Here is a 64,508-nt window from a genome sequence, read left to right as displayed (position 1 = left end):
CCACACAGAAGATCTTAGTGAATTTTTTGGAGTTAAATGGAAATGGAAATGAACTCTAGATACCAAGTTTTTATAACAATATATATACATGTATTATCTAAAAAGCAATTTGACTTCAGAAATCACCAGAAAATCAAGTGCATGGTAAAATATAACAAACTCATGTATCTTGTCATAAGGTTGATGTAGTAGATAACATCTCATTTTGTTCTCTTTCTTTGCAGTTAGCTGACAGTCCGTATTTTCGGAGTAGTTGGAAATCTGGAAGTAAAAACAATCGCATGAAAGAAGGGAACCCGGTTTGATCGACCCCACACCATCAGATATCCTGATAAGCCCGACCCAACAACCGTTCGATTTTGTAACATTTCATTTCGTGCGGCCCTGTTCCCCAAAAAACTAAAACTGATTTTCTAACAACGAGGTAGAATCAGTCAGACATGCATTGTGCTCAGGACACGTAACAGTTTCCACCACTTTGACTTTGAGTTCGGACTCAGCAAAATATTGGTATTGACATATTTATGGGGTGATATTGGAGACACCTATAAAACCACTCACATACGGACATACCCCATAACTAACTAAAGTTTTTATCATACTCCAATAGCCGTTTCGATCCAATAATATTTTCCAAATTCATTTGGGATAAAAAAAAAAAAAAAAAAAAAAAAAAAAAGCCTTGTAATTTTGCATTTCAGAATTCAAAATAATTAGTTGTTGATTTATAATCATGTTTATTGGTGAGAGAAATGTTGTTAGAGAGTGAGATAAATTATTGGAGAATAATTCAAGAACATTTTTTATTTTATTTAAAAAAAAAGAATAAGTAAATGACTTGTTTTGTCTTGGGTATGCCTATTAAAAAAAAAATAGAAACTTAAATATGTCTTAAATAATTTTATTTATTTATTTTAAAATTAGGGTAAGAGAGTGTTTTTATGGGTGTTTTTAAAATGCACATAAACGCAACTATAAGGACATTTTTTTCGATAAGAAACTATGAGGGGGTATATGTAATTGCGTTTTCGATGAATGTATAAATTAGTCTGTCGGAGAAAAATGTGGGAACATCTAGTCTGACTAGAAATAAGCCAGTCTAAATACAGATGTTATATGTTCCAGATTTGAAAAGTGATTCAATTTTTCAGTCTGTGGACTAAAATAGTGAAGTACCGAAGCACTTGTGTTTTATGTTTTAACAGAGTTGGTCACCAATACCACGGTAGAGAGAATCTACGAATCAGTGCAAATGTGCGAAATTCCCAATTAACAATTGAAATTGATTGACTTATATTTAATAGTTTCAGCAAAATGTGGAATTTCATAATGGTATGCCTTTCATTCCGTCGCATTAATTATTTTGACTAAGAGAAATTGTATCCACGAAATTTCAAAATGAGTTAGCGTTGAATTGCAAAGGTAAATTTAGTTCTCTGTTCCTAGTTAATACTTAAATTATCACAGTTTCGTCAATTAAATTATCGTGTTCCTCAAGTATTTTTGGCTACTATTTAGTACAGTAAGACACAAAAAGATTATATATAAAAAATGATGTTTTTGACGTAATATAAAAAAAAAAAAAATGATGTTTTTGACGTACTAATCTATACTTACAAATATGCAAATCGTGTTACGCATTGTTTTTTTTTTTTAAGTTTTGAAACCCGTCCCTCGAATTAGTATGATTTCTTTGGATTCTAATTATAAATGGTAATTGTAATTATATAGGAGAGACTCGTCTATTTATTTTTTAAAAACAAAATGAAAAATAATTATGTTATTCAAGTGATATTAGGGAGGCTTTTTTAAATTATTAATAATAAATAGAGGTAATTCTTTAATTTAAGTGACATTATGTAGTAAAATATGTAGGATGGGAGAGAAACAACCCGAAATATAGATCTACTGAAAAGAATATAGAAAATGAAAAATATCAAAATAAATTTTGTTTGGTTCATCATCAAATATTAACACAGTCAATGTGGTGATTGCTGGAGTCTTGTATTGGTTTACACGTTACAGTAAATAATCCAACCTATAATTGTAACGTAACTGGATAAAAAATAACTAGTTATCCAAATGTAACCCGTAAGTCGTAACCCAATAATAACAAGGTTAAAATTGTTGTCAAAATACTATACGCGTTCTTTCAACTCTTTGCCTCATGGAAGTCAACTTCTTTGCAACTAGAAGTTAAAACTTCTGAAATATTGTATATATATGGAAAGACATACTTGAGCATGACAACTAAGTTACATAATCCACATGAATTTTAAGAATAACAAAAGCTGTATACTAGAAGAATTACAAAAAGAAGCTGAAAATTCCAGCATACAATCGAAAAGAAAATATTAGGGTTTTGTAGTTTTTGGCCCATGTGATAATAGAGTAATTAGACTTTAGCCCACCTTTAATTCAATATTAGGTCTTGACCCATTGACTAATTTTTTATTTTGTTGACCATTAAGAAACTTTGTATGTGAGAAGTGACGGTGTGAAACTTTAGATAGGCCAAAACCTAATATTGAATTAAGGGTGGGCCAAAGTCTAATTACTCTATTATCACAAGGGCCAAAAACTAAAAAAACCCAAAATATTAAAAAAATAACTTCAATTATGGGCTTTTAAAAAAAATAAAAATAAAAATAATTATTCTTATTTAATTTCGATTTCTACATATATGTGTCCTGCCTAATTAGTAGGTTGTGGATTAATTTTGGCCGGGTTTTAGTTGAGGTTAAAAACTAAACTTACAATTTTGCCCTTGTTATACTTATTCATTAAAAAGAGAATTTACATATTTACCCTTTTTCTACTTCTTTGATAAAAGAGAGCTATATTTGAGCATTGATCTTGTGATATTTGAACGTCTATAGTTGGTTGTCAAGATAAGGTGTCATTTTAAGCTGTCATAAGTGTTTTGGCGTTGAAACTTTTTTTGGAAATAATATCGAAACGTTCAATACTTTTACACTTGGTATATTGAAACTCGATCAGTTAGCAAGTTGGTGATAAAATCTTTAAAAACCAAGCTATTTGGCAAGAATTTTATGAGGAAAATGACGCGTGCCACAAGACTCAGATCGTACTGAATCTTTTACACTGGCACGCCACACGTGTTTTTCGCTTAGAGAGAAGTTTTTTTTTCCTCTGCTACCATACAAAGCCCATATACGGCCACCCGGCCACCCTATACATAGAAGTTATCGACCGACGACATCATATCATCTTTTATCTTGAACATTAAGACCTACAAGCTAAATATACATAATAAATAACTACATTTTTGATAGTAGACAATGCAATCCAATAGACTCATTCTACTTCATTTAGTGGCGGAATACACTCTAATATATAAATTGGGCGTGTACTATTCTCCTACGGGATTAAGGAGCAAATTAAATTTATTTTTCAAATGAGGAAAATATATTCACAAAAATGACGGTAGCTCCGAGGACAATTTGGTCATATGGACCAAGAGATAAACAAAGGCCCCAAGAGGGAAGTAGTTTCAATGTTTTTTCTGCAGTGGTATTATCAAGTCTTCGGCTGTTTTTGTCCAAGTGGAACGGTTCAGAGATAGAAAACACAAACATACTTAGCCACCTTTCTCTTCCAAAGACCTTAAACCGCTTTATCTGAATTTTTTTTTGGTTCTCAGGGAAAGTCACCAAACAGAGAGTTAGAGAAGATTTTGTCTTTTGTATCTTATTTGCATTCAATTCACAATTACTCACTACACTTCTCTTATTAAGCAAAACTCCCTTCAACAACTCATCGTAACCGACTTTATATATATACTCTTTATCTTCTTTATATGTGTAGCTAGCTAGAGAAACAAACATGCAAGAAAACAGAAGGTGGTTTCACCATTAATGGGGTGTTCAAGAGCTTTTCAAATAAGAAAGCTTGTTGGAGTTTTTCTATCATGGAAGAAAATAACAACAGCAACAACAACAACAGCAGCATCAATCAAGTTCAAGTAGCACAACACCATCATCAACAGCAACCACAACAGATTTCATTCGGAATGATGCAGTCATCAGCTTCTATTCCTGGAAACTTCATGTAATATGTTTGAAAGCTAAAAGAGAACATATCATTTTCTTCATGTTTAGTAAATCAGCTGGAAATGTTGAAAAAGTTGGTTTTTTGTTCTTAGGAAAAAAATGGTTCAAAAGAGACTTATTTTCTTATTTTTCTTGTTTGTGTCAGCACAAGTAAAGATCCTAGTGGTGCTTATGACTTGGGTGAACTAGATCAAGCTCTTTTTCTCTATCTTCAATCACAAGACAATCATCCATCATCAGTTCAAGATCAAAGACGTGAGTCACTCTCTCTTTCTTTGAGATAATAAGCTAAGCTTGTTTGATTTAAAAAAAAAAAATTGGAAAAAAAGGTACTTTATGATTCTTCTCTCTCTCATATATATTTGTCATAGAAAGCTTGTTTATTTAGCTTTTAGAGGAGATGGGTAAGTGAGATTCCTTTTTGATTTGGTCATGATGGAAGTATGGTTTAACAGACCAAATCCTATTGTACTTGTACGTGTCTGAATGATATATATATGATCTTTTACTAAAGAGTGTTTTATTTTCTCTTTTTGTTTTATGTTCAATTCCCATTTTCTTTTTGTTACTATAGAACGTGACATGTAACAAACGAACTGATCATCAGTTCCTTGCAAATGCCTTGATGCCTTGATGGTACTGAAAAAGGTACAAAGAGGGTATCAGTTTTGCTTTTACTTTCCTTCTTTCTGTTTGGATTTGCAGAGTTTACAATTGCATGACCGAATCCCTACAGTCCTCTTCAAAATCATACTTCTCTTACATGGGTTCTTTTGTAATGATTTTGTCCTGGAAAATCAAGATGCTTTCCTTCTCATCTCAGACTTCTTTCATATATGTGGTTGTTAGTACTTATTTAGTATGTAACCTTGATCAGTTGCACGTTTTAATTTAATGGTTTTAACAGAAAACATCATGTATGCAGAAAGCTCAGGGATCAGACCTACTTTGAACATTTTCCCGTCTCAACCTATGCATGTGGAGCCATCAACAAAGGTATGGATGGGAAGTTGAAGCTGAATAATTATTAATTATTTTTCAACTTCTGAGAAATTTTTCAATAATTTGCAATGCGAATATTTGTTATGATCGAGTAGGAAAGTGCAAGTTTTGTTTCTCCATCGAGTAGTGGTTCAAAAAGACCATCAGAGACATCAATGGAGTTGGCCAACCAAAGAAATGAAGCTGCATCTGGACCTGAACCAACAAAAGTTGTCAAGGTGCGATAATAATTAAGAGTAGTATACGGATCATTTACAAATTTTAGATTAGTTAATAATATATATAAAATTGATTTTGAGCATATAATAGGTAGATGAGAATCTCTCTTTCTACATAATATTTGTTATGATTTTTGCAATGGTTGTCACAGCGTGAAGGAAATCGAAAGGGTCCAACATCTAGTTCAGAACATGAGGGACCAAAAACACCAGACCCAAAGGTAAGTCATTTAATGCAGCTACAATCTCTCAATAGATACTTACTCTTATTTCAAACTGATTACTTTTTCTTTTCAATTCTGTACTTTCTTATCCTTCATGTCCGTGGTTTCATTTTTACAATTGAGCAGACATTGAGAAGGCTTGCCCAGAATAGAGAAGCAGCAAGAAAAAGCAGACTCAGAAAAAAGGTCATGGATGATAAAATAGGACCGTACCATGTACATTCACTTTTTTTCCATTTCATCTGATCCGTCTGTTGTGGATCATTACAACTAATAATACAGCATCTTGTTAACAGGCCTACGTTCAGCAATTAGAGTCAAGTAGAATCAAGCTAACTCAGCTTGAGCAAGAGCTTCAAAGGGCTAGGGCTCAAGTAAGTCTCCTTGAAAAAAGCTTCTACATATCATACTCATCTAAAAAGTGTTCAAAGTTGATCTAGCTACCTTTTGCGTTCTTATCTTGAATTTTTTTGGTGATTAGGGTGTCTTCTATGGTGGAGGTGCGCTTATAGCTGACCAAGGTCTTCCTGTTGGTATCAACAATCTCAGCTCAGGCATTTCCTAAGCACAAACCTCATTTCTCACGTTGCTGCTTTTCATCTCAATTGTTTAATAAAAATAATACAAAAAATGATTCGACCGAATTTGTGTTGGTTTGAAATTATTCAGAATCAACACTTTTTGACATGGAATACGCAAGATGGCTTGAGGAGCACCATAGGCTGATGTGTGAGCTCCAAGCAGCAGTGCAAGAGCATTTACCGGAAAATGAACTCCGACTCTTTGTGGATAATTGCCTAGCACATTATGATGAAATGATAGGTCTCAAGAGTATGGTTGTGAAATCCGACGTGTTTCATCTTGTATCCGGCACATGGAAGGACTCCCGCGGAACGTTGCTTTCTTTGGATGGGCGGATTCAGGCCTTCCGAGATGATCAAGGTGCGTCCATGGTGGTTCATGTTTCCATGAAAAGTTGTCATTAGTAATAAAATTAGGTTTATTTGATCCCATATATCCAGAGCATGAGAATCATCACTTTCTACTGTCATAGAAAGTTTGGCAGAATCGGTACATATATGTAAGTGCATAAAATTAGCATTATTACTTAATACTTGTACAAAACTAGAGATAGTAAGTTTAGAAAAACTAGAGAACTATATATTCAAGTAAGCCAACAATACTAGCTAAATACTATGCAGTAATATGCCACTGAATGAACACAAAAATCTTTGGTCGACCTGTAATCAGAATGTGTGAGTTGCACTAGAACTCAAATTTTATTAACATAAGGGAACATTAATTAATTTCTTTTAGGGTTCTTCTATGAAGAACATTGCAAAATCTAGATGGATTTTCATCTTTCCTTTTTTATTTTTGTCAAAAAATTTTTTTTTTTTTGAAAGAGAGTAGGGGGTTATGGCTGACCCCAACCTGCATTAGAATCTTAAATACACCCTCTCATTCTTATCCTCCTCAATAATGAATTTTTGTCAAAAAAGAATATAAATATGATAGAGAATCATATAAAGATTAGTTAGGGTAGACTGGAGTTAGTACTTAGTACTAATTAATCATATAGAGATTCGTTGTTGGCTTGATATTTCTCATGATCAGGGTAATTACGAGATAAGATTATCCAATAATTATAAATTCACAAACCATTTATTTGATGCACTAAATAATCCGCCAAAAGCATTTCATCTTATTATAAACACATGTATATATGTTTGTGAAGTATAAACGAAGAAGATATTAATATGGGGGGGAGTAGGAATGAATACGTTTTTTTCTGCATGGGAGTTAGCTTGTAGGGTCAATTGTTGAGTTCTGTTAACTATATCAAAGAATGACATAAGCTAATATGAAGTGTTTCCTATTATAAGGTGTGAATATGGTGCTATTTCCATCCGTGCTATAAAGATGTTTGGTTATATGGTTTTGGTGCACTAGTATGTGTGTTTGTGTGAGAGAGAGAAGATGGGGGTGAGAGCCGTGCAAGCTTTGTTCTCTTTCTCTCTCTCCTCTCTGATGACAACAGTTGTTTTGTTTTTTTCTTCATTCCTTCTCTTTGTTGTCTAGAAAATAAATAATGGCATTCTCATTCATGGAAGTATGGACATATGGTTTATGGTAGTTCCCTTTATTTATTTAATTATTTTTTTTCTGAAAGTAATATATACTTATGAACTAAAATTCTACTTCGTTAATTTGTGTAGATAATTTTGAATCATATCGAGCCGTTGACAGAACAACAAATCTTGGGCATCTGTGCACTTCAGCAATCAACGCAAGAGGCTGAGGAGGCTCTAAACCAGGGACTTGATGCACTCTATCAGTCTCTCTCGGATACCATTGCTTCTGATGCATTAAGCTACCCTTCTAACATGGGTAATTATATGGGCCAGATGGCCATTGCTATGAACAAGCTTTCTACTTTAGAAGGTTTCGTTAGACAGGTATGGAACCCTTCACTTTTCAACACATATTGTGATGTCTTTGATGTCGATAACCGATGATTGTGATTGAATTCGCAAATTTAATCACTAGTCTATGAGAATGGATGTATGACCCACCAAACCATTACTTAGCTTTGACTCCCAAGCCACCACCTTAAGCATAGGATACACTTTTGGGCCCATTGAATCATTTATCGATGCATGTTTTCCCCAGATAATAGATTGGTATGATTTGCTGCTTTTACACCTTTGATCCAATCCTGAATCATACCCAGCACTTTGCAATTTGTACGTACCTCTCGATTCCAAACATGGGCACAAGCCACAAGCACACATGAGGGAAGTAATCAAGTCAACGGGTTGAAGTTGAGGATCACACTTAATCTAATTTTAATAGTAGAAATCGATGTCTACATAACTAAATGATGTGATCTAAAAACCGAGTAACAGGGAATCAGATCTGATGCCTCCAAGTACCCACCACCCACTCCCTCATGTCTTAGTCAAAACCATAGACTTGATGGCGTTATGCCAACCGTTTCTCATTTGGACTTTTTCCAGACCATCCAGCATAATCTTTTGACAATACTAAAAATGTGATCTAGTAGATATTGTGATTATCATAATTAAGTCAATTATTGACTACGAAATAATGATTAGCTGATCGAATGGCCGTGATAATCCTTCTTTAGACAACATAAAACATGCGCGCAAACAAGAAATGTAGTGAAGGCATACGGCCACAAGAAAAGTCAATCCATTTTAAAAAACAGATCCGCGTGTTGGACTAGTTAGATATCGACGAGTTAAAAATTGCAAACTATATAAAAGTCAAATATTATTTATGCAAATAAATATGGTTTATATGAAGTAGACTTAACTACTTTATTAAACAAAAGTACATAGTTATTTATGATTATAATTAATAATTTTCCTAACAATTTTTTTTTGTATCTAATGTAGCTATATAATTAGATATTTGTTTTGGTTGTTGAACAACAAATCATGAAAAAGAAAAATGGAAAATGAGTAGGTCAATAGAATCACATATAAAGGGTGGGTGACTTGAAAAATTGGCCCACGGATATTTTACTGTTTGTATGTAATTATGTCCCAAAGTCACGGGATGTGAATAAAATCCATTTTTCTTAGACTTTGTAACCAAAAATGTTGTTCAAAATAATGAAAATGATGGATCACAACTGGGTGACAAGTTATTGGTCCCATAGGGAATATATTCTAAAACAAATTTTGTCGTGAGGAATGAAACATCATTTAAGCAAACCGGAAGATCCTGATAGATTGAAACCAATAATTCTGATATTTTTGATATTTACCATTTATAGTGTCATGCTCTTCATTCTGTTTCTTTTTCCTATAGCTTTTTCGTATTATCAATCCAAAAAGCGAATTTCGTGAAGTAATAATTAAAAATAGTTTTTTGTCTCGAGAATCTATAAAGGTTAAACATTTTTATTCTTTTCTCTGGCATTAAAATATTATATAGTGATCTCTGTTTTTCCCTCCCACTTGGGGGTACGTCAAGAATAATTTGGATTTAGCTGTGTTTTTTCTTTAAAGAGAAACACCAAGATTCCCTTCCCCATGACCCAAATTAAATGCTTATATACCCCGTAAGAAGTGTGCACTACAAAGTTTCTTGTTTCATCTGTCCATTCATGCAAGGTATCAGAAGATATAAATACACAGATGTATACTTAGATGCTTATGTTTGTCAAATTTGTTCATTTGATAAATTGAAACAAGATTGAATTGATTCATGCTCATGCATACATGCATGTATACTCACGAATGTAAATTATGTAAATAATATTGAGAAGTTGTATTTGATCTTACAGGCAGATAATCTGAGGCACCAGACACTTCACAGGCTTCACCAAATCCTAACTACTCGTCAAGCTGCGAGATGTTTCCTTGCAATGGCCGAGTACTTCCATAGGCTTCGGGCACTCAGCTCCCTTTGGCTATCACGACCTAGACAAGACTAATTACGTAAAATAAAAGTATCACCTTCTTATTTATTTATTTTCTTTCTTCCTTTCATCTCTCTCTGACTTTTCATTTTCCACTTAGTATTAAGAGCTCTCCAGTTAGAGATCCCTTGGACTCTTTTGCATAGATATGTATAGACGTACAGTGATATAGATACACTAGCAGATATACCCTTGGACCCTTCTACCACTCTTGTTTCCTTTGGTTTATAGATTTTGGTTGTTTAGCAACCTCTCCCAATCAGTAAAGGAGATAAAAGATGAAGATCGATTATATATTAGGAAAACAAGAAGATGAACACTAGAGCGAAGGACAGAAGAAGATCGACGAGTGTTCAAGTCTCAGCTCCATGTGGCTGTTTGGTGCATTGCACGAAGATGCATGTTGAATGACAGGAAACATACTATCTACGCCGCCGGAGTACGTCAAGTTACACGAATTCATGGCGTGTAAATTTAATGTCGCATCTCAGTTATTTCATTAACTCTAAGGTATCTTATACTCGGCCCTTTTGGCATAAAATTTCTAGAATTAAGAGTAGATGGAAAAGATTGAATATATATTCAGTGATAGTAAGTTTTTATATTCAGAAAAGCTAATGTTTAAATAGGAGTGACTGAGTACATAAATATGGAAAGATAGGTCAGAGAATTATACCTAAATCCTAGAGATAATATCTTACCGATTTAACCTATATCTAGACTATGCTAATATATTCCCATAGTATTCAACACTCCCCCTCAAGGTGGAGCATATATATCATATATGCCCAACTTGACAAGGGAATCAGCAAATGATGTGTTCGAGAGAGCTTTTGTTAATTAATATATTAGCAAGCTGACCTTTAGTATTAACAAATGACACTGTAATTTTCTTGTTCTCCAACTTCTCATAGATAAAGTTCCGGTCTATTTCCACATGCTTTGTTCGATCATGTTGTATTGGGTTTTCTGCAATCTTAATTGCAGACTGGTTATCACGCACAAAACAACTTTATAGGCTCTCCATAAGAGAAACCCAACTCCGCCATAAGCCTTTTTAATTAGAGTAATTCACAAATGCCTTTCACCATTGCTTGATACTCGGCCTCTGCACTAGACAAAGAAACATCCTTTTGTTTCTTGCTCTTCCAAGTAACAAGATTACCTCCAACAAACGTATGTAAAATAACCCAATCTTGATCTTCTATCTCCTTTGCTAGCCCAATCTGAGTATGAGTACCCAAGAGTATTTGTATTGCCATGTTTTGAAAACAAAAGACCATGTCCTGGTGCTAACTTCAAATACCTCAAGATCCGAATAACTGCATCCATATGTTGCTTACTCGGATTGTGCATGAATCTGCTTACCACACTTACGACATATGCAATACCCGGTCTGGTATGGGACAAATAAATCAAGCGTCCAACTAACCTTTGGTATCGCCCTTTGTTAGCTAGAGTTTGGTCAGGACATTCCTCCAAGCCGTGATTCTGCTCCATAGGGGACTTGATTGGCTCACAGCCAAGCATTCCCGTCTCTTCTAGTAAGTTGAGCACATATTTACGTTGTGCGTGATAAAAAGATACCTTGGTTGGAACGGTTAACCTCAATACCTAAGAAGTACTTTAATTCACCCAAATCCTTCATGTCGAACTCAGAAGACAGATAAGCCTTCAATTTACTCATCTCTATGAGATCATTCCCTGTCACTATTATATCATCCACATATATAATAAGAGTTGTAATTTTATCACCCACTTTCTTCAAAAACAAAGTGTGATCTGCATCGCTCTGCGAGTACTCGTACTTTTTCATAGCAAATCAAAATCTACCAAACCAGGTTCGCAGAGACTGCTTCAAACCATATAAGGCCTTCTTCAATCTACACATCATACTACCAGAATTATGAGGAGCATCATATCCTGGTGGTAATGACATATATACCTCTTCTTTTAGATATCCATGAAGAAAAGCATTCTTCACATCATACTGCTGTAAATGCCACTCAAGATTGGCAGCCAATGATAACAGAACTCGTATAGTATTGATTTTCGCCATAGGAGCAAAGGTTTTCGCGCATAATCAACACCATACGTCTGAGTAAACCCTCGAGCTACAAGTCTTGCTTTGTACCTATCGATCGAACCATCTAGCTTTTGTTTAATGGTGTACACCCACCTACAACCAACAATTTTCTTCCCTTCTAGTAGTGATACTAGTTCCCACGTCTTATTCTTCTAAAGCGCTATCATTTCTTCTTCCATAGCTGCATCCCATTTCGCATCCAACAATGCCTCACTTACTTTACTGGGAATATGCATTGTAGACATATTGTTGACAAAGACTTTAGAAGATGACACATAATGAGCAATCGGATAAGTGGATTTCTTTACAGGTTTCTTTATAAGTTTCGGTGAAAATTTCTCCGCTGGTACTCCACGATTACTCCGTGGTGGTAGCTGATATCTATTGTTATCAATAGACTCGAAAATATTGTTAGTATTAATCATACGTTCTCTACTTACCTTAGAAATATCAGTTTGAGGAGGATTGGATATGAGAACTGTTGGTGATGAGAGAGAGGGTTCGTCAACAACATTAGTAACATCAACATCACTATTCCAATTCGGCTCCACAATTTCTGTGCCATGTGCAAAACCGATAAAACATCACGCAATTGCTACAAGTGTGTCTCTAAGTCACGGCTGTAAATCAGGATATCGTCGAAGTAAACAATGACACAACGACCAATGAAAGGTTTCAACACGTGATTCATCACCCGCATAAAGGTGCTAGGTGCATTAGAAAGCCCAAAAGGCATAACCAACCATTCAAACAAACCCTCACGAGTCTTGAATGTCGTCTTCCACTCATCCCTAATCCGTATCTGATAGTAATCACTCTTTAAATCCAACTTAGTGAACACCGCTACTCCATGAAGCTGGTCTAACAAATCATCCAGGCGAGGTATTGGAAAACTGTACTTAATCGTGATCTTGTTAATCGCCTGACTGCCTACACACATACGCCAAGTGCCGTCTTTTTTTGGCGTTAACAGAGTTGGGACCGCATAAGGGCTAAGGCTCTCCCTAATATGCCCCTTGGACAGTAAATCCTCCACCTGTTGCTTGAGTTCATCATGTTCCTTTGGGCTCATCCGATAATGATGACGGTTAGGAAGACTAGACCCCGGTACAAGATCAATGTGATGCTCGATATCGCATAAAGGTGGTAGCGCCTGCGGCAAATCAATAGGGAACACATCACTAAAGTCATCTAACACCCCTTTGGCACACTCAGGAATGTCACTAGCAAGCCCCTTCGATTGTCCCAAAAGTAAATACACCACACCCGACTCCACCATCGTATTTTCAAAATGACGCTTAGATAACAAGGTAGTCGAATCACTATTACTTGTACTCTTTGTGGGCACCACTTCCAGACTAGGCATCAGCACAATTCGAATAGATTCAACCACAAAGGTATACGTATTAAGACGACCATCATGCACCGTGCACCGCCCCTCGATCAAACTGCCATGGCCTACCCAACAAAAGATGACATGCATCCATTGGCACCACTTCACACCACACTTTGTCCTTGTATTTAGCACCAATAGAAAAAGAAACTAGGCAACGCTTGGAAACAGTTACCTCAGTAGTTTTACTCAACCAGGACAAAGTATATGGTTTGGGGTGTTTTTCGGTAGGAAGTTTCAGTTTCCAAACAGCATCCTCAGAGACTACGTTCTCACAACTTCCCGAATCAATGACAAGACAACAAACCTTACCACCTATAGTGCAACTAGAGTGAAAGATGTTGTTGCGTAACTAGCCATTACCACTTTCATCCTTTGGAGTAAAATAGACTCGACGAACCACTAGCAATTCACCCTGATCACTATGAACGATCTCCTCCTGCTACTCATCTTCACCCACATCAAACGACGGATTATCAAAATCATGCAACTAGGCATTAGTTTGGCTCATCATTGTCCACAAACAAACTCTTATTTTTACAAGTAGAGGCGATATGACCCTTTTCTCCACAGCTGAAGCATGTAGTATCCTTGAATCGCTGACCCCCACCTTGCAGAGTTGGAAATCTATTTGGCGTCCCAACAATAGGCCGAGAATTTGTAACTAGAGTAGTAAGTCCACTCCTTCATGAGAATTGTTTCTCAAGGCACAAAGCACGCTGATGAGCTTCAGACACAGAGCATGGATCGAACAGGTTCAGTGTGTCTTGAAAATTTTGACGCAACCCTCCCATATAATGGTGAACCAGTTGTTCATCGCCCTCCATTAAATCAGCACACACCACCAACTTATTAAACTCCTGTGTATAATCATCAATGGATCGAGACCCTTGTCGAAAGTTCAGTGTGTCTTGAAAATTCTGACGCAACCCTCCCATATAACGGTGAACTAGTTGTTCATCGCCCTCCATTAAATCAGCACACACCACCAACTGATTAAATTCCTGTGTATAATCATCAATGGACCGAGACCCTTGTCGAAGACTCTGGAGGCGATTGTACAGATCACGCTTATAGTTATAGGGTAAGAAAGTCGCTTACATATGTTTTTTTAATTTATCCCAAGATGCAATTTTGTTCTTACCTTGGCTGCTTCTAGTGGATACCATGCTGAAGCCCTTCCCCGAAATCTTGTGACCACCGGGGAACCCGTTTGTTCTTAGGTACCGTCTCTTTGAACTCAAGAATCTCGTCCACAGTACAAATCCAATCAATAAGTTCATCTGGTTGCAGATTACCCTGAAACTCAGGAATTTCTACTTTGATACCAGATTCCCAGCGCCTATTGTCATGGTTTGCTTGGCGAACTATAGGAACAAAAGGATTAACATCCTCTCACCGCTATCTTCTTCCTCCGAGTCTGGGGAAGGAGAACGACGACGGCGCTCAAGCTACTGCTGGAGAGTTGCCAATTGGGCGGTGAGCGTATCAACCTGCCGTTGGAGATCGGCCACACGATCTTGCTCATACACATCTTCTAAGGGATCCATCCTCTGACCTGCTGCTACACGTCTTGCTCGAGGCATGATGTCAGAAAATCTTATGGCTCCGATACCAGATTATGCAAGGCGATAGGATTAAATAGTGCTCAACACTCGCAACAAAAGAATAAAGAACCTCTACTCTGAATAATAAACTTTATTGAAATCAAAAACTGCTTTCTCTCATTCACTCGATGCCTTTTATAGGCTACAGTTTACTAAAAACTAAGACTCAATACCATAACAGAGAAAGTCGAAAATAGAAACCACCTAATGCACAAACCACCAAAATAAGATAACAAATAACAAAGACCCCTATAAGCACACGCCTATAGCTTGCAACTAAAACAACCGACCCTCCAAGCTAGAACATTCCTACAGGCACTCCTGTAGCCACACGCATATAGGCAACCTTATATTGCATCAAATTGCTAGAGGAAAACATCTATAGACCATCCAAGCTAGAACATGCCTTTTTTTTAGTCTTTTGCCTGAGTTTTAGTTGGTGTCACACTGGTACTATGAGTAATACTATACACACTAAGAACGTGCACCAGCAAATTCTACCAAAGGACGTGGCAAGCCTTATTTTTTTACAAAGTGAAACTGTGACTTAACTTTCCCAAATCGCAATCAGCCCCCTTCTATTTTTCCTCATCTCCATCCGTATTTCTTTCCAAACTTGTAAAATCGAATTGAGAAGACACGCTCGAAACATGATTGATAAAGAATGAAGCTGGACTTTTTGGTTATTTGTTGAAATCTGATAGGGTGGGGGTTATTGGATTTTGTAAGATTTTGAGTTATTAAACTTGAATCTTTGCTTTCCATTGTAAATTATGAGTTGGGCTTTCTTAGTTAGTATTTTTATCTTCTACCTCTTTATTAGTTGGGTTCTTCGCATAAATGCATTTGTGATCGATCAAGTAAGACTGGTTCTATTAAAGTTTATCTTGAATCAACAAGTCGGCCACCAATACAACAAATAGCACAAACTAGAGGTGACCTGGGCTATCAAAATTACATCAATGACAATCATCTTACAAAATGACAAAAAAAACTATATTCAAATAAAATTCATGTAACCATAATGACAATCTTCTTCCAATGAAGGACCCGACCATAATTATGGGGAGTTAGAAAAGGAATGATACCTAAAATTAATTCTTCAAAGTTTTGCCGTCGTGAATGTGTTCTTAAGTTCTTGCTGGAGAGGGGTAGTCATGGACGGAAAATATAGAAGGGATGGTGGTTACAACCCAAGTCAATTTGACTTTGTCAAAAAAAGGCTTGCCACTTGTTGGTGCATTTTCTTAGTACGTATAGTATTACTCCTGTTACTATATTTGCTCACCAGCGCACCATCTTGCCTTGGCTACAATTGCCTCTTTCTCATTGTCCTTATGTAGAGTTGTAGACTGTAGAGTCCTTCTGACTTTATATTGAACCATGTAGAAGCAGGATTTCTGAAAACTTTTGTGGCGACTTCTCACTGCTATGAATATGATAATAATTGAAGGAAGCAAAAGGACAAGAGGGAACAATGGAAGACAAAAGAAGCTACAAAAGAAACTTTCTGAGAGCGTGCCAAATGCATCATTCTCTGATACAAGGTGGTCTACCTTTAAGCATAAAACAAATATTGTTTTGTGAAACTATCATTCACAGCTAAGAAAGTCAGCAACAAAATTTGTGCCGGAGATCACAAGATTGTTCAGCTGGCAGCATACATTTGCACAGTTAGCAAAAAATAAAAAGAGTGTAATGAGATAAGACTGAATTGACTATTACAAAAGTACAAACTTGGTCTTCGGCTATTGGCTTCCAATTCTGTTAAGTTTTGCTTACACAGACAGCAGATGTGAGTAGTATCAGCACAAGAACGCACAGTTCGAGCAATCTCTGCACTGAACTTCTCTACCCCTGCTTGTACATTTTGATTCTTACTATAATATAATTCCTCGTCAAAACACCATTGAATATTGTGAGCAATCTGTAAAGTATACGGAATCTGGTTTGCTCAAGATATCTGAAGAACCGAGAAAGGAGTTGTATACTTGGTTCAAATGAATAAAGATCCTTACTACACTCAGTCACTCACAGCCTGCACACACACACACAGCACTCAACATGCACACACACACAGACCACTCACTTACACTCACACAGCCTGCACTCACTCACACAACCTGCACACAAACACACAGAGTCAACAACCCTGAACGAAAATAGACGTATCTCTTGCAATATAGCTTGGAAAGAGACAAATCCAATTGGGTCTGAAACTAGACTCACAGAATTACAACTTACATTAAGACCTTGAAAGCCAATTCTTATCCAGAAAGCCACAGATGTTGATTGAACCTGCTAGGCAGTCAGGAAAAGCACTAGTTCACCACTCTAAACTAAAACAGTCATAGCTTTCTCTCTGTAGCTTATAGATCGGACCAAACCAAAATGGATATGAAACTACACTTGAAACTCTACAGCTTCTATTAAGACAAATAAAGCAGATTCTGCAGAACAAATTCAGAGAAGTCGACTAAACACAGAACATGAATTGGAAAATCCTAGTTAACGTACCTGTACTAAAACAGTTGTATCTTTTCCTATATATATTGGATTGAAACAAATCCAATTGGGTATTAAAGCTGAGTAAGAACTCTACAACTTCTATTTGAACCTCAAAACCTGGTACCTACTCATAAATCCACACAAGTCGGCGCAACAAACCACAAAATGAATAACAAACAAAAATACAAACTAAGTTTCTACATCTGCAGGTTTTCCTGTTCTTATTCCCAACAAATCCAAACAAAACCATCGTCATATTGGATTGAAACAAATCCAAACAAAACCACTATTTTTTTTAATAGTAGTTTCTATTTTGCTGGAGGAAAGAAGATAGCTAGTATGCCCTCAACCTATATACCTTCATTTACTTACTGCAACCTTAGAATTATAAATTAAGCTGCTAAAGAGAAACTTAATACAAATCGTCAAGTTTCTTTTCATGTAAGTAGTGTCTTAATATAGAAATCGTAGTTGTTTTAGAAGGAAAAATCAATATATAATGTCTAGCCATAAAAAATTATTAGTTCCATTGCAAAGCTAATTAACCTTGCTGCAAGGGAAGAATGGTGATGAAAACAGCAGCATTGATTCTCTTCCTCTTTTTCTCGTACACGTGTGCATCTCCCACTTCTAGTACCAATATGGTTTCAGGTACATTTTCTTTGTATTAATGCTCTTTATTTAGTACTTAAGGTCAACAGGGTGTTGCGTCCAATCAAAGAAAAGTAGTACTTGGTTATTTTCAGTTAATATACAAGTTAATATATAGATTCAAACATGATTCACACAGCACAGGATTCATACAACGCAAGAAAATATATACATTCAAACATATCATCCAACCATTAATCATCTTAAAGTCGGAATCAAACAATCGAAATAAACAAGTTAACATCATCTTATCATCCAATCGAAATCAAACAATCGATGATAACTCACCTTGATTAGAATGAACAAAGAGACGACAGAAATCCCAAAATCTAGTTTCAAATACAAAATCCAAGTTAACCCATTGAAATAGAAAAAAAATAAACTGAAAAATTGAATGGGTTGAAGTGCTCACTTGTGGTGCTGGGGAGAGAGAGCTTACACTTGCTGCGCTTGAAAGAGAGAGAGGAAGACAAACAATTCCAAGTAGCAAAGGATTTGCCAGATTAGGGTGGAAGTGGATCAATTTTCATCTGGCAAAATATATCCACCCCCAACTTGGATATATTTTTCCTGCATCAAGTGGGAAAACTGGATCACGTGCTTCATTTTCCGGCAAATCACAAAAGAGTTTGCTGGGTCCTAAAATGCTACCAAGCAGTGGCAAATGGGTTTTTAATCATCTAAAAAAAGTAAAGACTACGAAATCTCTGAATGCTGAAGTGCAAAACTAGGTACTAGCTCTGAAAATGTACAAGCATTCCAAAATTTCCAAATACCAAATGCAAAACAATGATTCGAAAAACAAGTCATACTCAAATACATTTGACTTGAGTATATAAGATACTTCAAGCATACAAATCAAATGGTTTCTAGGATGTTATAGGAAATAGTCTGTGGGTGTAAGTTTAGTGATTGTGTTGTTTTTTTTCCAATTTTTTATCAGCTGCTCTACTTCTGGGCTGCGTGAAAGCCTTTCATCTGCTTCACTTAATAAGCTTAACTACATTGTGAACAGTACTGTTCTTCTCCTCTGAGTTTCCAGAAGACCATCCTGAGAGATCTGAGTAGAACTTCCTGAGATCACCACGAGAAATTTGGACGTGAAAACACCGAGAAATATCACTCATCTTCATTGAAGTCCAACAGGAAATCAGTTAAATTCTCAGAATCATCGATGGCATCGTCAAGAGACATGGGACCTTCTTTCTTGGGTTTCCCCTGAAAGGAAATGAGAATAAGTCCATTAAAATGATTAAGGTAGATTCAAAGTTGTTCTAGTTGCATACAACACTTCCATTCTGTCAAATAATCTGAGTCGAGAAAGAGGGTCGTAAATATTCAGGGCTTGTCTATAAAGCATGTACTGCTTACAGGCATTAAGATTGTCAGAAATCTTTAGCAGGTTATATCCATCTAAATCAAGCCAATAGCATCCACAGATTCTGCAAAAATATAAAAGTGTGTCATAGTTAGTTTACCTTAGACTTTTGAAGCTCTGGAGTACTTTTAAGAACACTCCAATTGCGTGAAAGCTTTTCATATGCTTCATCCTCTCCCTCAACCTCGCTATCCTCTGATTCGTCCTTTACCAAGTAAATGCATGAAGAAGATATGTTAAAAGCTAACTGCACACGGTTTTTCTAAAATTTCATTCCAGATAACAAAGAGAACCATAGATACCAAATATTCTGAAACTAAAGCACTATATAATACTAATTCAGACAAAAAGTGTAACGTCCACTAACCGATTCCTTACCTAAATCGGTATTTCACACTTGTGCGTCATATCGGTCGTATAGCAATTTTATTTGGAGCAATTGTATATGATAGTTAATATGAAATCAATATCATGTTGTTCTAGAAGTACCATAAAATAAATTTACTAGAGAAAATATTAACACACAAGAAGCACACTACCACATTGTATAAAAGATCGACTAGATTTACTAAGAGAGTCCTTAAGATTTTGAGGTTCCACCTTCATTATTCTTTATGAATTAACTGTGGTTGATCTATATAGGGAGGGACCTGTTCGTCCCTGTTGTTTACACTCTGACGCTCAACATTAGATACGAAGTCAATGGGTAATACTTTATTCAACTTGAACAAAAGCAATTATAAAATGATAAACCTTACCAACCCTAGCTTACGTGTACAATGAATCTTACCGTTTCCATATAAAATACAATGAATATTAATACCCCTACACTCACATAAAATAACCGAAATACCGTTGAAGAATTACGAGATTATTACAAAAAGGGTATACCTCATTTTCACCTATGTTGACAACTCGAGCCATAGGCTCATCTATGTCAGTTACCTGGTTTTAGAATTACAAAAGCAAGAAGTAATTAGGAAAAAGAATTTAGAAAGTCGCCTAAAAAGAAAACTATTACTAGCATTAAGCGGTTGCAGAATTCCCTACACGGATGAATCGCACTGCAATGTATACTATATTAAATTCCACTCAAACTTCATTACCTCAACTTCTTCGGTCTTCTCTTTTGCCAACTTTTTTTCAAGATCCTTCCTTGATATCATTTTCCCATGCTGGCATCAATTAATCAGCATGAATAACAAGATTAGACAGAAAATCAAATGCGTAAATATCAATATGATTACTAAGCATAGCAATGACATCTTTAGTTACATATACATATAAACATAGGGTCTATTTCAGAATACTCACAAAAATCCAAACAAGTCATATATACATGTCTGATATCAGGTCTCTGGTTACATAACAAATCAGACTTATAGCCATTACAAATTCCACTAAGAAAGCAAACCAAATGCCGAAAATGCAACATAAGCAAATTAACTTGGAAATATAAAAACAAGGAAAAGAGGAAAGAGTGTGTTACCTTCAATACAAAGTTGAAGAAGATTCAGTTTCAGTACTCTTCCCTACATATTATCGTGTTAATGGCATTGTTGGTTCGGTCCCAGAGCGTTTGAAGGTCAATGTACTCCTCCTGGACAAAAGAAATTTTCAATTAAAACAACTAGAGAGAAATCAAAGTGAAAACCAACAGTCAAGAGGCACCTCGGAATTGGCTTTGGAGTAAATGATTTCCTCTGCTTTCAAAACAACCACAAGAAGTTTCTCCTGCCATTCTTTATTTTTCTTGGTTTCAGTGCCATGAATTTCTTTCACTACCCTAATCAATCATATGGAATAAATTCAAAGACAATATAATACAAATTCAAAAAATGAAACACCGGAAATAAAGACAGCAAAAAAAAAAGTGCAACCATAAAAACTCACCTGAAAATCTCTTGAATGAGAGACTGTGCCTATCGCCAAGCTCTTTTAACACATTCATACGATTTTGGTCCTGGTCTTGGCATCTTAGATACACCCACTATATACTCTAGTAGTTCCAATACAATTTAGAATGGATGAGAGGGTCTATTATTATTCTTCAACCCTTCAAATTCTTGAATCCCCAAATTTTGAGAGGGGTTATTGTTTTTTAGGTTGAATTGCTCACTTGCGGTGCTAGAGAGAGCGCGAGCTAACACTTGCGGCGCTTGAGTGAGAGAGGGAAAGAGACCAATCGATTTGCCAAAGTAGGGTTGAAGTGGGAAAGTCTTTCGCGATTTTCCTCTGGCAACATTTATCCATCCCCAACTTGGATATATTTTTCCCGTTTGAAGTGGGAAAACTGGGTCACATGATGTGTTTGCCGGCAAATGAGAAAAGAATTTGCCGAGTCCTAAAATGGTACCAAGCAGTGGCAAATAGCCTGTTAAGTGGGAAAAGACCAATTTGCCAGCGGGAAAATTGGTTATAAAGCATGCCCTAAATCTATATGCTGTGTATGTGTTTGTTTCCTGCTCCGCTTAGACGAATGAACTCTTTGGATTTTGGAATCTAACAGACTCCTTCATAGATCAAGGGCCATGTTTAAATTGATGGGCCATGTGTACAATCCTATGTATAGTATTGGCACCTCATGACCATGTCAAAATAGTAAAAACAAGTTTAGAATAACTTTTAGAAAGGAAATCATGAAAATAAACACGTCAAGCAAATATTAGGAAGCCAAATATAGATATATGCACTATTATTTCGTATACGACACAACAAAAAATCAGGTCAGGCGCGTGCCTTTAAGCCCATCAGGGGTCCCTTAACACTATAATGATATTCATCATACATGACATACTCAATATTCACTTACGAATAGGAGCATTTGAGTCATCAGCTAGTCCTTCCCTCTTCAGATGAGCTAGTACTCTTTCCCTATTAAAATACGAGGCATCAAGTGTAACATACCCCCCTCCTTGTTTAAACACTTAAACCTTTACATTATTAGGAAAAAACCTTCAGGCTTTTGTGCTCTTAGACAAATCAACATTAAGATGGTGCCTATGTATTGTCAGTGCAAAAACCACTGTAGCTGCTCCGAGTTCAGTGGCAAAATAGGTTTTTTTCATGGGTTTCCAAATTCCAGTAAAAGCACCTAACCTAACTGCACCATGGATAAGATGTATCATTCTATACCTAACACTCTGGCTGAAATTCAAAAGAGCCAACACTGGTGTGGTGATCAACTCAACTCCTAAAACAATGACTGGGAATTGTCATCCAGTTGAATTACCCTCCTAGTTGTGACAGAGCTTGTTTCATAAATCCGTTCTGCAAGAATCTTGACAAATTATTCAAATAAAAATAAGCACAAATTTTGAATTACAGACCTTTGGAAAGACAAAAGAGATCAGTCGGATACTGAAGAATATGCTTTACCCTTGTATTTAAGATTCTTCGAAGCCTAGAGTCGCATCTACCTTTAGCTGAGTCATACGACAACTGGGCTAGCACCAAGTTGGCACCTAAGTTATATTCCATGTCATTCCCTTATTAGTTAGTCAGAAACCAGTGACAACATCGTCAATTTGCCATGCGACAATCATTTGGTATTCAAGACAACAAAAAACCTCTGAAACTTCAAAGACCAACTTGAAGTTGCTGTGTCCTTAAGTGAAAACATTATGTTTTTCATGTGGCGCGGCTGAGCAAGGTCATAACCAACCTCGGACCATGGTTTTGTACTCTGACTTTTCATTTTTGTTATCTAAAGTTGAATACACCCATTGCATGTTATGCCGAAATGAGAAATCGCCTAGTACAGCACTTAATGCACACCTCAAGAGCAGTTTTTGCTTATATGAAACTCAACTGTAACAAACAAGAACCAACATTTTGTATATACTTGTGGCCTTAGATCACTGACCTACAATCTTAATAAATTCAAATTGCCACCAATCAACCACCAAGGTAACGAAGCATGAATCCAATTTTGCATTTATATGATATGTAACATACTACTTACAAGTTGAGCTGAAGAAAATAAAACAGAGGTCTTTCCTAAAATTATCAAGACTTCCATGCTCGTCTGTACTTTCGCTGCTTCTTTCTGCATTCAGAGAAAGGGAAAGTTATCAACATAGGTTTCATACTCTTGAAATCAAGCATCAACACTCAGGAAGAGTAGAAAAAACTAGTTTCTCACGAAAAAAAACATTACTCACACGTTATGCTCCTCCGTAATAGTAGTCAAAATCATCATCAAAGTCGTAGACGGCAGTATCCAAACCTGGGAAGTCACTTGGGAAGTCAATTGGGAAGTCTTTGAAATTATTTGGACTAAAACTATCAAATCCTTGGATAGCATCTAATGATAGGCCTTCATATGGATACTCAAATTCATTTTGACCAGGTCGACCTTGATCACTTTCAGCCTTTGCATTATGGTGCACTTCTCCCACGGTACTCTCATTCATGTTCCCATGCAACAGCGGCACATTAACTCTGTTTTCCTCCGATCTAATATGAGGATTTACCATTACCACACCCATCTGTTGCTCGTTCTGTGGGAACCCATATGCCCCTAATGGATCATGGAAGTTGTTAGTAACTGCAGGACGCAACTCAACTTCTTGCCTGACTGGATCAAGTAAAGGTCTGCCACCGACAAACATACTTTGTGTGGTTGCCACCATGGAATTAGGAAGAGTTGAAAAGTTGTGAACTGCAGACTCAGATAACTGTGGTTGGCCATCAAAATCTTTTTCTAAAGGCATGACAGATGAAATTGGTTGGATAACATCTATCGGGTTTTCTACTATCTGTACGTCTGAAACGTTCATGTCTGGAAGAGCATTTCTTGGTTCCCCATGAAGATATTCAGTATGATAAGGCGCTGCCTGTCGATTCGCACGAGTTTCCTTCCCACGCAGCCTTTTCCTTGGACGTTGTTCCTCGACTTGCTCTTTGTAATGCACAGATAGTTTTGAGTTATCAGGTGGCTCTCTGCGTGGGTCTGAATCATTTGATAAATCAGAACCAGAACCTACCTCAGCACCATCAACATCATAATCACTGTCACTACTAGCTGCAGCTTCCTTCCTTCCACCAAAAGCACCAGGAGGAGTCTCCGGTACACCCAAAGCTCCATTATCATTGCTAAGCTGCAGAAGTAGAGATTCCTCGCGACTCAACACTCCCAACCATATTGCGCTCTCCTTGGCGGTCATCTTATCCTGCAAACACTTGGACTGCCGCACATGCTTCTTGATCTTTGCAATATCAGGGGACATGTGCTTGATAACAGCAGTCAATACTCCAACCTTCCACATCTTCTTCAAATCATGAGGCTTCTTGTAAGGAGGTACCTGACCACTGGGAAGACCCATTTTAATCCACCAGTGTTCATTCCCCGAAGGCCACCAAGGAGGTGGAATCCCTTTCTCTAACGGGTACTTCCGTTGAGGAGGATCACAATGTTGCATCAACGAAGACAAAAGAGACCCCAAAGTAGCATCTTGAAGGTCCTGAAGGCTGCTCTTGGTGTTTCCATCTTTATTTTTCAGTGCCTCTCCAATGGCGAAACATTCCGCATCGTACTTAGCTATAGCTGCTGGTCCATTCTTATCAAACTTCACTTTCTCTTTCCACCAAGCTCGTATATTATCAGAAGCACCACTCACAGGCTTCCCCTTCTCAGGTATAATCCCATACACAAAACCACGCGCCTTGCAAACTTCCATCAGCTTTAACATGTACTTGAGGATTCCGTCTTGAGCTCTAGACATCTTCTTCCTCCGAGCTTGATCCGAAGTCTGCTTCGGTTTCAACTTGTCTGCATCCCTTTGAGCCATTACTTTCTGTCTCTCTCTAATCCTCTTCAGCTTAACTCGATCCTTCCACATTCTTCTCTCCAACTCTTCCGCATCAATTTCTTCATCACTTACATCTTTATCCGCTATATTCTCACCTTCCACATCCGAGTTATCCCCAAACACATTCTCATCCATCATTAGGTTCTCCATCCAATCCACAAAACCACAAAACTTCAATTTATAGTAATGTTCCAATTATTTCCACATCCCACTTCCCATTTCTCCAATTCAAACAAAACTCATCTATCCAATCCACAAAACTTCAATTTATAGGAATGTTCCAATTATTTCCACATCCCACTTCCCATTTCTCCAATTCAAACAAAACTCATCTACCAATTAAACATAACAAACCATATTAATTCTAAAAAACATTAAAAATTCAAAAACCCAACCCTATTTTTCCAATTCAAAAACAACTCCACCTATCACATCAAAAAAAGCATTCATAAATTAAAAGGATAATAAATTAAAAAAAATTATTACCCGGATTATATTTTGTGGGATTAGTTAAGATTTGATCGGTGTACGAATTTCTGACAGAATCTTCTAGACTTATACAAGTTTGTTTTCGCCTTCCTCTTTTTTATAAAACTTTCTACTTTTTTTTTTATATTTTTTTAATGTAAGGTGGGCGTGTGACTCGTTTCTAACAAAGGAAAGTTAAACTGGTACAGAGTATATAGACAAAATTTGTTTCAAAATTTATGTTTTAATGTGACACTTATTAGGACTAATTCGATTTAAAAAGCCCATTGGGCCTTAGCTTGATTTGTTCCCGCGCTAGTTTTCTAATTTTGCTCCATAATCAACAATATTTTCCATATTTAAGGATTATTTATAGCATATCTAGGTTTGCAGATTTGCTTTCAATTCTCTGTGGAAGCATTCACAGCTGCATCACCTGTCTAGCCGCATCTCTAGATACTAGATACAGTGGTTTTTTTTTTTTTTTTTTAACTTAGGGCGACATTGGGAGTGTCACCCGATACCAATAGCGCAAATCTGCAGGTGATACTACCACCACCAAGAGATGATTCTTATCCATATTTCCATAGTCAATTTTTGTTATTGGAAAGCAATTTTTTGTAGTCTATAACTCAACATCGGTATTTAGAAAATCGGACCGCGGTATTTAGAAAATCGGACCGACCGGAATTGAACCGATTCAATTGAACCGGGGTTCAATTAGTTAAAACTTTAGTTTCCGTTGGATTTTGGTTTGGGTTAGTTAAAACTTTAGTTTCTGGTTGGAGCCTCGGTCTAAGCTTAAACTGTGGCAGTAGTATCACCCTTATTATAAAGGACTAGACCGGGGTTTGAACCGGGTGGTAGTATCACCTAGAGAGTTGAACCTAGCACCTAAACAAGATAATCCAAACTCCAAACCAACATGCTACTATGTATTTCTTGTATAAGAAATTTATTTTGATATATAATACCAATTAATATTGAATTAAAACATATATTTATTCATTTTATTATTGCAATTATTAAAAAATTTACTAAATAAACTTCCATCGGTCCGACCAAGTTGAACCATGGTTGAACCATTTTAACAAAAAATCGGTTCGATAACCGGTTCGGTTTTCAAAAACATTGCTCAACATACTTTATTTTTATATTCGATTAGCTGTGATTTAATGTTATCAAACCAGCCAAAAATATACTATTACATTATGCAAAAAGTTGGTTACATACACCTTGTGTGTAGCATTAACCCTTCACCTTGATCTAATAATCTCTTCTTTCATGGCAAGTGATAGAGCACTTAGATTACCCCAACTCTCCACTCTTACCCCTGGCATAACTACAGCTCTACTTCCAACAAAACCACCTTCCCCTACTCTAATTTTCCCAAACTTCACCTTTCCCTCTTCACCTTCATATATGTGGCCAAAAAGAAGAGCGTCTCTCCCAACACACCCTCCGTTCTCAATTTCCACCATGTCTGGATTTAAAACAGCACCCATGCTATCCACGTAAACCCCTTGGTCTAAGTTTATATCTGATCCCATAAGTTTCATCCAGAGCCCAAAAAACAAAGACCCACTAGTCATTTCCATGAAGTAGTCGCCAAGTAAAGTTTTATAGCCTGCCATATGGTGTCCATGAAGACCTCTCTACTCCAGATTTGAACAGTTTCACCTTCTCTCTTGGTTCCTACTAAAATCCACTTGGCGACGACACAAACCATTCCAGCCAATATACCAGAAGAAACCCAGAGAAAAGGCAACATCCAGTGAAGTGGTACCTTGTTGGTCTCCTTCATGTGAAGAACTAAGCTCAATGGTGCAAAGACAACCAATCCCAGTAGAAAGTATGGCAGGATGATCTGTAGCAATGGCTGACAAAATAGAGTCCATAAGGTCGTATACCATGATCTTTCCAGTGTCACCTTTCCTTCTGTATCTTCTTTGTTCATCAATGTGACAGCCGCCGCCATTGGACAGCCAGTAAGATCAACTTTGACGTCAGATTGCTCTATGAAGACCCTCCATGCCTCTGGAAGTGGCTGACCATTTCTCAAATGCTGGCATATTTCGTAGATTAGAGAACGACCGTGGTCAATAGATGCACTCTGGGAGCATGATGTAGCTCGAACGATATCAATCTCCTTGCATTGGAGGAATGGATTGAAGTCCAACCGTTCAGTTTCTTCGCAGGTTAGATTATGGTCGATCGTAATCATACCTACATCAACAAAAGGAAACTGAACTGAGTCCCATGGCTTGGTGCAGTCCAGTACACTCTCACGTTCGGTTTCATCTTGTGAGACAGGCCTAAATTGTAACTGGAAGACGTAGCGCACTCCACCAAGCGAGTTGACACGATCTCTGAAGTCATCTGCAAGGAAAAGTTGTGGACGGGTATCATTCTCAGCCCTCGGTATCGCACCAGTTTCTGGTGGAAGTATACCCATTGGCTCCACCTTCCCGGAGTTTTCTCCAATCCGTTCATCAATTGGACGTAGCTTGAATTTCACAAACATCTCTTGACCATTGTTGCACCTTAATATCCGACACACATTGGAATAGTAGTGCAGCTCAGCATATGAGTCGGCATTCCGGAGGGAATCCCACACAGCATCCCGAACGTGAGGAGCTCGTTTCACATGCTCCTCCCTCGCAGCAAGTCCACAAACAAGCCAGGTTGCAAAGTCGGCTATTGTGCGTGCGTAGAATGCCTTGCCAGTCTTTAGTGTCAAATCAAGAAGTGGCGATGAATTATTGGAACTGTCATCATCATCTTCTGTGCTATGAAGTATACGTAGAGCAGCTCCACGCGCATCAATTCTAGCATCGTCATCGGCACTCAAGCTATTGCTGTGCCGAATTATAACGGGATAAGTTTTTCCAGCATGGAAGATTGTGTGTTCTGGGATGCCTGGTACGTCATCAAACATTTTCAAACTTCCCTTCCCGGCAACACCAATGCGATGGAAGTACCTGGACTTGACCTTCATCGTAGTCACTGCCAAATTCCCAGCAAGATTTCCTACAATTTTCTTATATTTGGTGTCCATCTTTTCAATACGCTCGTCCAATGTGTGCAGAGTATTCTTGACCATGATTGGAGACTGTGAGCCGACATATACACCACCTCTTTGAAGAACTGAATTCACTGGAGCAACTGAGAGAGCACCAAGAATAACATCTTTTTGGATAACAGAACCCGGGAGAATGAGACTCTGACTACCAACTACAGAGTTATCTTGCACCTCAACTTTTTGGCGATTAAAACAGCCACTAGAAGAATAAAATCCAGCAATGATCCTACTGAAATCACCCAAATGGACACCATCACCAATGGAAATTAATTCGGGGTCGGTGACTGGGTTGATGGCTCTGATGGAACAGTGTCGTCCAACCTTTGCACCCAAAAGGCGTAAGTACATGCAGAATGCTTCTGTCCCAGAGAGGAATTGCGCAAACCTGAGGTGGCACGAAATGGCTACTCGATGGCGAAGCCATGTTCTCAGTTGAGATTGTTGTGATTCTTCTTTCCCAGCAAGGACTCGTGTCAGGGTTCCCGTCAGTAGGCTGAGGATTAGCCCATGGACTAAGTATGCAACACCGACTGATAAAGAGAAAGTAACCGGACTTGAAGGGACACTAGAAATCATCGTAGCATATGCGACGATGGTGACTGGAAACCAGTGAAAGGCTCCAACTACGCAGAGAAATTCAAAATGTTGCAAGGAAACAGAATTCTTAGAGAAGTATAGGTAGAGGAAGTAAAGGATAGCTGCAGACAAAGAGCTGAGAAAACCAACAAGGTAGATGCCTAAGAAATGGTACAATGCCTCAGGTTTCTCCTGTGTTTCAACTGTGAGTTCAGTCATGATCTTACCCTGCATCCATAAAGGGAAATGGTTTAATCAATTATGAAAAGCCATAAAGCCATGAGTTCAGTCATGATCTTACCCTGCATCAATTCACAAATGTAAAGCAGATGGACCACTTTGTAATGTACAAATCAATATATGAAATTGAACACACACACACACACACAAAACACCTTACCTTTTGCAGTGTATACGATTTATCTTTTCCGAGTAGAGGTTTTCCTCCCTCAGTTTTTTGCAAGGGCAGGACTTCAACTTCTTCTCCCAAAATACTCCCTTTCTGAATCACAGCATATGGACCTACACAAGCGTTCCTACCAATTCTCACTGGGAGGAAACTTAGATTTCCATTCTTCACCTCATGACTTTGTACCAAAGCCCCTTCTGCAACCACAGCTCCATCGCCAATTGAAACTAGGGATGGGTCTGTAATGTCGACTGTGTCAAGCAAGACGGATGATCCGATCTTAGCTCCAAGCATCTCAAACCAGTAATTCAGAAAAACAGTTCCTCTCAAGTGGACTGCCAGAACTTTACCAGCAACTTGTTGAACCTTGTAGAGGATCCACCATCTCACAAAATCCTTTGACCAAATAGGAACATCTGGAGTTAAGGCGTAATTTGGTTGCAGGAACGAATTTCCAAACAGAGAGATAGAAATGCAGGTTAGGAACATGGAAATAATCCAAGCTAGAGGAGCAAAAACCAGCGGAGTGAGATATTGCAACCACGAAGAATCACCCATCAGCGTAGAGGTAGCAGAGAGTAAATTCAAGAAAGAAGAGACTGAGAGATATGCTGGTAAAATCAGCATAGCAGAACCATATATAATTGCTAGGAGTTGGAGTACTCCAATTCCCATATGCCGTTGTTTTGAAATATTAATGACTTGTCTGGTAGTATCTGCCTTTGGTTGGGGAACAAGCGATGGAGCAATCATTGACTGAGGTTGAGATTTCAGTACCAGGTTTTCTGAGAAGCTTGCCAAGTCTGCAATGCAGGTTGCTGTGAAGATATCTACAGCTCCAACTGGAACTCCAAGGAAATCAGACAGTTTTTGAGCTGCTCTAACCACGCCAATAGAATCAATCCCATAAGATACAAGGGTTTCATTGGCACATATTTTTGCAACTGATATTCCTGTTTGCTCTGAAACTAGACGCTTTAAGAACTCCGTAATATTTTCATTGCTGATTTTGGCACTCGGAGTAATGGGACTACTGACCAAATGAGGTCGAGGAGTTTTCCCATCCCTACAGGTCCCTGTAGTAAAAGAACGAAACAACGTTCTTTTTCCCGGACCAGGGTCTGTAACCAAACTCAGTGTCCCATCTGTGAATTGTTTCAGACATTCAAATCTTCTGATCTTCCCTGAGGTTGTTTTGGAGATAGTTTTAGGCTTTATCAACCTGACTGACGCCACTGGAACACCATGTTCTTCCGCCACACGGATTTGAATCCGTTCCACGAGCTCCTTGTCGACAGATTTTCCTTCTCTAACCTCTGCAATTACAACTAGACCAACCTGATCAGAGCTTTCAGAAACCGATATCCCTTTTGCCATCAGGATTTCCTCGGGTACTCCGATAACAGCACAGCAGCCCGGGCGTAAGAGTTCTGATGAGTTCTCTACCGTCTTTTCAACGTCAGCTGAGTATATATTCCTCCCAGCAACAATGATAAGGTCCTTTATTCTCCCAGTGATGAACAGTTTGTTATCAAGTATCCTACCCAAGTCTCCAGTTCGAGTAAATATTTTCCCTGGGTGGTTCTGAAGCTCATTTCTGAAAGTCGTTTGACTAAGTTCTTGCTTACCCCAATACCCAATTCCTGCACTTGGACTACTTATCCATATTTCTCCTTCTTTTCCATTGTCTTCATGTTCCCTTCCAGATTCTGGATCCACAATTCTGATATCAACATCAAGGTCACTTCGAGTCATGTACCCACAACAGATCCTCCCTTGCCAATCCACCAAAATGGGATTCCCTTCTCCGAATGCACAGCTTACATACACACAATTTTCAGCCAAACCGTATCCAGGAGCCATCACTTCTTGAGAAAGGAGGAAAGGGCGGGTGAGCTCAAGAAACCTTTTAAGAGTTTTCTGTCTCACTGGTTCAGCGGCAATCATGAGAAATTTCATTGAAGAAAGGTCATAGCTAGGTGTCTTCTCTCTATAAGACTCCAATCTTCTGACAACGAGTTCAAATGCGAAGTTGGGGCCTGCGCTGTGCGTAGCTCGGTATTCGCTCATTGTCTGAAGCCATAAAAGAGGATTCTTAATGAATGTGAGCGGAGAGAACAGAATCGCAGTTCCTCCTGCAACCAGAGCTGTAAAAAGCCCTCCAATAAGACCCATATCATGGTACTGAGGAAGCCAACTGACCAATACTGTCCTTGATGTGCTTTTGTATCTCCGCCTCATCATCTTGACATTATGAATAAGTCCACCCTGAGTGATCATCACTCCTTTAGCATCACCTGTTGACCCTGACGTGAACTGCAGAAAGCATAGATCATCTGGTTGAGATTCTGGTTGATTTGATACATCTTCTGGAAGCTTGTTACTAGAATTCTTAATCCAAGCGTCTGTGTGGAACCAAGGAAGGTCAGGCCAGCAGGCAGCACTTCTCTCCTTGTTTTTTGTTAATTGGATTAGGTTCTTCACAAATCCTGCCCGAACAGCAGAATGATAACCCAGGCTAGATAGTATCGCTACTGCATTGCAAGCTTTGGAGATGTTCTCGATTTTAAGAAGTGCTTGTCCACCTCTCTGCATTGGATCAGGAGGAAGAACTGGAACTGGTAGGACTTTAGCTCTAAGGCACCCAAAGAATGCATCAATAAAATCCAGACCTGGGACATAAACAAGGAGAACCCTGTCACCGGCCTTGAAGATTGGTTTACGGCTCGTCAGGAGCTTATGAGCTATGCAAGATGCATTGGCATGAAGCTGTCCGTATGTCCTCTGGCATAATACATCCCCTCTTTCGCTAATCCAAGTATAAAGAGTTTTTCCCTGAGTGACCCTATGTGTCCCCCAATGCTTTAAATAGCCATCAAGTGTAGACAGATCAGGAAATTCTAATCCTGGGAACTCCTCTAATATCCGAGGACTGCAAGCGGAATGAAGGGGTAGAAATCTCTGCAGAAACGTACGTTTCACGATAATTATAACAATTGCTTTGTACAGTATGCATGTCATAAATCAGATTGAAAAGTAATAATCTTCAAATTACCTTTACATACGGAAAAACAGGCAACACACTGTCCGTTGCGAAGTGCTTGCACGCCAGGGCCATGGCATAAGATGAGTTTCTCTCTGTGAGCTCAAATGCCATTAAACCGCCTACATAGTAAGTGTTATTGAGACCTTGAAGTTCAGATTCCAACTTTTCGTAAAACCCGAGCTTCATATCTGTATTGGAGTCCTTAGTATCTCAAAGTTAGTAGATCAAGACAAAAATAAATGGACATATTGGAGTAAATTATTGAGCATACCTTGACTGTTAACATGAGGGAAATACTTAAAACGCCGCTGTAAAATAACTGATTGAACTTCTGCTCCCATTTTGTTTACCACTTCAATTGCAAGCTTTGTCACCGTTGGTCCTCTGATATCCTCGGAGTTTCCATAAGACCAGAATAGAAAAATATCTGTCTCTTCATAGAATTTCTGCATTGCAACTGGATGACCAATAGTTTTGGGATCTTCCATGAATTCCCCGAAGTAATAGAACCCCTTAGGGATATGTTCCATACCCTTAATCTTCAAGGCAGTTGTATAGTAATCGATAGACTGCACTTTACCAAACAACTCCACTTCGAGCTTGGTCAGACCCATGACTTCGGTCCTGATTGCTGCAGGAAGAAAATTGTGTAAGGACAGACTTTGGAAAGTTACTAAGATGGAAGATAAAACCACTTCGGAACATTTGAAGTTGACGTTATGGTGCACCTGCTGAAGTTGAAGAAGGTGATCTGTAAGTTTTCCCACTGTTGAAAGGAAAAGCGCCTGAGATTATGATTTTATCAAATTCCAAAATTTTATTTTCTCTGACACTGTTCTTGACATCAATAGTAATGCCAGAAGAGTTGCGTGTGATTGCCAGAACTTCAGTGCTGCAATGGACTTCTATCGGCAAAGATTGACTGATCTTATGCCAAACACTCGTATATCCTCCTCTGAAACGCCTAATCTTTCCAGCCATAGAAGTGCGGATGAATTCATGTATATAAGCATATGGCATGTCTTCGACAAAGCCATATCCGGAAGCTGTATATCCATAAGCCACTGCCTTGGGGACAGATTTGAGTCCATGAGACTCAAGAAATTCTGGAGTTGTGTCAGATGCTATTTCACTCACTGCGTGTATCCCAATTCGACCTGAGTTCTTTGTCTCTTCCTGCAAAGATGAACTAAATCTTTAACATTTGAGCTGCCAATTCTGACAAACAAATCAAAGAGTTGTTTCTAACTAAAACGGACCTGGAGTTTTAAGGTCAGGGGAATTACGGACACATAATCATCTGCCACTTTCATGTCCTGAAACTTTCCTGTAGTTTCAATGAGTGCGAACTTGTGGGAATCCAACTCTTCAAATTCAGCCCCTATTTCTTTTGCCAAATGATAGATAGCAGGGGCACTGTTTGCAGCAAGAACTTGGCCTCCCAGATCATATATCTTTCCTGTAATGAAGATATGGTATCCATGTGAATTTTGCATAGAAAATGCCAATTGATACGAAGACAATAGTTTAAAGATACTGCATACCTTCTATGTCCACTGATTCACACATGCCTCCAACTGTGTGATATTTCTCGAGCACAGTTATGTTTCTGTAACCGAGCTTAACTAGTGCATAAGCTGACGATAAGCCGCTTGGACCAGCTCCTACTATGGCGATTCTTGTATCCACTGGAAAGCATGGATGCAGCTTGGAGAACTGATCCTCTATAGATTTCCCAATGTCCATGTTTTCTGTTATTGAAAGCTTCCTGCAACAGAACCTGCTTGCATCAAACAACAAGATCAACCCTATCATTCTCATAGCGTAGTACCCCAAATTTGATCATCTCAGATGCTCGTAGAAGTATCTAACACGACACCCAAGTGGTGAATTCCAAAACTGTTTCAGCTATTTACTTGATAGACTAAAATCTTCAAAGTTAACGGCATAACTCATGAAGATAAACAAAATGAAAAACTAACGTAACAGAAAGAAAAAAAAAATACGTTGATATCTAAGATTCTATGATGACAATTATTAAGTAAATGCATATGCATTACAAATGTATTATTATACACATATTTATACTACTAACGCCACCTCAGTTTTGACGAATCATTTTAGTTCTTTCTGATGTCTTATTCATCAACTACAATGAACTACAATAATAATTCATCAACTACAATAATAATAATTCATCAACTACAATAATAATTCATCAACTACAATGCGAAACTTTAGTTGATACATATAAACTCATGACAAAATAAAAAAAAAAAAAAAAAACATTCCTTATCATAGACTAAGAAACTAAAGACATTTATTTAACAAGAAGCAATCTAAATTCCAAACTCCTATAGGTGGAGCTAACTAACTCTAACTCTCTAGTTTTGAATATAAAAGAAATGAAGAAATGAGGAAGAAAGTAAAAAGTTAACTAACCTTTTTTAACTGTCTTTTTAGTTCTAACTAGAAAGACTCTCTTCAACTGCTATATATATATTTGAGCGCCAAATGTCAGTGGAGGAAAAATGGTCGTGTTGTTTGGGCTTTTGAAGCCTTTTTTCCATACTCACAAAATGATGATCTCATTGTCGACTTTTAAAGCATAATAGATTCTGTGAATGTCCAACAAAAACAAGACAAAATTATACTGTTCATTACAATAATATTTTTTAAACTTCGGTGGATCCGAGAAGTCCAGATATTCCATTTGATATCCTTCTGATTTTCTATATGATTAGAATATCCCTAAGTCAATTATATTATTCTTGCAGTGGTGATTTTGTGAAGTCCGTCTATTTTGCATGCCTTGGTGTAACTTGTGCGCAAAGAAGTGGAAACAGATGGATTTTGAAACAAACCAATACTTTAGTTTTCAGAAAGCTAGATATGCTTTCGAATGTGGATCTATGATACCAATTCGCGGTCATTTCAAAGTTTAAGATTGAACTATATTTGTATGTTTATGCTGGTAAATATGCCGCAAAAATAAGCCAGGTGTCGCGCGTAAGATATTATTACTTCGATAATTTTTTAGTCATGTTATCTATCCATTGGAGTAATCAAATAGTATACTTGCACAGTGGAGATTGAAGACACACATTTAGCTGTAAAGTGCAATGTGGCGGATAGAATCATATGTCTGAAGTCTCTGAACGGTCCAACAAATCACCTTGTATCTAAATCCTCCCAACAAAATGAGTGTGGAACTAATATCACAATATTTATTCGCAATCCATGAATGTTGTTGACTTGTTGTTGCTTTCCCCTCGCCAAAACCAAAGCAGTAATGAACCAATACTAAATATAATACAAAGTTCACAAGATTGTCATGGAAGAAGGCCATGATAGCATCTCCAAATCGTAACGTCTTTTAGAATGTAACTCAATTGGTATGCAAAGATAAAATGCTTATTCTTTTAGATTATTCCCATCTGATATAGGAATACTTTCTGTTTTTGGTATCACAAGGATGTCAATGGATTGGTTTTGGCCGGGAATATTGTAGATACTAAGACTTGTCCTTGTTATATATGACACAGGCATCATGTGGCATGTCAATGGAGTGGTCTTGGCTTGCATATCCAAAGTACTAAGGCTTAATCGGACCACTGAATTGATCCGTTGGTATTATGCTATTTTTCTTTCCATTTTCAAGTTCTAAATTCTGATTCTATTTAGTAAATTAATTCGTTCAGAAAAATGTATAAATAAGGTGAGAAATTAAGGTAGTCATGAGTAAGAGCGAGACGCCTAGCTAATTCATTCTTGAGTTCTTCATTCTGCTTACCAAATACTGTACAGTAGTAATCACAGATCCCGTGATGAAATTTCACACATTTTAAGCACTGGCATAGATTATGTTATATCTTCTTCTTCTTTCTTTTTTATCAGCAAGCGAGGTTGTTAACGTGTCCCCTACCCCTTATGTTATATCTTCTTGATCGACCTTTTCATTGTATTAGTTTTTATGCATAAAAGTTCAGCGATTTGGACTCCATTTTAAGATTGAAGTCGTAACAGATTACCTCATTGCAAATTATTTGTTTATATTAACCTTCAGGTGTGATCTCATCATAAACAACTTCCCTATCTATCACCGACGTACTGAACTGATATTATCGGAAAAAAAAAGACCACTGAACTGATTATGAGAAGTAACAGCATGTCTCATTGACTTGGGACCAAGTCATTAGTGACCAACATCTTGTGAATCAATACTTCATCATGAAAAGAACCTGAATAACGATTAATTACTGAACAAATTTAAGTTCAATTGGCTTAATAGTTAAGATGCATTACTATGCATTGTTCATTGTTGTATACTTGTATACTACTCAACTGGTATTATGAGATTTATAGTTGTTAATACATGCAACGTAGTCACTTTCCACTTGGCAATTCTCTATTCATCTTTAAATATTTAAATGGACATTTTGAACCAAGGATGAAAGCATAAAGCCATGAAGCAGCCACCATATTCATAAAAAAAAATAGTTTATATCAGATTTCTACATACTCTCATTGTACTTTCCTCGGATTTGATACATGTGATGGAAATGAAAGGAATACAGTAGAATAAATGATACCACTGACGATTAAATGATACCACTGACGCTCAGTTGCTCACACCAAAACTAATTAAAGAATTTGTTAAAACAATGATATCACTCTTTTTATATGCAAGCGAAAAGAAAATGTCAATGTTTTCGCTTTCTAGACCAAATAAATTTATAAGTTAAATCTTTTATTTTATCATTATGCCACTAGCGACTCACGCAACATAATTTTTCTATAACTGGCCGGAAGAGTTTTTTAGTGTTTCGTCCTCAGCAACTTTGCCAATTAGTATTCCTTCTCCACTTCTTCTATTCTTCTATTATTAGTGTTCTGCCCCCAATTTTACAGCATGACCAAGTCAACAGTTGTTGACTCGACTCCATCTGTGCAGTTACAAATGTACCTCTCTATAGGTAAAATGACCAAAAACCCATTGACTCTCCCAAGCCAAAATGGATCAAATTTACACGTGTCACCATCCTATGCATTTAATCCAATGCCCACAAATATTTTTCCAATATGACCTCTACTACTCCTACCCACGTAAAGTTACCAAACTACCTTTACTATTGTTACTTGATTGTGCCACGTGTCATATTCTTACTAACCCAAATCAACGGTCGAGTTCTGTTATGTAAGGAATATTACTCGCCAGTGGAGTTAGTGGAGTTCTTCTCGTGTTGTTTCTGAAATTCCAACTTGAGTATGCTCGAGGTAGTCACTGTAAAGCAATAAAGCTCCTGAAGAACTCAAGCATGTTGGCCTCAGTTCTTTCTAGCCTGTGCGTGGTGGCGCCAGTGGCGGAGCTAGGGGGGGTGTAAGGTACACCCTGGCGTACCCTCACTTTCTAGGGGGAAAAAATGTACTTTTCTTAATACCCAAAAAACTTAATAGAAAGCTGTAAGTTTCAACTTAAACTTATTTCTTCTGCACAACATTCCATCAGTTTGTATGCAGATTGCATAAATATAGTACGAAATGTTAGAAAATCTCGATCAACAATTACCCATTTGTATCTGTTCCATAATCCATAACTCATTAGATTTATCTCTACCCAAAAACACATCATCTCAAACCCAAATTTCATAGTAGATTACCTCATAAACTCATGTGGTTTATCCACAGAATCAGCTCTCAAAACTTCAAAAAAATATATATTAAAAAGATTCACAACAACTAAACCTAACGCAGTTCTCTCTCTCTCTCAAACCTATGGTCTCACTGATTCCCACATCTCAAAGACCATTGCCAATCGCCTCTTAATACTCTTTTCTAATCTTGATAAAATTCTAGAACCCAAACTAAAGTTTTTCAGCGACCTCGACATTACTGGATTCAGTCTTGGAAAATTTATCTCGTCCAACGAGCTGTATTTAGAGAAACAAATTATTCCTTCAGTTAGTTTCCTTAGGATTCTACTTCGCAGGGGAGTTGGCTCCTCCATGAGGCAGAAACGAGAATGGGACAGAACATAGCAAGCCTAAGACACCATGGTGTACCGGCCAGAATCAAATATATTAGAGTTCACAATGATTAGATTCTTCCTTTCTTTTTTAATACGCTTATTATTGCTACTTTTATATATGATTTTGTATGTTCATTTTATATTTGTTTTGTGATCGGGTTTGAAATATTAGTTAAAAAAATGAGTTTTTTTTTGTATGCTTGCCTGTCGCGGTTGGCTCACCCTCAGTCAATTTCTTGGCTCCGCCATTGTTGTAGCTGCCTCCGGTGGTGGTGGTAGTGCCATAGCACCTGCTCCTACGGAATCAAAGAAAGAAGAGAAGGTCGAAGAGGTAGAGGTGTCTGATGATGACATGGGCTTCGATCTCTTTGATTGAGGGGTTTGTGACCGCACTTCCTTTTCTTGAACGATGTGTTTGTAACAATGGGTTTTCTACATTTTGGGTGTTTGATCATGATTTGAGTTTTCTCTTCTTAGCAAGAAAAGAAAAAATACCCATTGCTTGAAATCTCTTTTTCTTCTTGATGATTCAAGTCTTGAAAATGAGATGTACTATAATTAGAAGAGAGATTTTGATGGAGAAGAAAACAAGAGGCATCCTTAAAAACGTGAATTGGTGAGAGAATATGTCAATTGCAAGTTCTTCTCGAGAACCCATTGCTCAACATTTAATATACATATCGAGAATTGAAGTTTCCATAAAACCATACCAATTCCAAAATCAAATTTCCTCACAAGACTATGTAATTGCAATCCCGACTAACACTTCCACACGTCTTCAAAACACAAGACAAAGAAAAAGGATCAAGCTCACAACTAAAATTCAACATCATTAAAACAAACACATTTAAAGTCTCCCCACTTTTTCCATTTGGAAAATAATCTGGCATCATAGAATTCCAAGCCACACAATCTGTAACACCCCATCTTAAAATAGATCATTTAGGACCCAAGATGCACTATCCATAAAATAAAGAGACATGACATATCACAAAAATATTCTCCAAGTCTAATAATTCGTTCCAATTATCATAATTCAAATAATGACGTTTGAACATGACTTAAATTCCCACAACATTGATATTATTACCCAATTAAACTCCAAATAAAAAAATACTTATTCTTACAACCAACTATGAATGAATCAATAGAAAACCTACTACTATTCCTACTAACTCCAACTCTGAATTCCCGCTATCCACGAATCCCACAATCCCACGAGCGTAACTTGAAAATGTACTAATCTGAAAAACATAATAAAAAGAGAGAAGAAAAAATGAATGAGCTTCCAAGAAGCCCAATGAATTACTACTAAAGAAGACATGGATTGAAAGAATAACAATTCATTGAAAACGCCAATTTTCTTTAAAACATATCAGATGCATAAACCATACAATTATTATATGAGATCTTTATTCTTAAAAAAAATGTGAACACCATGTCGACTTAACCGCTCGACAACCACGTTACTATTGGATCGACTTTCGCATCTGCTCAACCAAACATTCCTTGACGTGTGCACTAACGTCAATACACATGGATCCAGTGTTCCTTTCGGGTCTTTCACCCTAGGGATAACAATTCCCTTCTTAAGTTCCGAGTCAAAACTCAATTACGTGTCACATATCAAGAAATATATACGTAAACCATGAGTTCCAAATATAATACATATTATTCACAAAATCTTTGATCAAAACTAAGATGATATAATGGCTATTTCCTTAAAATTGAAACATTGGAACTCATAAAATATCCATCATAGTATTTCAAAATAAATCCTTCAAAATTGCAAAGTAATATAATGGGGTGTAAAACAAGATATGTATACTTATTTCTTCCAAAAGTCAAAGTTCTTGTACCAAAAACTAGAATTGCAAACTTAACAATTTAAGTTAGAAAAAAAGTAGAACTCACCTCTTAGCACAAGCAATTGATACAAAAACACTAGAAAGACGACTTCAGACGCCTATAAGTAGTGCTGACAATGGTAGCTTGAGTAATTCAAACCTTCCAGTGAATACCCCACTAGCAGTCCTTGTGTACTTCCAATAATCGCCAATCAACACCCAAGAGATTCCTAACACTTATTTTTGTTGTGAGTCATTTGAATATCGACCCTCTCAATCATCAACAATATTTTGTTCTTCTTTAAATATTCTCTCACCCTATATTTCCTCTAACCACTCCCTGTATGCACGACCCTTTATAGTTATCCCACTTTTTGAGTTAAGTTCTGAGAGTCCTAAGTTATTAAGACTCTAGTCATAGTCTTGACTAGTTCAACTCTCTTTAACAACACTTCTCTCACCTGACCCAAACCACTTGTGTACTCACTGTTCTTATCAAGTCTAAAGGGTAAAATATATGCACTCATTCAATATGATATATTAAAACTAGCACAAGAAAATTCTATAAAAGCCTTCATGTAATAATTTAAATAAGGAAATGCTAAGATTTTGAAAATGCTAGAGTTCAGGGTATTACATCACAATCTCTCACCCATTTCATCAAACAGTCTTCTAGCTTTCTTCATTCTCACAGAATCAACTAGCCCACTTATCGGGGGGGGGGGGGTCCCACCAAAAAAACTATACAGGCATCATCTTCGCTTTCATATTTTCGACAAACATCATACCAAAAAGTAATCATCTTCATTATACTATTCAAAATGAACAAAAACAAATGTCTTCACATAGACACATACTCACAATAGATCTTGACAAGTATAACAAAAGACATCCAAAAGTTAAAATATGACACTAATGAAATCGTGATTTGCGAAGTTTCTTATCAAATTCATCTATTACTAACTCTATATCAACTTCGTTACCAAACTCCCTTTCGATGTATATAACCATGCATCTTGTTACGGAGTCGTGTTTTGACAAGTTTCATAGCTGAAAAGGCTCGTTCAGCAGTCGTTGTGGAGATAGGAAGAGTCAAGACAAGACGAATCAATCTATCAATCAAATGATAAATAGTTGACTTTCTTGTTTCAACTAAAGCTCGACATAACTCAAAAATGGTAGACAATTTCTGAAAACGAAGGATGGCGAGTCACATCAAGCTTATAATGTTGTAGTTGACTTCTCAAAATAAGTATCTCATGCTTCGTGAAGTCTTCACAATAATATTTCTCGGCGAGTTTGCAAATATCATCAATATAAAAGTGCTTAAAAGTATCTTTCAGGTCCAAAGCTGAACTAAGATAAAGAAGCTCTATTGCCTCCTCAGAGAATCTACTATCCAACTCCACCAACTGGTAATCTATTACAGCATTGAATATATCAACGTGGTAGTGATGCTTAACTGTAATACAATCATTCTGCTAGCAAGAACGACGTGTACCCGTCATATGACGAGAGCTCATATTAGGAATATCAATGTCATGCTTCTTGCAAAAAGAAATCACATCCCCAAGGAAACTATCCCAACTTGCTTCTCTAAACTCTTGAAGATGCTCCTTCGTACTTGAGACTAAACCCATGGCATTTAGAATGTCTTGAGACTTCACTTGCAAGGTTGTACATAGTACATTTGTGATTCCCATAATCTTATGCAATAAATGAAACATAAAGACAAATTGAAAGTCTCTCATAGCAACATAAGAACCCTTAATTAGCTTCCCCACGCATGGTGTTACTAGACCCATTTTTCATGATGAGTTCAAAAACCATACAAATTGCATCATATATCTCCATTAAGCTACAAATGGATCCATAGTGAGAACTCTATCAAGTTTCTCCAGCTCGTTGCAATGTATAAACTTGATTAGCACCTCGTCCACTATTAAGCTCACCAATTGCTAACAAATTTTCAATTTCTTCTTTTCGAGCTTTCTCTAACTCTTTCTTCCTCTTAGGCGGAACATGGAGATTAACAATGAATGCCAACTTTGAAAAGAATAACCAAACATCGAAAACGTCTTTAGAAGCCGCAACTAATACAAGTTGAAGTCGATGCGCAAAACAATGCACATAATATGCATAAGGACACTCCTTAAGAAATAGTGTTTGTAATCTATTTCATTGACCACGTATATTACTAGCACCATCATAACTTTGGTCTCTCATATTTCCAATAAGCAAATTCTTACTAGCAAGAACTTTGGAAATCTCTTTTTTAAAAGTTAATGCACAAGTGTCTTCAACACCAACAATAGCAAAAAACATCTCTCTAACAAAACCATCACGATTAACAAATTTTATAATAATTGTCATTTGCTCTCTCCGTAAATTATCTTGTGCTTCATCCACAAGGATACAAAACTTTGCATCACCAACATCCTCACGTATTTTCTTTCTCACATTTTCGATAAATATATGCAAAAGTGCCTTTTGAATATCATGTGAAGTATACATGGCATTTCCCGAACAATTACCAGCTATTTTAGCAACTTTCTTATTCAATGGTACAATTTTGAAAACTCAAACATTGCAAGGAAGCTTCCACAATTCTTTGATTTCTTTGACTCATCATGGCCTCTAAAAGGAAACCCTTGTAGTGCAAGCATCCGAATACATTGAACAACATTTCGGTGTAGGATTCGATTATTTGCAATCGCTTCATTAGAAAGTCTATTGATAACACTATCTATATGTCGAGAAGGATTCATTAGATTCTCACAATACAATGTTGCCGACCTATGTGGAGAACAAAGACCACCTTCATGTTTCAAAAAGGACATTGCTTCCCACTGTTAACTTTCCTCCAATTTTGAAACCCATTAATAGTAAACACCAGATGCTTCGGAGGATTGGTTTTAAAGAGAAAACAATAGAAACAATATGCTCTATCCTTGTGGAGTGAGTACTCTAGCCAAGAAAATAGTTTGTACCAAGTAGCGTTGAACCGACGTCCTTGCTTTCCAAATATAGTCAATGGATAATCTTTTTTGTTTTCATGAGCAGGTCGACAAGGTCCCATTCTAAGATAAGCTACTCGGACTTTATCACGCTTAACAAGCGGATATTTATATATAACAATACATTTACCTGGATCACGTTCAAATAGAGAAGTAACATCAACTTCCATAGGTGTAACTTCTTGAGCTTTGGAAGAATGTTCAACTCCGACTCTTTGGATTCGAGAAGAAGGTTCAACTCTTTCAATTTCGACAACTTGAATTTTGGTAGGGTGTTGCTCATCCCCATCAAGTTTTGAATTATCAAGAATAGATGTTGAAATTTCGTCACTTTCCAGTTTATCATCTTTTCGCTTATAGAACGATAGAAGAGTTAATGGTTTTTTGGGCGCTTGATGATGTGACATTGTAACCTAAGATATTAAATAATTATCAATATACAATAGATAGAGAAAATAATTATTATTTGGTGTTATCACATCATCGACACAATCCAAAATTTCTAATGTATAAAATAAAATCCAATTCAAACAAATAGTTCTATTGGTGTCACTAAATCCCTAGACAAATAAACAAATTCATATAAACAATTTAAATAAATTGGTCTTAACTAAACTAATGTCTAATGTATAAACATTTAAACAACTAAACAAGTATCATAATAAGTTAATAAATTGAGAATAATTGAACTAAAAAATTTACCTTATGAGAATAATAAGGGTTTGCAAGTCGAAGAAGTGAATAGCCGAATAAAAGAATAAACAAATACTGAAATACTCCCAATACTAAGATACTACCCGACAGTGTTGTCACCCGAGAGGCCGAGAGTTTAGAACTTTAGAAGTTCTAACTTCTGAGTTACCCGAGAGGTGAGAGGCCGAGAGTTTATCTCTATTCATTATTTCTTTTGAGCAACTTCTAACTCTGTTCGTTATTTATAATTTTCTATTCGTTATTTTTAACTTTCTAATGGGCTGGGCTAAGTTCGTTTGTTGGGTTTAAAATTATATTTTGAACTCTACGACTTTTTTTTTAAAAAAGCTTGGGGAGTTGGGGGTGCTCCCCCCCCCAACTAAATACATCCGGCACTTCAATCTCCTCTAATTGAGTTTATATCAATTAGTGAAATCATCCTATTTATATTTGAACACGTGTTTGGTTGGAGATGTGCTGTGCATGACATGTTTTTGACCGTTGATTTTGACTGTTGATGAGGTTTGTCAGGATAATGACACGTGACAATGGAGGGGGGGACATGAATAAGGGTAATTTGGTTATTTTAAGAAAGCAAGAGTAGTAGGTGTCATTTAGTAAAAAAAAAAATTATGTTCATTGGATTAAGTGGATCTGATGATGTCATATGGCAAATGGATTGAATTTGGTCTTGAGATAGTCAATGGGTTTTTTGGTCATTTTACTTGTAGAGATGGATATTTGTAACTGCACATGCACTAATGAGATGGAGTCGAGTCCACGACTACTGACTTGGTTATGTTGTGAAATTGGGGATGAAATACTAATAATGGAAGAAGTGGAGACAGATATATAAAAATCAATAGACAAATGTCAAGAAATATAACAATGCTGCGTGTAAAGTTCAAGTGTGCATACCATCAAAAAAAAAGTTCAAGTGTGCAGGAGTATTATATAGTTATATTAATTTGTTTATTACTTTGTTAGTCTCATACTCTAATGTTTCTTTTCTATTTATTTTATTTTTTTCTTTATAAAATCATTACTAATTACATGTTATATACGTACGCCAATCGGCCATCGGATGTGGAGAGAGAAAATGAATCATCAAGATTCACTGGCATCACGGTTGATGGGGACATGCAACAAGCCAACAATACGGAAGTATCAATTAAGTAGGGCACCCATTAAGCAGAAACAAACAACTGCTAGCTCATGAAATTAAAGTATAGTTGAGTAGCTGACACTAGGAGTCTAGGGTACAAGTGGGCAGGGATCGGGTCGGATTCGGTATATCCGAATCCGAATCCGAATAATTTTACAGTATCCGAATCCGAACCTGATTATATCCGAAATTTAATATCCGAATCCGATCCGAACCCGACTGAATCCAACTAACCCGATCGGATAACACTAAAAATTCAAAAAAAATTCAAAAATTATATCCGAATCGGAACCCAAACCGAACATACTCGAACCCGAATTCAACCCGAATACATAAACGGACATTACTCAACCCGCCCGATGGCCTTCTATACCTGTTTTACCGACCGTGATTCCATAGGTACAACTTTTGTAAGCTGTTACTGCTGCTGGCCTTCTATACCTGTTTTATTGCCGTGATTCGAAATTTCTAATATTTACATAAAAATTCCTCCAGAAACCACTGAGTTGGGGATATACATATACTGGTACACTGTAGATTGATAGAGTTATTTGGTATATATTTTGCGCAAAAACATGCTAAATCAAGAAAAATTACTGACGCCATCAACAAAATAAGTTGCAGAATTACGCTCTTCTTACCTTATGAATTTATGATCTCCGACAAAAAAAGGATACCACTGACAAAATTTGCTGAGAATGGCCTGGCACCAGGCTGACGTAATTCATAAAAACTGGGTGGGCTTTAGATGTAATTCATAAAGTCAACGGGTTTTAGGCTAATAAAGACCGGAATCAGGATTTTCCTTTCCGTCCCCGAACTTACTAACTAAGTGCGAGTTCATAACTTCCAAAGATTACATTAGTATTTCAAATTCTCAATGTTTTAGTAACTGAAAAGGGCAAGGAAGCTAAGGTGTAAATTTCCAGGTTTTGGTCTCCTAAGCATTACTGGTTTTTACAACACTAGACCCACATAAAACCTTGTATCCTGTAATCTTTAACAGTTTGAATGTTAATATGTTGTCTTAAGCTAAAGCTCACATATCTAAATGTACGAACCGAAGAACACAGATAACTCAAAGTATCAAACACAAACGGGTGAAAAGGCATCAATAACCACACAAGCAGACTGCATATTTATAATTCCTAAAAATTACAAGGAAAAATTACATCTCATATCATGAAATATCTGCCAAATATCTTTGGTAGTCACTAGCTACTTTCTTCAATTTAACATTACTAACACATGCATAGAAAGATGTTAGAGAGTGGACCAGTGAAAACACATATAATAACCTCTCCTCATAGCATGCTGTCTGTTCTTGCAGGCAATCTTCTGAAGAAGTTAAGTGGCACGGAAGGAAGCTTGTGTTGGAACCTAGGGTGCCTCAATGCATAAAACCCCAAGAGAAGCGCCACAACTCGAAATGGTGTAACGTATAGCACAACAGCAGCAATCAAACAGAATGTAGTAAATAGAGCTGTAGCTCTTGGGTCTCGCCAGCTCAGCAGGGATAACAACCTCTCACCTTGAGTTGCCAAGTCACCAACCACAGTCTGTATCCTCCCTGCAACACTTCTTAACCGATCATATCTCATCCTCACAATGTCGGAAGGCCGAGAAGTAGGGAAAGTATCAAACTCCTCATCCAATTCATCAGGGTGTACGCTATCAGCATAAGACAATCGTGTATCCATGTGAGGAGGGTGTCTAGGTCTCCATCTATAATGCCAAACACCAATTAAGAAAAGGTAGAGAAATACTGTGGGTAGTATCAACTCTGGATATAGAACAAGTATCAAAAACAGAATGTGGATCAGAACTGTTGTAATTGGGTTTTTCCAATTGCATATCTGATCAAACCACTTGAAAACCTTGATCATACCACTTAGAACTCCCATAATTCTATAGAAATTAGCTCTGCTCCTCCTCATACTCCACATGTGTGAATCCACATCCAACATATACTCGATAACCTCTTTCCTCAAAGGCGGCTCAGCACGGCTTAGCTTCATTGAGACGATTTGTGTAGCTTGGTGCCTCAAGTTATCAAGCTGAGTAACAAAAAGTGAATGAAGATAGTGCATTTTTGGCAACAGAGGTTGCGAGTATATATGCATCATATTCAGCAAAGACGAGCATGTAAACCTTACAGCCAGCTGAATCTCACCCATCTTCTTCACCCCTGATGAATGCAAGACCAGAAGTGGATATGCATGAGTGTAGACCCGATCTGTTTCTAGTGTAGAAAGCCGAATCCTCACTTTTCCAATCCTCGAGTCCTTAGCACCCCCAGTTTTATCTCCTCCATGTAAATGACAGTTGTCAAAGACCCCAATTGTAATGACAGTACATGGATCAAACACCTCCCAAGTGTACTGCTCATTCCACTTTGGAGTAGCACTATCAATGATTGTCCTTGTTCTGACCCACTTCTGCCCATATTTAGCCACACAATAAGCATCTGTGGTTCCTCGTCCGTCTTTCGTCTTCATAGGCAACAAACCTTGAGCAGTCAAAATCCCCACTTCTAAAATGCCAATGCTTTGCTTCCACAGTTGTTTTGCCGTCGGCCTAAGATCACTGCTATAATGTGTTGATTCGTCCAGAACATGATAACCACCTTCCAGACAAATCCTCAGATGAATTCTACTAGCAAATTTAATTTCTTTCTTCTCCCCTTCAATAACCACATGCTTTTCAAGATTATACCACCTTGTATTCACAACCCTATGATCCAACCTCCTCTGAACACTTTGCAAGGGAATCACACACTTACCCAGAAATTCATCTTTGTTGGGCGCAACACGATCTTCAACACTCAAAATCAATAGTTCCTCAAATGGTTCAGAAGCAACAAACATCAAATCCTCGTTCCACAATGGATTGATGTTCTTGCTCTGCGAAATCCTAGTTCTCAAAGCCTGATTTCCGAGGATCGCCTTGACATAAACTTCTGGGTACCTACCCTTATCAGTTGGTAGCAAGTCCTGAGCTTCGATCACATTGACCCTAAGATACCAAAGCTTGGGAGAAAGATACACCTTCGACTGAATGCTTGCAAGGCCGTCATTGCTAACCGCTGCCGCATCTGAATGCCATGCTTCAGGAAATGCTTCATCGGCTTGGGTACCCATCCAAATAGCCAACATAAGCTCCCCTTTAACCTTATCCCCTTTTCGATCATCCAGTCTATACCATTGTGGCGCTAAAGGACTATCTGGTGGAACGCGCTTCGGCACTTCGTTGAGATCAAATATAACCCTTCCAATAATATCATCCTTGACAAAATCCTTATCTTTCACAACAATTTCAACTACAGATGCTTGAATTCGTTCCTTTGAAAATGCAAAAACCTGATTCCATTCAGGATTCGTTTTCTTTTCGAAATGCCGAGTAGTTCCTTTGTAGTTTCCAAGCTTCACTTCAACATAAGGGTCACAACTTCCAGTAACATCTTTTGTTGGCAACTCTTTCGCTTTAACAACTCTAACATAAAGGTATTGCATCTGTTCAACAAGGTCATAGGTGCTGGTATGTTTGTCACCAGTTATACCACCACCACCAAGATGGGGTGTGGTCTCCTTTAAGGAGAAATCTTCATGTGGGTGAGTAGGCCTATGCATTGTCTACGTAAAAAGAACAACACAACAACAACAACAAAATGCTGTAGAATCCCAAACTCTACAACCCCAAGACTTGAGTTATACAGAACGGTTAACACTTGAGAGCAAAATACACCATGGGGATTCAAAAGTTTGCAACTTTTTCACAAATGTTGGAACATTTCTCCATGACTGACTCCATTTAACTTCAAAACAAATAAATAACTGAAAAAACTATGAGAAAATGAAACTCTAGAATAGGTTTATTTTCAGTACAAGTACAAATGAGAGAACCTTGTGAACAAACATCAAAATGCACCAAAGTTAAACCTGCAAAAACAGAGTGAAAAATGGAAGAACATATTATCTTTCAACATACATTGCATTCAAACACTAAAAAGATTTGTTTTTTTTAACAGAGAAACAAGTATAAGTGTTGCAGAAGCAAATGTACCTTAGACAATGTTGAAGATTATGAGAAAACAACTCTCTAAACTACAGGTTGGCTGGTGTTCTTTCAAGAGAGAGGAGAAGAGAAAAAGAGATGATGGGTTAGTGAATCTACAGAATCCACTACACTGGTGAACTGAACCCAACTTATCACTTTTTTTTTTTTTTTTTTTTTTTTTTTTTTTTTGGGTAAACAGCCTAACAGAGAATCCGAGGTACACGTTCGAAGAACTTGGTCGGATTTGTATGTTTCACACATGCGAGGACTCGCTGTCGGCTCCTTTAGGAACCACTCACTGGAAACTGCGCCCAATATACTAAATAAACGAGTATGCAAATCTTAAAACCCGGCATTCAAGATCGATAATTAGTATGGTTTTTTTGTATTCTAATTGTAATTACATAGGGGGGGGCGGGAGGCACATCTAATTTAATATAAGAAATAATTATATTATTTAAGTGATTAGGGAGTTTTTTTTCTAAATTATTAATAAAATAGGACTTGTTTTAAATTAAGGGAGAAAAATAGAGAATAATTATATAATTTAAATTACATTAAGAGAGTTATTCTAAATTATTAATAAATTGGGAGTTTCTAATTTTTGTTAGGGAAGTGTTTATAAATTGAATAAATAGAAATATTTCAATTTGTCTACTCGATAGTGGAGAGTGGGTTCCTCAAAATCCGGCTATCATATAGTGTAGAGATTACTAATTGTCTAACGATCCTATAATTACCAACTTACCATTACTATTAACATCCCCGTCATGTATGGATGGAGCCAGGAATTTGGGTTAGGAGAACAAGGTATATAAGTGGGCAATAATACACTATTCTGAATTTTTTTTGGAAAGGTGAAGCCTTATAGATTCAAAAAAAATTGTGTTTATTATTGTGTATTTTCATGTTTTTCAAACTGTTTGGGGTGGGAGCTGTCTCCGTCCTTGCATGACGTTCATAGCTTCATACTACCCTATTGGAAACATATGTAAACATGCGTGGAGTGACTGGTTAAAGAAAAGGTAAAAGACATTTGATTTCAACGAAATCATATATAATTTCAAAATAAATTTTGTGAATCTTTTGTTTTATTTATTTTTTTCTAGGGTAATTTTTGGCATTGTTCTAGAGTAGGTACACAACCTCTGACCCAAAGAGACAGAGGCACAAACTATGCGAGGAGAACTAGACTTGACTAAGCGATTGCATATCTGGTGTTTTGATGGACTGTAAAAATTTAGCTTAAATTTTACAATACAGGAAAACAAGTTTATCTTAAAGAGCTACCTCAGTAATACATAACATTTATGTTTGTACTTCACCATTGGATGTCTTGTACAAACTCGAATCTTAAATATCAAACCCATTTTCCATGGAAAAAAAAAAAAAAAAAAAAGCCGCAAATGCTACACACCAAAAACAATCCAAAAAAAAGCTTGCAAAATCAAATCTGTTTTGTGTGAAAATGTTGTGCACGTGACATTTTAGCCAAGGTCTCACATGGTTAGACCGTTGCCATTTATTAATTAGCAATTTTTGAATTAGATACCAGTATTACAGTATATATGGATATACGAATATACCTATCACGCAGAGATGTATTTCGTGGGTCCTTTTCTTCAATGAATGTGGAGACCCACTATGAGATAAAAACATGGAAAACAAACAAACATTCTTGGTCGGCGCAGAGGAAAAGCCAAAAGCAAATGCATCAAATAGTCCACTTATTGAGAAAAGTGGATTTCGGAGATAACTGGCAGAGAACTTTTCCAGAATTCCAGCTCACCTTCCCCTAGGCCCTAGTACCTACACACCTAGTCTTAGGACCATTTTTACAAGGCATTGTCCAATAGTGGATCTTTGTACGTGACTATAAAAGAGATTCTTGCTCGGGCCCTGAACGCTGGACTCCACATAAATTTGGGATCTCCATCAAAATATTCGAAAGTTCCTCTTCTTCAGTGGCATTTTTACCCACTGATGTTGAACACTCCTATCACCTATGGTGAAAGAATTCGTTCTCGACGGGAAGACAAAGGAATTATATTGCGCCTCTAACAGCTCGCCTGTCTAAGATATCATACATTTCTCAAACAAAAAGGTCACTGTGATTTATTCTCTAACGAATTTATCTTAAATATACTTATTTCTACAATATCAGACATTTAGTTGAGCCCTTTTGAGAGTTCCGAATTACCATACTACACGAACCAATTCAAGATATACATGCTTGGGCCATGGACAGCCATTGAACCAGAGTTACACAAAATAGGAATGACTCTGTCATGTGGCTGGAGCAAATCACTGATTCTCCTCATTGTGAACATTACCATGGTTGAGAGCAGCATAGCACTGATGTCTAGAGTTTCACAGATTCTGTTTCTATGCCAATCAATATATGCGGACCCAGCTGCATGAGAAAATGAATTTGAACGAATAGTATAGCATCGGCAAACAAATAACAATCAACACAAAAAGAGGTACTCTGACGTCTGATCTATCCAATAAGTTCAGAGAAACTAGCAAAGACTACATAGTGGCAAAGACTAAATACTGTCCACAATTCAAAGACACCATATTGCTCCTAAACAATGATAACCTATACGTGGAAGGAAAACCATCAAAGATATTTTATCATTTAATTTCTTCCAACACAGTAAGAAATTATAAGGTCCCAGTCGCTGGTGATATAAATGGTGTCTGTGTGCGTATAGTAGAACAAGATCCTGAAATGAAGTTACAAGCTTCACAAGGAAATTCCAGAAAATCACGCAATAGGATACTATACAGTGCTAAGGTGGCCATAACTCTATTCTGCTTCTGATAGTTCAGCATTTCTGACATACAAGAAACCGCTGCCCATAATCATATATAGTAACTCCACACAAACGTTGAAATGATGTAAATATTTTCCTGGTATTAGATTGAAAACAAAACAATCAGTAAATATGCAGAAATTACATACCATATAGATAAGCACATTAGATGAAGGTCGTGAAGCTCTTCTATCTTCGAACTCAACTCATATGCCCCTGAAATTCAATTCAGAACAGTGTGGCCACATATGTTCCTCTTTAAAAACACTATAGGGACTAATAATTTAAGACAGAAAAATTCATCTCTTCCAATAAACTAGTGGCCAAGTCTAACTTCTCAGCTTTCTTTGAATTACTGATCAATGAGCGGTATATATAGATTGAAGGATGGATCCCTCTCCTTTTCATTTGGCCAAAATATCCCAGTGCTTCCTTAATATGCCCTAATCGACCAAAGCTATCAATCACTGCAGTATACGTTTGCAAGTCTGGATCAACTCCGTTCTCTCGCATTTCCTGTAAAAAGACAACACACAAATCCAATCTCCCCAATTTTCTAAAGCTGTTAATCAAGGTGTTATAAGATATGATATCTGGGATGAGACTGAACTCTTTCATGGAAGCAAAGGCATGAAGCATCTCATCTATCCAACCTGCTCGGCCCAAGATATCCATAACTATGTTATATGTAACCCGGTCTGGTTTACAATTGAGACCCTTCATAAGATCAAATATCATTATAGCTTTATCTATCTGCTTGGATTCAGCAAAGGCAATGATAATCCTGTTTATGATAATGGTGCTTTTCGGACATTTCATTTCTGACACTTCACCAACGAATTTAAGTAAGGGTACAAAATCTGTTGAATTTAAAAAGGCTTTGGCAAGAGTAGGATAAAAGAGCGGATTTAGAAAGTTGCAGGATACTAAGGCATCCTTGAATATCTTCGACAATAGTTCAAAATCTTTCCCTTCATGCACAACTGTCAGAAGCAAATTATACGTTCTTGGGCCCAAGAAAATATGTTTATTGTGTAGACTCTGCAATAATCTAGCCGCGTCTGCAACGTTACCTGATTTGCATAGTCTCTCAATATAAGCAGTACATGTTTCCTTGTAAAACACCGGATCATTCTCTTCTTCAGCGATAAGTCCAGACAAAACCCCGTCCGTCACCTTATGATCACTAGTAGATGCTTGTGTCACCACCAATTGGTAACCGTTAACATATTTACTTAGAATGGCAACGTACGACCACATCCTACTAACCCCAAGATGGGCCGATGGTAAACCCTTCTGCAGCAATGGACATAGAAGTCACTAATGTTAGCAAGGTATTATGACAAAGCACTCTAAACAAAAAGAAATGTCAACAAACAAATGGATCATGCTTTACCATAAGTTTCTCTTCAGGCATTCTTAACCCCATACATGAAAAAATACCAAGTGAAGATACAACAGAAGTGCAACAACAACATTCACTAAAGTACACAAATGAACCTTGGGATAAATATAAAATAAACTAAATATGTTTACCCTTATCTTGTTGAACAAAGATATTCTCTATCCACAAAACCATAACTCCAATAACACCCCTCCTTCCTAAATCTTGATAGGATCTTCATTTTTATTAGAATTAAGACTTTTTAGGTTCATGAGGACCTTGTTAATATCATAACCACTCATACACTGACTCAAAGCATTTCATTTCTTTCTAGCGTAAACCCTGAGACAGAGAATAGAACTAACAACCACACATGTTCATTGGTTCACAAAGACAGAACATATCTACATGATGACTGATACGACATGGACACAACAACACTACAAATCCTAAACAACTAGGATAGGGTACAACGATGATACTTCACTAAAACAATAAATTCCTTCACATAATAAGATTAGTTATACATAAATACATAACAGACTCATCAATATATCAAATCAGTTTATCTTATTACCAACAACATTTAATAGCAACTGTTGTAACTTCCAAGTCATTTACATGCAACAATCTTTCATCAATCGTTAGCACATTGTTTTAAGTGGGAACATATGACATTCAAACCACCACATGCATCAACTATGTCGATTGTTCACTAATAACAAGTTTTAGAAACTTTAGGTGTTAGAGTTACTTCATTACGAGTATCTAACATGTATCCAATGTTGCCTTCTTGGAGAGTATAGAACGATAAACTAGGGTAAAAAGGATTTGTTTGTTTTAGTAAGTGGTTTCACACTCCACTCTCACTTACTCACTGTTAATTAGTTAAGTACCAGTACAATTTATCAATTTGAAAAGTTAATTTCATAATAGTAATAACAATTATCTATCAATAAACTCGGAATATAGTAGCAAATTAAAAAATAAGAGATGAAATGAGGTGAAGAAGAGAGGGAAAACTAACCAGTTTTGAGGTGTTAGAAAGAGAAACGCGCGGCATCAACATGTCTTTCGATCACTCGCGCCTGGCAGTTTAAAATTTGGTTCGTTGTTAAGGGATTGTTTGTTTTGCGGGTTTTCCAAACAAATGGGTAAATGGGTGGGAAATTAGTTTTCATCGTAAGGCCCACAATTCCGTAAATCGGTATTTTCCTGAAATGAATTGCGCAAGTTTTTTGGGCTGTAAATACTTTTTTAAGAAAATATTTTCCGTGCGAAAAGGAAATGTATTATTATAGTGATTTTTTTTTTAGGTAAGTATAGTGAATATGTTGTAGTCCTTTTTATTAGCAGAATACTTGTAATAGCAACATGAGTTATCGTCCAAGTCATGTAAGTTTAGTTTACTACTATCACTCGGCTAGTAGTTTTTATTGAGGAAAGAGTCTATCATGGGAAAAAAAAATGTCAGAATTTTTTTTTTGATAGGTAAAAAATGTCTTCTAGAATGGTATGTTCTAGGGACGTATGACAAATTAGCTCTAGGCCTCCAAACTTCATCTTAAATTAAGGCCTTCGATTTGTGGAGCTCAATCAAAGACACTAGCTACCATACCTAGCCACTAGTAGTCAAGTATTCGTGACACCCTAGTAGTGGAATTTGGAGTGGTTTTTCGATTAAATTGTTATACACATGATGGAGCATTTACAATAGGATACATTGTGTTTTGTTGTTTTTATCCCCAAATATTGTTAATGAGACCTAAAGCAATTTTTTTTATAAGAAGAAAAATTTTATTAATAATGATAACGAGTTTTACAAATAACTAAGACAAATGTACAACAAACTATGCCACAGGTCCTTTTTGAATAGCAAATCATTTTTTTTTAATCAAATGAAATTTTTATTAATAAAGAGTTTTAATTTACAAATAATTAAGACAATCGTGGATTTTTTTTTTTTTTCTTTTTTCTTTCTAAAGCACCTCCCGTTGAGTACTGCAAAGTTTATATTATGAAAAAATATTCGAGCAGAGCCAATGAATTCATTGTACTATCCTCAGACAACTAAGCCTTGCGTCAGTTATAGGCCAGTTGTGAAAAGAAAACCAAAATAAGTATTGAAGTAAATTTCTTTCCATTTCACAAAATTAACACCATACACGTGTTGATTAATCGTACACGTTCACTGTGAAGAATCTTATTTCTTCAATACCGAAGATTTTTCTATATTGACATATAAGAAATGAACATCCTAAGAAATGAATTTATGTGCATTCTGTAAATGAAAAAGGCGTACTTAAATGGAGTTCTTTATAAAGGAGAAAAATTGAGATTGATTATTTATCAGTTACAACAGTGTGTCTCAAAAGTTAGCATTGAGTTGTTTTCTCCAACATTTTTTGCCAAGAAGATCTGAAGAGAACTGAATAGAGAAAACGACTTTCGGTAATGTTCTAATCTCTATTTGATATTGATGTACTATTAAGAAAAGTTGGTATTGTCATTTCATATTTGAAGTTGGATCCATCAACAAAATAGCAAAGATTGTTCTCTTAAGACTTTCTTTTCTATTCAAAATGTATATGTATCATGCACATATTGTGTTGTTGTCATCTATTTGAAGCAAGGGAAAGCAATATCCACCTTAGAGTAAGAATGATATAGTTTGTCTAGCTTTCGCTTGGAGTCTAATTGCTTTAACCATTTTATGTTTCTTGTGTCTTACTTTGTTGAAGACAAGATGTAGGTATTTTATTTTTTGGCAAGAACTATATAGTCATTAAAAAGGTTTTAGATTTGCATGTTTTAAATTCAGATTTTATATATATGTCAAATTAGTTGTCACTTGAGTGGTCTTGAGCTAGAAAAGAATTTAACAAATAAAATGATGAAAAAAAGAATAAACATAGGTAAAATAAAAGTAAAGGGGGGGAATTATTGTATTTATTATTATTATTATTATTATTTAATTATTATTTATTTATTTATTTATCATTTGTGATGCATGTCTACAAATCTACAAATAAACTCTTCCTCATTTTCCTCTTTCTTCACCTGTCATTTTTTTTTTCTATTTTTTTATGTTATGCAAAAATCGTGAAAGATTTTTTTTGTTCTTTCTTTTCGGGTACATCTTTAGTTGTCCTTGTTATTTTAACATAATTATCACCGCCCTCATCATTTTAAAATGACTTCACATATTTAGAAGAGACAAAAATAAGGGAAATTAACAAAAGGGCTAAGTTAGAATGTGGCATAGCTTTATGACAAAGAAAATAAGATTTTATTTAACAAATTTATTTTTGTCAAATAGATGGGAATATAGTAAGACAAAAACCCGCTTTTATACAGCTTTAAATTCATATATTTTAATTGTAATCAATTACTTACGTATGTTTTTTACCTTTTACATACTGTTAATTCCTTTTGCCAAGTTGGAACAGATTTTATCTGTATTTAATCTGTTTATACTTTTTATAGAATAAAATGATGTCTGGAAATGGACCAAGAAGGCGGAGCGCAAGAATTTTAGCTCTGGAGAATACAGGGAGAGGTAAGGCCCAACAACCAACAAGTGAAGAGTATGAGGCCCTCTTTGAAGATGACAGTGAAGTCCAGAAACAAGACGGGCCAAAGCCCAAATCCGAGCCCACAAAAAGTGGCAAAAAGAAACGAAAACTAAGGCCAGTTAATGAAGTACTAGGGGCGCAATATTCCACCAAGGCCAAGGGAGTACTGGCTGAAACAGTTAAAGTTGCACAGGTCAGAAATTATAAGGGAATACTTTTTTTTTTTCATCTGTGATCCTACATTTTCTTATTATTATGTTTTACATCCTTACTGTGTAGGGCAGGGATCGGGTCGGATTTGGTTTGGATGTAGCTATATCCGAATCTGAACCCGAATAGTTTCACAATATCCAAATCCGAACTTAAATAAAACCAAAATTTAATATTCGGATAACACTAAAAATAAAAAAATAAAACTCACAAAATTTATTCGAACCCAAATCCAAACCCAACATACCCGAACCCAACCCGAATAATTAAACGGACACAAAAATACACCCAAACCCGATGTATTCGGGTCTACCCGACCTAAATCCTTGCCCCATTACTGTGATGTCACTAAATTTACAGAAACCCTCTTATTTGTGAGGTACTTTCAAGTTACCTACTCTTTCTTTTCCAAATTAGAATCATCCCCTTAGTCAGTTAGTCCTGATCAAACATCGTTGACTTACTGAAAATAAGTAAAAGTGAAAAAAAAAATGAATATTGCTGATTACGGTGAGGCAACCAGCCCTAAATAGGTGGTTAATTCTTAATCTCCCTTAAACCTATATAGCTATATAGACCGTCTTTTCATCATAATATACATAATATCTGGAAAGTATGTAGGCATCATAATGAACAACTGAATCCGAAATCCAATAGTTATAGTCCATGCATTTCTACTTTTACTATACACTTCTGAAGTGCTGATGATAGTTAATCTTGTTATGATATATATATGATATATGTATATGCATGTGATTAACAAAACAAAATGAAATTACTGATGATTAATTTAGTCCTGGTGAAATTCTAACCACAAAGCGTCCACGGTAATAATTCAAATACTTTGATGTAGTGTATTACATGCAATAATGTCTGTTTCCACTATGAATCCTCCATTTGATAATTCAAATACTTTGATGTAGTGTATTACATGCAATAATGTCTGTTTCCACTATGAATCCTCCATTTGATCATATATGTTTATGTTTCTTAGCCAGCACAACTTAATGTTTAGTAGACAGAGTTACTTTAAACACTTGAGAAACTGAACCGGAGTTCTCTTAGTATACTTAATTAATGCAGTCAACAGAATAATCTCACTTCACTTCATTGATTGTGATGAAAAAATCTTTCAATTCAAATATGGATGAAGAATATATCAGAAAGAGCCATTATTGCAGATTGAATGGAAGTTGGTTTCCCTCACTTTACTTTTTTGTGTCTTGTGCTCCTGCAAGGAATTTGAAGCCTGAAATTGCTTAACATGGCAAATGACATACAAGTTCTGTCCTTTGATTTTAAGATTATATGAGGAAGTCATACAAATGTTGAATCGTTTCACATGCATGCTTTATTAAGTATTTCAATTTTGTCCCATAGACCTAGATCCTTGAACAACTCACTTGCTCTTTGGCCAGAAAGGTAAATTAGACGCATTAGCAATCCAATGTCCTCGGTGAGTTTTTGCTCAGAGTCTCATATTGTTAACCTTGCTCTTACAGGAACTCCAAAGGGTAGAGAATGAAAATCACTTGGGCAACAATGGTGAGCTTATGTTTTGCCATAAATATGTAAAATTTTACACGTCCTATGCTATGCTAATGTTTCATAACAATGAGTCTATGTAAAACCTAGTTTTTGCTGTATCAGGTCAACCATCAGCAGAGCGACCGACATCTCAGATGCCAGAGAAAAGAATGCTGTGGGTTGCTCTTGAGATACTGCAGAGGTGAGTATTTATGAACATAAATCCTTGATGAATGAAACTCAAGGTAATACTTGGACGTAGCTCGCTCATGAGAGTATTCTGCTTCTTGGATTCTTTTTCAGGAAAGACACACATGAGATCTTCGCTGTACCGGTTGATCCTGTAGAGGTTTGTACTTGATTTTTTTTCCCCAATGTCAAAGTTCAGTAATATTTATCGCAGACTTCTTGCTTTGGAAGGTTGAGGGATACTATGAGATTATTAAAGAGCCAATGGATTTCATGACTATGAAAGAAAAAATAGAGCAAGGAGCTTACAAATCTCTTGAACAGTTTGAGGTTTGTCCATTTTCTTTTTTGTTCTTAGTTTCAAATATGCTTATGATTTTGTAGAATCAGTGTCTTAGTAGCCACTCGGCATGATTAACATAAATTCCAAGATCTTTACCCTATGCCTCAATTATTAGTCCAATCTTGTGATATCCAATTAGTGAAGGATGAGTAAATTTCCACATTTGAGTTTATGGGAACATAGTTGGACCGTGATTGATTAGTTATTTGAATATTTACAGCATGACGTTTTCTTGATATTTGAGAATGCGATGCTTTTCAATGCTCAAAACACCATATTTTATAGACAGGTGAGCTCTTCAAATCATCAGTGCTCGCTTTACTATTTAGTCTCAACAGTTCTCAGTCATTTTTTATAGAGAATGTTGCCTAAAATACCTGCTTACCATCATTACGAAAACATGCAATGAGTTTTTCAGGCTCAAGCTATAGACGAACTGGCTAAGCAGGTCATTAGAACCCTCAGAATGAATCCTGGAAACCTTGAGCACGAATTCTTGACGAAAAAAAGACTTGGCAGAAAGCCCAAATTTGAAACCAGAAGTTTAAATTCTACGTTGCAAACTGAGCTCAATACAGGAGGTAGACTGAGTAGAATGACTTCCAATGTTGCATCAAACGGTAAGCCACATTCTTGATATGGCGATTCAAATTTCATCCATGCATATGCTTAAAAATTTATCCACGCAACACTTCAAGTACGTCTTATATACTGTTTACTAACTCAAAGTTATATTTGTATAGAAGACTTGCTACTAAAATTTTGGCACAGCGTACTTTTTTGGTGTAACTCTATGACTACTAGCATCTGCCATCTGTAGACTCTTAGAGAAAAAGTATGCATAGTAATTAGTATGTAGGGTGCAAGTTGAACCATCCAACTGATATTGTATCAAACATAAAATTCCTTTTTTGTTTTTATGTAATCAATGTAATATACTAAAATGCCATTAGATTTGTCCTATAAATTTGACCATGGGATTTGCTATTCTCTCTTCTTTTTCCTTTACTTATTTCCAGGAACTAGAGAAGGACAACCGCGTTCAAGTTACAGGCCTTTTAAATCTTTCCTAAATGAAACCGAGTCATTAATTTCAGAGGAAGCCACTTGCTCCAAATCTATTGTGCATGTAAGTCTTCATTATCACTCTGAAAAAAAATTAGTTCCTAAAAGTTTATGGTGATTACATTCTTGAGACTCTACAGATTGACAAAGGAGGGATGGACGGCTATGGATACAAGGAGAGCCTGCTGCGGTTTGTAAAAGGTATGGGTTCGACAGCTAAGAAGGTTGCTCAGCGGAAAATTCAGGAATGTATAATTCCACCCCCTAACACTGACTTTCAAGCAACAGAAAAGAAGCTCAGGCGCCCTCAACCTACAACAGATTTGAACCTTCCGGGTGATGATGGGCAGTTGGAATCTGACAGCGGTTATGTAGCAATGATGGTGGATGCCAGCAAGCCCGATGCTCAGGTATCGCATGCAAAGTTAGCTTCTCAGGCAAGGCCTCTGGAATTGAGTGCTTCCTCCGCGAGAGAAGATCACATCTCTGGATCAACTTCGTTGCCTTTTCTAGCTACAAGAACATCGAGTTCCAGCCAAGCTCTCAGCTCTTCTATTCAGGCAAGTAGCTATGGAGTCGTTTTGGCTCAGCAGGCAAGTAGCTCTATTCAGGAAAGGAGACCAACCAGCTCTATCCAGGAAACAAGACAACCAAGCTTGGTGTCCTTACATGGAGAAAGTCCTCGAGCAAGCCGAAACTATGCATCAATCACCTTCCCGCGGGCAGGACTACTCACGGAAGGACGCCGGGCAAATCAGGTCCTGCCCAGTTTTGGCGACTATCAAAACAGAGCCAGCTCTTCTCAGGCAGTTCCATTCCTGGCGAGGAACCAGCCAAGCAGCTTGCTGCGGTCGTCACCTTCTTTAGCTGAACAAATACAAGACATTCTTGGTCATAACAGACTGAGCCGTGGAGTAAATTCTTCGTCCCAGCCCAGGGTGAGTTTGAACTCATCGATTGGTGGAAATGAAACAATGGTGACACCATTTCTAAACAATACAATCAGAACAGGTCAGACCGGTGTGTATACATGTGCAGAGCAAGATCCAGTCGCAGTCCTTGCCCCTATATGGCGGCAACCCAACAGACAGTCAGTGGAAACACTGTATCCCAGTCAAGGTAATTTATTGATGGATGCGCCATTACCACCTCTAAAACCAAGCTATGGAATTTTCGACTTGGGTCACCAAAATTCGCCAGCAGAATGGAGCCACCACAATCTGTGGAGTGGACACAACCAAGATAATCAAATAGTGAACACATCAATCCCGACACAAACACCAAGCCCTGGAATCATCAACTCAGGTAGAGTAATGTCACCATTGGAATGGAACCAACAAAGATCGAGGACTGTTCAGGCCATTAACAACAATCCATCCTACTCGCAATCACATGCCAATACCATGACGAACTTGTGGAACCAGACTGGATGCGTGCAGCCTGAAATCATGTGGCCAGGCTCAGTGGGGTCAAGTGCAGCATCTTTGCCACCAGCAATGGGATTCTATGGAAGAAATGTGGTGCAGAACCAGCAGCTCAACTTTGATCGAACTTTACCAGATAATCAACCTGATGTGTCTCTTCAGCTCTAGCTCTCTTAGTGGATTATATTGAACTTAAATTTAGATAATGGCGAAACATCTCAACAGCTACATACATAAATCAAATGTGTGGAAAATATATATCCCTCCTTTGAATATTCTGTTTTCTTATGCCATTCTGGAGTTCAGTCTCTTCCTATTTCGTTTACACCTTTGATTTTGCAGGGTAATAGAATTTTCTATACTCCCCATAGTGAGTTGAAAATGCTCCACGCTCTATTCTTTCTAGCTTATGTTGATTTTTCATGGTGGAGGGGCAATCATATCGGTTGTTATCCAATGATTTGATAATATAGTTGCTATCGTACAGAAACAAAATGAATAGCTGATTTCATCTATTTCAATCCAACATAAATTCAACCGATATACCAAAAATGTAGTGTACACGGAGAAACAATCGAAAGTTGTTTATGTCCAGGCTCCATTACATATTTTCCTAGAAGCATCTATCCCACTTGACAGATTCACCAAACAAGATCACTCAGATACCAAAAGCTTCATTGATAAATTGAAGACGGGCATGGTAATGGGGAATGGTAATGGCTTCAAGAACGGATCAGAATGTCTTTTCAGGCGTTAGCAAAATAAGTTATAGCTGGTCTATAAGACAGTTGATGTAGGTATCATAAAGATGACAATGCTAGAGAAACATTCCTTGATATCCGGTCATGGACGGGCTCCTGCACATAGAAAGACCACCAGTGAGAATCCTTATTTCACAAAAAGAAAATAAAAAAAATAAAAAATGTGTCAAATAATTCATAATACCTCCACTCCTGGCATCTGAAATTTTGACTTTGTGATAGTCTCAAACAGAAATATATAACTGCCAGAAACAATCCACATATGATTAGTCTCAGTACGAATAAACAAGCTACTACAATGTATTATGCAGATCAGAAAAGTACTACACAAAGTACAATTAAAGAACATAAAATTAAAATAATTAAATAAAATAAATCAGACTTTCGTAAAGACATCTGTACAATCTGGATGAATGTAAAAATGAGTTGCTGACTCCATGACTTCATTTGACCCAGACGCACAATCGAAATGAAAAACAAGTATATTGTTCCCAAAACCAACAGTCATTGCTGGCCTTGTTTCCCGTTTAGGGGTACACTGACAGGACATACCGCCAAGCAAGTTCACAGACAAGTTCGTCAGGGGCATCAGGAAGGACCTACAAATTTTGATTCATTGGGTCAGTTTAAAAACTAGGAACAAACATACAGATTATCTACGATATTTAAAAGGTTACACACTTTACCTCATCTTCATATGGATTGCAATGATCTTTAAACCACAACCTCAAGAACTCCTGAAGACAATAATTTGACCAAAATATTAGAAATGTTTTTCTTTGTTTTTGGTAATATCAGTGATCAACCACAACGATGCAAAAGAGCTACAAAAACATAAAAACCATTACAAGCATCAAACCTTGTCAACATTTTCAGGTTCAAGGCCAGCCTGAAACCGCTCCTCATAAGAGTGTGCAATCCAATATCTGCTTGAATCAGGGGTATGTACCTAAGAGTTCATATAACAATTAAAAGTTAAAGCCAACTACTGTTTTGTAGAATATATATGCTTAGAAAATTATCACTAACCTCATCAATCAAAAGAATTGCCCCATCAGGTCCCTTTCCAAATTCATACTTCGTATCAACTAATAGCAAACCATGTTCTATAGCTACGTGCTGCATTTGTAAAGAAGAAGGAAACCAATTAAGTGATATAAGTTCTCTACATGTTTATCTCAAATTGCCAATTTCTCCACAAGCTAAAACTTTGGGAGAGGGCATATTCTACGAGAGGAGGCCCGAGGATCATAGGTGGGATACCCTTCTAAATGGGGTGAATCATCTCAACTACAAACGCATATCTAGTAACCGCAATTACAACAGTGCATTGATCAATATCATGGATATAAAAAATGAACTGATGTAACATCAGTTTTCGACTTGTGTATCACAGGAAGTAATCTTCTTCCTCTTGA

At 37.0% G+C, this 64,508-nt stretch overlaps 8 protein-coding genes and 1 long non-coding RNA gene across 17 annotated transcripts in view; 2 read left to right on the top strand and 7 right to left on the bottom strand.

The window, feature by feature from the left end:
• Positions 1–3,797: 3,797 nt before the first annotated feature.
• TGA10 (bZIP transcription factor family protein) lies at positions 3,798–10,570 on the top strand. The gene is given in 12 exon segments (XM_086571831.1): positions 3,798–4,071; positions 4,219–4,328; positions 4,981–5,069; positions 5,171–5,293; positions 5,446–5,514; positions 5,644–5,703; positions 5,814–5,891; positions 5,999–6,071; positions 6,187–6,398; positions 6,400–6,459; positions 7,737–7,976; positions 9,836–10,570. Coding segments are annotated over 12 exon segments (1,404 nt in total). The 5' UTR covers positions 3,798–3,931; the 3' UTR covers positions 9,986–10,570.
• Positions 10,571–16,551: 5,981 nt separating this feature from the next.
• On the bottom strand, positions 16,552–23,352 carry LOC147484961 (protein PLASTID TRANSCRIPTIONALLY ACTIVE 12, chloroplastic-like). 7 transcript variants are annotated; one of them, XM_086570109.1, is made up of 10 exons: positions 21,487–23,352; positions 21,265–21,379; positions 21,083–21,193; positions 20,700–20,768; positions 20,485–20,538; positions 19,694–19,798; positions 18,628–19,433; positions 18,504–18,544; positions 17,301–17,688; positions 16,552–17,179 (listed from the first exon to the last, which is right to left on the bottom strand). In XM_086570109.1, exons 4-7 carry the CDS (start codon positions 20,757–20,759, stop codon positions 19,335–19,337), a joined length of 318 nt encoding a protein of 105 aa, XP_086426235.1. In that variant the 5' UTR covers positions 20,760–20,768; positions 21,083–21,193; positions 21,265–21,379; positions 21,487–23,352; the 3' UTR covers positions 16,552–17,179; positions 17,301–17,688; positions 18,504–18,544; positions 18,628–19,334. The 7 variants fall into 7 exon arrangements, 6 of the variants coding, with proteins under 6 accessions (XP_086426235.1, XP_086426237.1, XP_086426233.1 ...); XM_086570111.1 differs by having other exon boundaries at positions 17,301–17,354; XM_086570107.1 differs by lacking the exons at positions 21,265–21,379; positions 21,487–23,352 and having other exon boundaries at positions 19,694–19,840; positions 21,083–21,254.
• A 151-nt stretch (positions 23,353–23,503) lies between these two features.
• LOC147484960 (ETHYLENE INSENSITIVE 3-like 3 protein) lies at positions 23,504–26,101 on the bottom strand. Of its 2 annotated transcripts, XM_086570106.1 has the most exons (3): positions 25,893–26,082; positions 23,757–25,738; positions 23,504–23,641 (listed from the first exon to the last, which is right to left on the bottom strand). In XM_086570106.1, the coding sequence occupies exon 2, from the start codon at positions 25,554–25,556 to the stop codon at positions 23,760–23,762; it is 1,797 nt and encodes a 598-aa protein (XP_086426232.1). In that variant the 5' UTR covers positions 25,557–25,738; positions 25,893–26,082; the 3' UTR covers positions 23,504–23,641; positions 23,757–23,759. The 2 variants fall into 2 exon arrangements, with proteins under 2 accessions (XP_086426232.1, XP_086426231.1); XM_086570105.1 differs by having other exon boundaries at positions 23,757–26,101.
• Positions 26,102–27,005: 904 nt separating this feature from the next.
• On the bottom strand, positions 27,006–35,565 carry LOC147484959 (uncharacterized). Its single transcript, XM_086571787.1, is given in 9 exon segments — positions 27,006–27,495; positions 27,498–29,760; positions 29,933–32,902; positions 32,997–33,175; positions 33,259–33,618; positions 33,716–34,163; positions 34,247–34,446; positions 34,532–34,767; positions 35,430–35,565. Coding segments are annotated over 8 exon segments (6,987 nt in total). The 5' UTR covers positions 34,734–34,767; positions 35,430–35,565; the 3' UTR covers positions 27,006–27,130.
• A 4,447-nt stretch (positions 35,566–40,012) lies between these two features.
• Positions 40,013–41,182, bottom strand: LOC147484958 (uncharacterized). The gene is made up of 2 exons (XR_015202667.1): positions 40,930–41,182; positions 40,013–40,259 (listed from the first exon to the last, which is right to left on the bottom strand). It is a non-coding gene; the product is annotated as an uncharacterized LOC147484958 (long non-coding RNA).
• A 5,670-nt stretch (positions 41,183–46,852) lies between these two features.
• On the bottom strand, positions 46,853–50,127 carry LOC147484957 (FT-interacting protein 3-like). Its single transcript, XM_086571073.1, has 2 exons — positions 49,800–50,127; positions 46,853–49,675 (listed from the first exon to the last, which is right to left on the bottom strand). Exon 2 carries the CDS (start codon positions 49,364–49,366, stop codon positions 47,042–47,044), a length of 2,325 nt encoding a protein of 774 aa, XP_086427199.1. The 5' UTR covers positions 49,367–49,675; positions 49,800–50,127; the 3' UTR covers positions 46,853–47,041.
• A 1,754-nt stretch (positions 50,128–51,881) lies between these two features.
• LOC147484956 (Tetratricopeptide repeat (TPR)-like superfamily protein) lies at positions 51,882–55,215 on the bottom strand. 2 transcript variants are annotated; one of them, XR_015201219.1, is made up of 3 exons: positions 55,024–55,215; positions 52,762–53,908; positions 51,882–52,206 (listed from the first exon to the last, which is right to left on the bottom strand). XR_015201219.1 is itself a non-coding variant. In XM_086571074.1 (2 exons), exons 1-2 carry the CDS (start codon positions 55,063–55,065, stop codon positions 52,889–52,891), a joined length of 1,062 nt encoding a protein of 353 aa, XP_086427200.1. In that variant the 5' UTR covers positions 55,066–55,215; the 3' UTR covers positions 52,688–52,888. The 2 variants fall into 2 exon arrangements, 1 of the variants encoding a protein (XP_086427200.1); XM_086571074.1 differs by lacking the exon at positions 51,882–52,206 and having other exon boundaries at positions 52,688–53,908.
• Positions 55,216–58,281: 3,066 nt separating this feature from the next.
• LOC147484955 (uncharacterized) lies at positions 58,282–62,750 on the top strand. Its single transcript, XM_086571358.1, has 9 exons — positions 58,282–58,314; positions 59,284–59,326; positions 59,432–59,510; positions 59,612–59,657; positions 59,729–59,827; positions 60,061–60,129; positions 60,259–60,460; positions 60,860–60,969; positions 61,046–62,750. Exons 3-9 carry the CDS (start codon positions 59,464–59,466, stop codon positions 62,495–62,497), a joined length of 2,025 nt encoding a protein of 674 aa, XP_086427484.1. The 5' UTR covers positions 58,282–58,314; positions 59,284–59,326; positions 59,432–59,463; the 3' UTR covers positions 62,498–62,750.
• A 65-nt stretch (positions 62,751–62,815) lies between these two features.
• PUR7 (purin 7) overlaps positions 62,816–64,508 on the bottom strand; it is a 6,333-nt gene continuing 4,640 nt past the window's right edge. The window contains exons 8-13 of the mRNA XM_086571359.1: positions 64,120–64,209; positions 63,950–64,039; positions 63,777–63,827; positions 63,643–63,689; positions 63,275–63,332; positions 62,816–63,186 (exon numbers count right to left, since the gene is read on the bottom strand). Coding sequence (XP_086427485.1) covers positions 63,130–63,186; positions 63,275–63,332; positions 63,643–63,689; positions 63,777–63,827; positions 63,950–64,039; positions 64,120–64,209 — 393 coding nt within the window. The 3' untranslated portion in view covers positions 62,816–63,129. The remainder of the gene's footprint in view (positions 63,187–63,274; positions 63,333–63,642; positions 63,690–63,776; positions 63,828–63,949; positions 64,040–64,119; positions 64,210–64,508) is intronic.

Source organism: Coptis chinensis, chromosome 7 (genome assembly GCF_015680905.1).
Source record: "Coptis chinensis isolate HL-2020 chromosome 7, ASM1568090v1, whole genome shotgun sequence".
In the NCBI taxonomy this organism is placed as follows: domain Eukaryota; kingdom Viridiplantae; phylum Streptophyta; class Magnoliopsida; order Ranunculales; family Ranunculaceae; genus Coptis; species Coptis chinensis.
The sequence above is the reverse complement of the archived record's forward strand: the minus strand, read 5'-3'. Positions and strand labels throughout refer to the sequence as shown.

Coding starts and splice junctions, on each gene's coding strand:
- LOC147484960 (XM_086570105.1), bottom strand. CDS start 25,556: ATGGAGAACCTAATGATGGATGAGAATGTGTTTGGGGATAACTCGGAT.
- LOC147484961 (XM_086570107.1), bottom strand. CDS start 20,759: ATGATATCAAGGAAGGATCTTGAAAAAAAGTTGGCAAAAGAGAAGACC. Junction 19,841..20,484: donor TCAACATAGGTGAAAATGAG/GTATACCCTTTT, acceptor AACCGTGTGCAG/TTAGCTTTTAACATATCTTC. Junction 19,434..19,693: donor CAGAGCTTCAAAAGTCTAAG/GTAAACTAACTA, acceptor ATTTCCTTTCAG/GGGAAACCCAAGAAAGAAGG.
- LOC147484956 (XM_086571074.1), bottom strand. CDS start 55,065: ATGTTGATGCCGCGCGTTTCTCTTTCTAACACCTCAAAACTG. Junction 53,909..55,023: donor TTTCTAACACCTCAAAACTG/GTTAGTTTTCCC, acceptor CCATTGCTGCAG/AAGGGTTTACCATCGGCCCA.
- LOC147484955 (XM_086571358.1), top strand. CDS start 59,464: ATGCCAGAGAAAAGAATGCTGTGGGTTGCTCTTGAGATACTGCAGAG. Junction 59,658..59,728: donor TACCGGTTGATCCTGTAGAG/GTTTGTACTTGA, acceptor TTGCTTTGGAAG/GTTGAGGGATACTATGAGAT. Junction 60,970..61,045: donor GCTCCAAATCTATTGTGCAT/GTAAGTCTTCAT, acceptor GAGACTCTACAG/ATTGACAAAGGAGGGATGGA.
- LOC147484957 (XM_086571073.1), bottom strand. CDS start 49,366: ATGCATAGGCCTACTCACCCACATGAAGATTTCTCCTTAAAGGAGACC.